At 38.9% G+C, this 72,089-nt stretch overlaps 2 protein-coding genes and 1 long non-coding RNA gene across 3 annotated transcripts; 1 reads left to right on the forward strand and 2 right to left on the reverse strand.

Annotated features, from left to right (window-relative positions):
• Positions 1-19,720: 19,720 nt before the first annotated feature.
• LOC125261644 lies at positions 19,721-35,400 on the reverse strand. The gene is made up of 16 exons (XM_048180196.1): positions 35,264-35,400; positions 33,074-33,219; positions 32,453-32,509; positions 31,906-31,980; positions 30,987-31,055; positions 30,834-30,887; positions 30,596-30,664; positions 30,435-30,488; positions 29,734-29,802; positions 29,569-29,628; positions 26,070-26,138; positions 25,924-25,977; positions 24,793-24,852; positions 24,483-24,697; positions 20,598-20,757; positions 19,721-20,070 (listed from the first exon to the last, which is right to left on the reverse strand). Exons 4-16 carry the CDS (start codon positions 31,952-31,954, stop codon positions 19,973-19,975), a joined length of 1,080 nt encoding a protein of 359 aa, XP_048036153.1. The 5' UTR covers positions 31,955-31,980; positions 32,453-32,509; positions 33,074-33,219; positions 35,264-35,400; the 3' UTR covers positions 19,721-19,972.
• Positions 35,401-35,836: 436 nt separating this feature from the next.
• On the forward strand, positions 35,837-47,190 carry LOC125261645. The gene is made up of 4 exons (XR_007183395.1): positions 35,837-37,818; positions 38,808-39,090; positions 42,049-42,139; positions 46,230-47,190. It is a non-coding gene; the product is annotated as an uncharacterized LOC125261645 (long non-coding RNA).
• Positions 47,191-55,044: 7,854 nt separating this feature from the next.
• LOC125261643 (E3 SUMO-protein ligase ZBED1-like) lies at positions 55,045-57,719 on the reverse strand. Its single transcript, XM_048180195.1, has 3 exons — positions 56,461-57,719; positions 55,579-55,729; positions 55,045-55,473 (listed from the first exon to the last, which is right to left on the reverse strand). The coding sequence occupies exons 1-3, from the start codon at positions 57,717-57,719 to the stop codon at positions 55,045-55,047; spliced, it is 1,839 nt and encodes a 612-aa protein (XP_048036152.1).
• Positions 57,720-72,089: the final 14,370 nt, after the last annotated feature.

Consider the following 72,089-nt stretch of genomic DNA (forward strand, 5'->3'; position numbering starts at 1 on the left):
CTCCCGAGGTTGCTGCACGGAGGTTAACGACGTCGGATTTCACCGCTTCATCGAGGGGACGCGCGGATTGATGCACGGAGGTTAACGACGTCGGATTTCACCGCTTCATTGAGGGGACGCGCGGATTGCTGCACGGAGATTCGACAACGTCAGACTAAACCGCTCTTCCGTTTCGTCGAGGTGACGCACGAACTGTTACGAGAGTAGAAGACGTCGGACTTTGCTGTTTTACCGCTTCACCGTGGGGACGCGTGGACTAAGCTTACGGTATTTTCGTAGCAAGATTAAGACATATAAGCAAACATTGATTTGATTCAATAGCGCCTTAAATGCTTTAAGTAATTGGTCAATTTATTAGAGATGTAAAATCAAAGTGCTGAATCGTTTATTCAGCTGTGGAAACAATTTTATTTTTCTTTTATTTTTTTTATGGAGTATGGTACTTAATGATGCACTCTAACAGCGATACCAGTTATTTTGGTGGCTATCATTTGGGTAGAGGCAGAGGGGTTTTGCCATTTAGTGGTCCATGTACTCCTGGGAAAACGAATAGCATTGATTCTGATGTTAACAGAGTACGGTTTTCTACTCCAATGTCTCATGATCTACCACCACTTGAAACGAGTTTATCAGAATCTACTGTAGCACTATCTAGTGAACAGGTAAAACAACTGAGCTCTGATATCAGTCAGTCGATTAAAGCCAGCTTATTTCCTAACAGTCAGCTACCTACCTCCACCTTGTGTCATGACTGTCAGAGATGCTCACATGTGAATCAGTGTGGTACCACCATCATTGATGCTTCAAAGATGAATCTTGTACTGAAAAGTGGTAAAGAGCCACCATACTTTCGTGGTGACAGCTCAGACAAGTGCTCAGTCTTTGAGTGGGAAGATTTGATGAGAGCTTACCTTGAAAAAGGGAACTATTCTGATCAAGAGCGCATTGATGAAATCATAAACAAATTGATGGGCCGTGCAAGGGATGTTATTCAGATATGGTTGCGCAACAGTGCCTCAGTCTCTAGGACTGGTGATGTAGATATGGTGTTCCGTATCCTCAAGCAGCATTTCGGGGGTGTTATATCTACAGGTCTTCCCCTGGCTGACTTTTACGCTACCAAGCCATACCATAACGAAGGCCCTTTTGATTATTGGATCAGATTAAACAAAGCTGCTGATTTAGCTGAACAACATCTTAAAAGTGAGGGCAAAACATTGCAAAATCGGGACATGGAGCTTGCAGTTATGTTCATACGTAATTGTCCCGATAAAGGTCTCTCCGTGATGTTTTTGAGCAAACCACAGCGTGAGTGGACGGCTGCAGAGGTACAGGACCGTTTGGATGAATTTGTAAGAGACCGCAAAGTATATGAGTGTCAGTTCTCACAACAACCAGCTAGTGCTGTCAGTACTGATGTGGGTGGTACACCACCTTGTAAAACCCAAGTTGTTAGGGCTCCAGGGAGTACAGTTGAGCCTGATCATGCAACATGTGAAAGTAATACAATAGATAGGATACTAAATATGCTGGAGAAAGCTTTGACATGTAACACACAGTCCTCCAAAGCAGTCGTGCATCGCAAACAGAATGTTAAGAGACCACAGGTGTGTAAAGTCTGCCAGAGCGGTGACCACAGCACGGTTGCTCACTGTAGATTGCACAAATTGTGTTTCACCTGCTACCTTCCTGGACATACACGTGACATGTGTGAGATGGCTACATCACAGGTTAGGCCAACCAGCTCGACTGCTGCTGTCGATGGTCACAGTCAAAGGCCCTCTCAGGGAAACTATTGAGCCTCCATCTGAAGGAGGGTGATGGTAGGCACATGAGTTCAACCTCCTTTGATACTGATGACATTGAGTCTGTATATACTTTCTTTTGTGAAAATGTCCCGAAGTCTAGCAAAGTAATCTTGCAAAACACCATGAGAACCGCTCAAAGTAAAAGTTTGTTCTACACTACTATTTTAGTGCAGGACAAAATTGAGTTGAAAGGAATGATGGATACTGGGTCGATGGCAACTACCATCAGTGCTGACATAATACCCATGTTAAAACAAGCAGGCGTGATGACAGAAAACTTGCTGGCCCCTGCGGATATTGTTTTAGTGGGTTGTGGGGGTAAACAAACCAGTCCTTTAGGACTATGCGATTTGAAACTTGAGGTTTATGGGTACAAGTTCTTAGTCCCAGTCCTGTTTGTTGATGGACAGATTGATCCCGTTGTTTTGGGTACAAATGTGCTTAAGCCACTTATACAACATTTTAAGTCAAATGATGGATTTTGGCGAGTTATGACTAAACCTGATGCACCGGGCCAGAGTGACAGTAGCCAGTTTCTCCGTCTTCTGTCTAACCTAGAGAGATGGCGAGGGGAGTCCATCCCAGATAAGGTCGGAACTTTGAAGTTGAAAGATGCTGTTACACTTCAACATATGACTGAACATTTAGTGTGGGGTCGTTTACCCACGGGTACCGTGTTATCAGCTGGCAGTACGGTACTTGTTGAGCCATGTGCATCACCATGTGTGAACAAGCAGATAATGGTTGGACGAATAGTCTCTCCACTGTGGGGAGATGGGTGGCTACCCATGAAGATTATCAACCCCACTACTGCAGAAATAACTCTTCGCAGAAACTCAAAAACTGCAGATGTTTTCCCCTGCGTGGCTTTAGAGGACTTTGATCAGTTGTCTGACACTTTGACTGTTCACCAGAATGTGGGGAAAGTGCGAAGTAACAGTTCCTGTGGTAGCCTTACTGCCAGAAGCTTGTGCAGTGACATCTGTGATGTGAATGATAAGCTGGAAAAGCTAGGGCTTAGCTCCATTCCAATTGGTGGCTGCGAAGTTTCTTTGCAGTGTAAAGAGAAACTTGTTGATTTGATTGGGACCTATGAGTCTGTCTTCTCGAGACATCATCTGGATTGTGGTGAGGCGCGGGATTTCTGCCATCGTATTAGACTAACAGACGACCGACCATTCAGGTTACCGTATCGCAGAATGTCGCCTGCTCATTATCATAAATTGAAAGAGACTTTGGACGAGATGGAGGCAAAAGACATAATTCGTAAATCCTGTAGTGAATTTGCCTCTCCCTTGGTTCTCGTGTGGAAAAAGAACGGCGATCTACGAATCTGCACAGACTTCAGATAGCTTAATGCCAGAACTGTTAAAGACGCCCATCCGCTTCCACACCAGAGCGATGTCCTGGCTGCGTTGGGGGGAAATATGTTCTTTAGCACCATGGACTTGACGGCTGGCTATTACAACATACCCCTCCATGAGCTTGACAGGAAGTATACTGCTTTTTCGTCACCGTTAGGATTGCACGAATACAATCGTCTCCCACAAGGGCTGTGTAATAGCCCAGCCACATTTATGCGCATGATGCTTACCATATTTGGTGACCAGAACTTTTTGAGTCTACTGTGTTACCTTGATGACTTGTTGGTGTTTGCCAAGTCTGAGGAGGAAAGCTTAGCCCGATTGGAAATGGTATTTCAACGCCTGAAAGAGCATAACTTGAAACTTTCCCCTTCGAAATGTCAGTTTTTGAGGCGCTCAGTTAAATTTCTGGGTCATATAATTTCCCAGCACGGAATTTCGAGGGATCCAGATAAAGTGGAAGCCATAGTCAAGGTGGAAGAGACTGATTTGATGGAGTTAGATGGTGTCACGCCATCGCCTTCCAAATTGCGTTCCTTTTTAGGGATGGTAATCTACTACCAGCATATTATTGAAAACTGTTCTGTACTGGCCAAACCCTTGTTTGCTCTGATTGGTGGTCAGAAAAGGCCTCGTAATTCAAAAACCAGAAAAAGGCCGTTGCTGTTCCGAAAACTTGGCCCAGATGATTGGACCCAGGAGTGTAAACAGGCGTTTCAGAATCTTAAAGCAGCACTCATTGAGGAAGTACTTTTGGCTCACCCTGACTTTAGTAAGCCGTTCATTTTATCTGTTGATGCGTCTACAGCTGGACTTGGTGCAGTATTGTCGCAAATTCATCACAACAGTGACAAAGCGCAACCAATAGCTTTTGCCAGCAAATCTCTAAATCATGCTCAGGCAAAATATCCTGCGCATCGCCTTGAATTCTTTGCAATGAAATGGGCAATTTGTAATAAATTCAGCCATTGGTTGCGTGGTCATAGGTTCACTGTGTGGACCGACAACAATCCCTTGAAGTACATACTGACCAAGCCCAGGCTGGATGCCTGCGAGCAGCGCTGGGTGGCGCAGTTGGCACCATTTGACTTCGACATCCAGTATATTCCAGGCACTAAAAACGTGGTGGCTGACGCCCTCAGCAGAGAGCCTTTTGTGCAGCCTAAAATTTTGCACAGATTGACTAGGGCTCCTTATTCTACCCTTCTTAAGCGGGCAGCCAATTTCAAAACGGATGATGTTCAGAATATGTTTCGGCTCTCGGCAGAGCTTCCTGAGATGAGGGGTGTGAATGCTCAGATTGAGTCTGGAGACGCTACCAGTAAAGCTGTGCATACTGCAGGAAGTGTACATGTGCGCAGTGATGAGATTTCCGCTGTCATTCAAACACACAAGCATTGGGGTAGATGCAGGTACTATAAGAGCTATTTCACATGTGCAGTACTTAGAATCTCTTGTTGCAGTGGGGCAGAATCCGGTGCCCGTGTTCAATCATGATGAACTTCTTACCAAACAAGTCAATGATGCTGTTGTCGGTCGGGTCAAGTTTTTTATTGACCGCGGTCGTCGTCCCTCTAGACGCAAAAAAGTTCATGAATCACGTGGGGCATTAAGGATATTGAGACAGTGGGGTAAACTGACCACACGTTTGGGGATAGTGTATCGTGTGTCCAAGCACCCAGTGACAAGACAGAAAGCTTACCAATATGTTGTACCTGAATCGCTCCGAATGGCAGTGTTGAAAGGCATTCACGATGATGCGGGCCATCAGGGTCAGCAGCGCTCATTGGGATTGGCCAGACAGAGGTTTTATTGGGATACAATGGAGAAAGATGTCAAGGATGTAAGAGATGCATTGTGAGTAAAGCTCCTGAGCCAGAGGCTAGGGCCCCATTAGTTTCCATTACCACTTCGTCACCACTCGAATAAGTCTGTATAGACTTTTGGTCAGCTGAAGACCACAACAATAAGTCTGTTGACGTTTTAGTAGTCACTGACCATTTCACGAAGTTGGCGTGTGCATATCCTTGTCCTAATCAATCTGCGAGGACAGTGGCACGGGTTCTTTGGAATAATTTCTTTTGCGTATATGGTTTTCCTGTTAGCATTCACTCTGACCAGGGTGCCAATTTTGAGAGTTTGTTGATTGCGGAGCTGTGTCAGTTGGCTGGTATTGACAAGACGCACACCACACCGTACCACCCAATGGGTAATGGCCAGGTGGAGAGAATGAACCGCACTCTTGGTAACATGATCCGTGCACTGCCCCCCAGATCGAAAGTCAGATGGCCGCAAATGTTAAACACCTTGACTTTTGCATATAATTGTACAGTTCATGAAACAACAGGGTTTTGAACCTGTACTTTTGAATGAAGAAACAGTTGACATTGACAAGTATGTGCAGTCACTCAAGCGAGACCTCTGCGAAGCTATGAAACTTGCACAGTCACATTCAGAAAAACAACAACGTAGGCAAGCAGAAATGTATAACAGAAGGAGTAAGGGCCAACCAGTTGACATTGGTCAAAGAGTTTTATTGTCCAACAAAGGCGAAAGAGGTAAAAAGAAACTGGCAGATCGTTGGGAGAGTGCAGTTTATGTAGTGATCGACAAAAATTCCTTGCTGAACACGTACAAACTCAGAAGCCCTTCTGGTGTTGTTAACACCGTTCATAGGAACCTGATTATGCCGGTTGACTTTCTGCCATTGCTTGATGCAGACGCTGTCGAGGAACAGTTATCCAGTTTGAGTGGTGATGAACCTGAGGACTCTAGTTTTGAGCAGCTTGCAGAAGAAAGAACTACTCAGTGGGTTGCTGACCTCTCTAGCAGCTCTGTAGCAAACAGAGATGAATTGGATTAGCAGAATGTGATGTGTGAGGATACTGCTCAGGCAAGTGATGGTGTAGAAGTTGAAGGGGAGTTGGTCACATCTGCTACCAGTGAGTGTGATGTTACTCTTGCTGATGTTGACTTCCATGTGGACTGTGATAAAGGTGTTTGTGACCCTTCTGAATACACAAGATGGGAATCAGGATGATTCTGTAACGGGTGTCACTTTAAGTGAGGAGTGTAACACTGAGGTTAAGGCAGTTGAAGAAAGCCCAGTTGATGAGCCTTTTCCTACTGTACAACCATCTACCTCTGGAAAGACGGAGTTGTCAGTGAAAAGACCTGATCAGAGTGAGGGTTATCGTACTAGACATGGAAGACTTGTAAAGCCGTTAAATAGGCTCATTCAGACTATGTCTAGTCAATTTGTTAAGAATCTTTTTGGGTAAAACTAAATGATGCTATGAGTTATTGGTAGATGGTTACTCATTTTGTATGAGTTTTTGTTTGATGTTTTTGTTTGTTTGTTGTTCTGTGGTTACTATATCTATTGATGCATTTTCTGTTTTATATTTTCTTAAAGAGGAATAAGATGTAATGGGCTATAGTCTGTTAAGACTGGTAAAGCCGTTAAATAGGCTCATTCAGACTATGTATAACCTATTCATTGTGAATCTCATTGGAGAAAACGAAATGACTTGATACAGAGATCGTGTATGACTATTTTTTTTTCTTTTTCACTCTTTCTTTTTCTTTTCTTTTTTTTTTTTTTTTTCTTTTTTTTTCAGGTGTTTTTCACTTTAAATTTCCTTAAAAAGGAATAATTCACGTTTGTGTGTAGTCTATTAAGATAGACAATTATGCAATCTTGGATGTAATCTATTGATAAGATGTGTATATGGCATGTCTTCCTATGGTTGGGTAAAGGAGTAGCTAACCTTTGCCTTTCCTAGTCCTTCAGTGGACAGCAATATTGTTGGTAGACTTTCTTCAGTCTGTGTGTTTGGGGGTTACACCTGACTGCTGAGTAATCTAACTGTAGAGTTGAATATTTTGTGTACGATTTTATTTTATTTTATTTTGTTTCTTTTTGATGGTGAATTACTCTTTTGTGTGCTGTTCATGATGTTACGCAAAATCTAGTGAAATCAGTGGGGGTGAGTGTAACAAGGTTAAAATTGTTTTATTTCACAAGATTTTCCTGTTAATATGCATTCAGTACTATTCTACAATTGTTTAAAACAGTGTTTATAAAAATACATTAAAAAGGGTCTGTAAGGAGGTGATGGTTTCTCCCCCCCCCCTCCTTTTACAACAAAGTGGTTTAGCCCAGGCAGCCATACCTGCTGTATTGCTCTTTTAGTGGTCTTTTCCGTCTTTCTCCTGAACGAAAGAGGTATGCTGTGTTCCATGCTACAGATCAGCTGTTAGCATAAGTTGAAAATAATGCTCACACAGAAATACACAATGTTTAAGTTGTTTTTATTTATTTTGTTAGATAATCACAGATGTAAGATCATATATATTTAACATATATGTTTCATTGTTGTGGATTGGTATATTTGGGATTGTTATTTTTATTGGCAGTGTTACTGATGTGTGAGCTGAGGCTGCCGTGAAGGCCTGTCTATATAAAAATACATTCTCTATGCAGGTATGCACTGACGAACCATATGTTTGTGTTTTTAAGCTTATACTGTTGTGTTTAATGCTCTGCCCTGTATAAGTTTAAGTGTACGGAGTTACTGCGATTTCTCCGTTTCTGTCTTTTCTCTTTTGCTTTGTGTGGTCCTGCTTTTCCGTCTTTCTCCTGAACGAAAGAGTGTTACTGATGTGTGAGCTGAGGCTGCCGTGAAGGCCTGTCTATATAAAAATACATTCTCTATGCAGACCCAATCCAGCGATCTCCTGTCTTTCTTCACTCATTCCAAACACAACGCAGACCACAGAAGCATACGGTTACATATGCGCCAAATAATAGCGCACATTTATCTATAGGCAAGCAGTAAAGAGAATGGACTAAAGTTGCGACTTACATGTTTCAAGTGATAAGCCATATTTGAGGTCGATAAATGATAGGTGAATGTTTGGATTTCCTGCAGTTAATGATCTGTGCCTCTAGGACTGCGTGACCTCGCCACTTCCTGTGGAGATTTTTTTTTCTGCGACTAACCGATTAATAAAATCTTGGTCGACCAAGCCTCTTCAAGTTGACTAACGGTTAGTGGACTATTAGGGGGCAGCCCTAATTTATAACCAGCATGCACTGCTTCAATTCAGCAGCCCATCTGTCTGCACAGCGCTGCATGAAGTCAAACAATCATATTGTGTTATTATTGGGAGATGAGAGATTCTGTATCTCTTACCATTGGAAAAAGCGTAACGGCTAACTTGGATCATGTGAGGCATCTCAGCCATGTGTGGCAGTGACATCAGTGTCCGCCGTTCAAAGTTTTATGACAGTCGGTTACAGTTCATGTTAATCAGTTTCTTGTGGATTAGTGCGTTGATCTTGTGAATAAATGTTTATATTTGGTGTTTTATCACTAGCAAATGAACAGTAGGATTGAATTGTTTGTGGAATGTGCTTTACTGTGAAAAAAGGAATATCTCTGTACTGGTCACTGCAGTTTACTTTCATTCATTAAAATGCGTTATTTCATCAGCATTAGGCACACAGTAGTCTGAAACGTGTCTAGTGTATCTGTCTGATTTTTGGGGCGAGGACATGATCGGCTCAAAAAGCATTTCTAAATCCACATTGAATTTTGCTACATTGATCATGTGATATTTATTTAAAATGCAATCGCAAGTTTCTTAACTGTGAGAGTAAATGCAATTAAGTAAAGTAACATTTAAATGATCGTTTTGCTACAGTTTTTGCTTGACCATGCTTGACCAAATATATCTAATAATTTCTGTCATTTTCTTTTTAATTTTGCAACTTATAAAACATAAAATATCTGTTTAAATTATATGGTTATGAAATGGCAAATGTCAAATTCAGTTAGGCCAATTGAAAAATTTAGATGTGATCAATCACTAGAAAATGTTGAGTTGGAGTGGTCTGAAATATTTTTACAGTGTATAATTATATAATATTGAAGGATTCTGAATCCACTGCCGCTTCAATATCTTTTGAGTGCCACACACATGTTGGCCTGTCTTGTTTGCTATGCAAAGGTAAATAAAGAACTGGTTGTTTGAATAAATACAGCATTTTCTTTTATATCATAATATTTTGGCCGAATTACATAAAAAAGTGAGTGCCCACATAGCTACAATAAACTTTAAGATGATGAAAGTAATGTGATGCACTTACTGCCTCAAATGCTGCCGTTCTAATGACAGACAAACACGTGTCCAACATTCGCTTGTCAAAAACGTTCTAAATCCATTTCAGCTTGATTTTGGTAAAATGTTAATAATGTAATGACACATGGATCTGTCTGACCATATATTAAGCTATTTTAACAGTGACTGACCCCCAAAAATGAGTGATATAGTCTAGTTTTCTAAAACATATATTTATTTACTGTGTCAATATTGTGACTAATTTTTAAATTAGTATGACTGAATTATTTAAAAAATAAAATGTTTAAAACAACATTTAATAATATTTCACTGATGTATTTCAACAGGTCACTCATGCACATCTATTCCCATGTAACACAGAGCCCTGCATGTAGCATGAAGAAAAATACTGTCCATAAATTAAGAAATTATTGATCACTTTTTATTAAATTGTTCATTTTTATTGGTTAAAACGTGAGAAGCCAAAAAAGATAAGAAATCTTTTAAATATATTTCAAAATAAAAAAATGGCCAAAATATTTGCGTATATTAGTATTTTTTTGAAGATAGTAAAGTTGTAAAGTATGTTCTTTACTGATTTTATACATAAGCATTATTAAATATTATCAATGTAGTTTTAATGTCTTGACTATTCCATCCACATTTGCATTTATCCTAAATATAGGCTACTGTAAGATTGAATTTCTTGCCCCTAAAATACATTTTGAAATATACTTTGGTATATGAGTGTTGAAACTAAATATAATTTCTATTTTAAAAATATATATTTCATTGAGCTTCACTGTTTACAACATATATTTATTATATTTAAAATATATTTGGTCACAAAAATATATATATTTATTTTGCTGTATGGGTAGGAAGCTGTTGATAAAATGTAAAAACAGTAAAGTATAGGTGTAAAGTATAAGCGAATGCTCATTGTTCTACTTGTTAAGGCATATAAAAAAGACATTATCGTGTAGAAGTACTCTTGTTTAAAGATCAATAATTGCAAATCTATTTTCTTCACAGCGCCCAGCACCAAAGTCCCTTTAAGAGAAGTCATTTCACTCGACGGCCATCTTTGAAACTCCTCTCGGGCATTCAAGTGCAGCTCCTATCTCCTTGAATGGGGAAACATCAAATTCTCCAAAGTTGTTTGTCAAGCTTTCAATTTAATTTCATATTTGAAATCACCAATGAAATCTGACAACAACTGTCTCATAAATTTTGTTTCTAAATGCTCAAATCATGACACTAAAAGGTATCTTTCAGGCTGGATCAAGCTAATGCGCATATGCAGACCTAAGTGCGCGTCTCTATAGGAAGTGCGCGTCTGACTGGTTCTATTCACCTTATTTTTGACGTAAACCCGGGCGGCGCCATCTTTGAGCTGTTCGGTGTAAGACTTCCGGTCAGACACTAAACCTATGGTAGCCGCATTGCGAGTGTGCCTTTTTGACTGGCCTATTAATATATATTATGCAATCTAGAAGGTCAGGTACACATTGTGCAGTCAGAGGTTGCCATAATAACTGGTACAAACGCCGTGCATTGCTTAAAAACGTTTGCTTTGACCATAATCCACAGACCAGAGCTGAATGCGGCTGTGGCGCACCATATGATCTGCATCAACCTCCGAAGGGGGAAGAAGCTCGTCGGCTTTGGTTAAAAGCTTTAAACTTAAAGCGACCACCAAAACAACCGTATGTTTGCTCATTTCACTTTGTTGATGGAAGACCCACGGAAGATCATCCATTCCCTGAAAAGTGGTTGGGCTATGATGCTCCGGTAAAGACTCCGAGGCGACGTCTCATTAGGACATATGCTCGAACAGGTAACTTACAGCATCTCGATTAAATGCATGGTTAAGCATTTCATGAACATTTATAATCGCTATTGTCTTTAGCTTTATCTCTGCATTTATTCATGGCATATCGATTAGGCATAAATGATTTAATTCTAGCATTACGCTATTGTTTCTGATAACAGGCTCAAACCACACAGTGCATTAAAAAGTTAATTTTGTATGAATTCAGGACGTTAGTTGTATTAGTAGTTATAGGAATTTATCGGTTTTATTAATTTGCATCAAATACATAAATGATAACCATCTACATGTATGTTTTGCTAAATTTAATGTGTTTTTTATTGACAAACAACATCAAGTAAACACGTTTTGTTTAATGCCACACGAGTTATTAGTCACATAAGATACCCGTCAACTCCGAGCGACAACACGAAATAATTAAACATATCTTCATACGTTATGTCCGGCCACTTCTTCAGATCATCCTCCCACTTGATTATACGTCGCGGGTGTGGTAATTCCTTACCACATTGGTTTTTTATCAAGTTTTGTGAATGCTCCCACGCCATTATCTTCTACTGGCAGTCGACTGAAACGGATGTTGTGCACCTGAAAAGGAAATACGTCATCGCACTTACTTCCGCGTTCGAAAATAAGGTGAATAGGAACCGGAGCTTCCAACGGCCGCTGCAGTGACACGATGACTTTACCAATCGGTGATTGGCTCTTATTTAGGAGGCGGGACTTATTCTGTCATATTGCACGTTGCACGTTCTCCCATTCAAAACAATACGTCTTATTCTATAGTATTATTCTATGTGTTATTCTATAGTCTTTGCCCTGCACTCCTTCTGACTACCTCTAGCAAGATTCTGCACCTATAGCACAACAGAATCTTCACCTGACAGTCAAGAGGAGGTTATAGGACCCAGTACAACTCCATCAAGAGATCCACAACCATCACCAGGGCAAAATCCAAAACCAAGCAATGGGCGCTCTGCATTTACAGTATTTTTATATATATTTTAAAATGAAATTCCTTTAATAAGTCACTGTTCTCAAAGAACCAGATGTGTATCCCTGTCTGCCAGTTATATTGTTTTTATGACAGGTGGATGTAAACGTAAAGGGAAGAAAATACAATGTCTGATGTAGAGAAGTGTGTTTAGTGTTCTGCAAAACAATGTGTGTAGTGTTGAAAGCGCTTTGTAGCATCTGCACAGTGTCGAAAGGGAGCAGATTCCCCCCATAAACTGTGTTTAAACCCTAATTCAAGAAACTTTGGTCCAGAAATCTCACTTTGGCTCCGGCCTGGCGCACACCAATGGATCACGAGACCCCTTTTATGACTGCTTCGATAGATTCCTGAACATTCCCTTCGCGACTTCAAAGGGGATGCGGACACCACGGATCGGGTTGCTACGAGACAGGCCCGCATTCCAAACAGCAATAAAGAGAAAATACACGCACGCACCCACAGACAGACACACACACACACACAAAGACCTACATAAAGACTGTATGCACAAATATGATTGTACCTGCAAATATGAATGTATCTGCCATTGTAGTGCTTGTTGCATGTATGTGTTACTAGTGTTATTCTGTCCCTCTATGTTCAATAGTATGGTATTAGTTCGCCAGTGCATTTCTTTATTTTCCCACTAGGGGTCAGTATCTCCTTTAGTGTTTTTTGGGGGGTTCTTCTTTGATTATATTTTGCATGCGCTATGACGGCGCTCTGTTGGTGATGTGTTGAGCCAGCAGGCAAAAAGTTTGTTACAGGCAGTGTGAGAAAATGTCTGGAGGTGTTGACACGCTACACTCCTCTCAGACCCCTTATATCATTGGGAAGCTTTGACATGCCATAATCTGTAAGTAATAAATGGCCAGTTTTGTTTTTCTAAATGTTCTGTTACTTAAGAGGTTATTTTGACTCTTACAAGCAAAAAAGAGGTTTGTTATCTAAGTCAATCTCATGTTGCTAGCTTCTGTTTGGCATGTGGTTGCGCAGTTTCTTATAAGTCAATGTCAGCATTGCTTTTCACACAACATAGGTCGTCAGGTTGTTCATACGGGTTGTCAAAGTAAAAAAGAAACAAATGCACAACTTTCTTCTACAGTAGCAGTAAATAAATTTTGGGATTATAAATATGTCGAACAGTATTTTGAACTGCCTGTTAATTTTGTGTACTAAAACTGCAGTTGACTGCAGTATATTCTGCAACCTCATGGTGGCAAACTGACACAAACTGAAGTATTTAAAATGTAATCTTGTGATTCTTATATCTTGAATTCTCATCACTTCCAGCATTTAAATCCACAGCAATGTGTCTTGGTTTGTGAAATAATAAATTTTCCTTGTATGTTTGCAGTTTTTACAAATCAGAAAAGAGAGGTCTTCAGTAAAGGCTCTAAGAAGAAAACTGTGTCCTGTCATTCATGGAGCCACACCTTCTCTTACTGTATGTTTAGCTCGCTGCATAGGCTGAGTAGCCACACACTCAACCGAGGGCAGAAGAAGTGTAGAAGCGTAGAATTGACTGTAGTAGGTTAGTTTTCATGTTAAACGATAGTATTAGAGTATAAAGTGTAGATGATGGGCGACACCTGTCGAGTTTGAACTCTCCGTAAAGCTGTGAGTCTGAGCTATTCACTCATGTATGTTGCATTTCTGTCAAATGCATCGTTCAATTTTCAGTAGTACTATGAAGAAAATACACCTGATTTGACATACCATAAATTATGCAAATTAGTACGTGAGACAGGACAAAGGAAGGTGGAAAACTGCCAAAATTGCAACGCTATCATTGGCGGATGTTATCAAGAAGGCGTTCTGGGTAGCATTTCCCAAAAGCATCGTAAGCCTAAGTTGATCGTAGCTCCATTGGTTTCAATGGAGCTTCAACTTAAGCTTACGATGCTTTTGGGAAACTCTGCCCTGGTTTGTTGTCTTTAAAACACCATGACACGCGTCTCTTGGGGCACAAGTTTTTCCTGTCGTTAGGGCACAAGTTTTCCTGTCGTCAAGCTTTCGACGCTCCATCCCCGGAGTCCAACTCGCTTTTCCGGTCATAACTACTTCTCAGTTTAAACCCTCGTTCGAAAAACCCGCCGGAGAAACAACCTCCCGAAGAAGGACCATCACCAAACTGAGCGCTCTGAAACTCTAAACCACAACACCGAACCAAATGCAAGTATTAACTTATTTAAGATTTTATAGATACTGAGTTTTCTTGTTGGCTCTCAAAAGGGTTTTACTGCTGGTTGTAATTTGCCATTCTTTGATCATCTCTCTCTCTTTCCTGCCTTTTACTTTCACTTTGTATATATTTGTGTCTACTTGTGTACATTTAGCCGTATAACCTCTGTATTACCCGTTTCGTATATTAAACACATTGTATTCATGCTTGTTTGTTCTTTGCTCATTCAACAAAACCAGGTCACTTTAATGTTTTTCGATCGCTTTATGCTTTGATGCTATAATAGGAAGTTATTCTTGTGGCCAAAGAATAACTCCGTTGTAATATTCTATGAGAAGTTAACTGTTTGCTGGACAAACATAGTTTCTCTAGATAATTATTAAACTAGAACTAATCATATATGTAATTGATTATAATTCGTTGTAATTAATTCACAATATATGTTTAATTCCCCCTTGGGTCGGTATATGCATCATCATAAATCATAAAGCTTTATGATTTAAGATATTCATATGTCTAACCCATAAATTGTAGCCTGGGTGCCAGCCCGAACCTCGCCCACAACATTTTTTGGACGGGAAGTTCGGTCTGGACTCGATCCATTGTGGAGTAATTATGCTCGGCTCCCAGAAGGCCGAGCCAATCAAATTGCCAGGGTGGGCTTTAATCGATGATGGACAGGCTATCTGCGGTTACGTAACCACCCACGTCATCAAAGAGCGCTTGGGTTGAATTGGTTTTCACCAACGATGACTGCAGCTGGAGAAGTAAGATGTTTAGATTCCGCTATCACGTCTGTAATAAAAGAAATCGACAGCGCATTAATTTTAAAAGACGAACAAAGAACCGCAATCAAGGCATTTGTTGATGGGAAAGATGTGTTTGCCGTCCTTCCAACGGGATTCGGCAAAAGTTTAAGTACAAGTTCAACATACGTCACTTACTGCGTTGCTCTGATTGGTTGTAGGTCTATCCAATTGAGTGCAGAGGTTTTTTTTTTTTACTGGTTCGGTTAAGACACGCCCCATAATTCAAGTGCAATGGAGCAGTATCAGACTCACATTCTGCCTAGAATATGAGTATGACGAAGTCAGGCTACATAAATTGATTAATAACTGTACAACCGCTACAGCTTAAACCACTCCCCTAAAACCGTTAGTCTGCTATGAGCGAGAGATGGAGAGGAGGAGCGCTAAAGTAAAAGTCTGCCCTCTATTCAATATTCGATTTCACTTGGAAATACGTCACAACACTGGAGAAAAGTCGTTTGCAACTTCCGGTTCTTGGGGACTTTAATGTGAAATTAAGCATACGCCATTTATCTGATTTAACATTCATTTCATCAGCATTTGCTATATCCAGCAAAGTAAACCATCAGATTTACTTTGGGTGTTTTTTTGTTTTTTGTTTTTACAAAACTGTATTTTCTGCAAGCTTTTTTCTAGGTAAATTTAGGTGTCTTTCCAAAAAGGACACCAAATAACCAAATTATATAAGGAGTCAATATAATTCATAAATTTATGCACACCGTAGCAAAAAATCAAAAAAATTTTTTTTCAAATTTCTCAGTGTATAGTATGTGTACAGTGCAAGAGCAAAGAGCTTGTTAACATGTTAGACAAGTTGCAATACTGAAAAGGACTATGTTTGCACATCAATATAACAGACTCACACGTGCTTGCTATATGACTCCTGTACATCACTGCAATCATCTTTATACTGATTGCAATATTCATCCATCAAAACTTCATTGGCGAGACGCTGGTTTAATTCATAGTTCTCTTTCAAATCGGTCTCTTAACACTGCATAAAGGCTTTAGGGAAAATCCTTCGTGTGTAGACCTGCGTGTGAAGAGCGGACGACACGAGAAGCAATCCCCTCCTGTGATCTGACGAATTAACGAAATGTCCATCTGAGTATGCCGCGTGTCTGGTGGGCTGATAACAGTTTCTGGATTTGCACAATGGCTTTGTGTTGTGCTTGGGGCGTGCCCCAACCGAAGCAAACCTACGAGGATCTGATTGCCACTACTGTGAGGACCTGCTTATCAATATTCTCTGCGCGAGGCTCGCTGTTATGCTAAACGCAGAGAGGATACGAACAGCTCCCTCAGGAGGCTCAAGTGATGAGATAACACCAGCCCAGCACCTGCGTTATCATCACCCACCAGAGCCCCTGGTCTCCTATACTGTTGGAATGATATGATGTCCACCAATTACAGGATTGAGCACTGAGGATGGTGAGCTCACAGCAGCATCCTTGAAGTGGTATGCTGCCATAGATGAGGCAATTGGGGGCAGTCCTTCCATTAGTACGCCTACCCTTATTGCCAACATTCAACGGCGATCCTGCAGTTGTTTCAGACTAGACTCCTGAAGTTCCTGTACGAGGAAGGCCGGACCCGGAGTCATTTCGTTAGCAGCAAAGCTCTGTTGTTCGGACAACCTTTGGCCCCTCATACTTTCACGAAGTGCATGAATGCAGTCTAGAGCCCTGTCAGTCCATTACATTCTTATGAATGATTTTAGACTTGCGCTCGATGGTTGCGCATTTGACAAAAGAGAGAATTCAGACTAGTCTCAATGTCCTGACCTCTTTTGCACAGGGGAGAGCCATTCCTCTGAAACCATTTCAGAGGTTACTGTGTCTGATGGCTGCTGCAGCCTCTGTTTGCTGCCTGGGTGTGCTGCATATGAGGACACTGCAGCTTTGGTTATAGCGCCACGTCCTGCGTGGAAATCGGGGACAGCGCGCATTGTAGTAACACCCACATGTATTGACGGGCTTAAGCCCTGGCTTAACCTGAGCATGTTTGAGCAGGAAATCAGTATAGGTAGAGTGGTCAGACGAAAGGTAGCCCACTGCGACAGCAGACCAGTGTTCGGTGCATGGACGAGTGCCCAGAGGCAGTGGCATATAAACCTGCTTAGAGCTGAAAGCTGTTCACTTAGCCCTGCAGGATCTCTTGCCATTAGTAAGAAACCAATATGTTCTCATTCGAACAGACAATACAGTGGTGGTTGGTGGCGTACATCAGTCACCAGGGATGTGTGCATTCATGCACAGTGCAGAGGATGGCACAAACGCTTTCTTTTTTTTTTTAATTTACAACCTGTAATTAATATTCGAAAAATAAAAATACTATTCAAATTTTTCTATGTTGCTTTGCTGGCTGTAAATGCAGTGAATCCATGATAAATCCTAAGCACTAAAACTCATAGTTATAACTAAATGTTCAGCACCTGGTGGCGCTGTGGAGCGTGTTTAACAAGTTTATTTTATTTGATCGTCACATAATGTTGTCGTCTGCCTTGCGAAGTTTGGAATTACTTGGATGAAAATGATCTTACAAAATGGAATTACTTTTGTTAAAATGAATTAATGAAACTGAGATCATAATATCACCAGCATATTGAGAAAGCACATGAAATCAAAACACCCGTCGAATGGAGAAAGACAGCTGTCCATCACTGCATTCACTACAGGTAAGCGCAGCTGTACCCCCGAGTGAGCCGAGAAGATAACTTATCTGATAGCAAAATTATTTTGAGACATATGCTTCCTTTAAATTTTGTCGAGGGAGATATATTTACGAACAGAAAACGGTCCGTGTACGTTTTGATAGTTTGTTTTCCACTTTGAAATGAAATACGCAGAAACGAGAAAACGGAAAAACGAGATTTTGACTCGATTTTCGTTTTTTTCGGGTCACGGATAGAAAACGGAAACACGACTTCAAAACTCGTTTTCCACATGTGGGCGGTCATTACACGCCCCTTTCAGCCGATTGGTCAATCAAATCTGAGCCAGTGACGTCATCTTCAGTTCGTTCAACAAAATAATAGTCCTCTGCCGCTATATCAGTAGATGTCATAAATCGGCTTTCTTCTGTGCAACCTAACGCGTATTTCACAGAAATATGTTTGCACAGATAAAAAAAAGTAAAAAAAAAAAAAAAAAAAACCTACAGTAAATTTAATTAAGTCTGTTTTTAAGCTGTTTTTAAAATGTAAATGCCTCTACATCTGTTACCAAGCGCATGACATCCTTTGGGCTACTACCACCGATCAATAGGCTATACATAATGACAGACTATTATCTATTATAGATCAGTGGCTACTGCACTCATTTTTTTTTTTTTTCTTATTTTAATGTTTTGTTTACATTTTATACATTTAAATTCAATCATTTAGCAGACGCATTCCTTGCAGTAGCTAGACTATGAAGACTACATATTAGAAAATAGGCTATCCACTAGGTGGCAACACCTAATAACGGTATCACCATCGGGGGGCTTTTTAGTGTTCCTTAGCTTATAAATGGCCATACAGATTTTATCTCTTAAATTAAACACTTTTATTAACACAGTGAACATTACTATTATATGTCACAGTTTACTTGCTATCCACACTTTTTCTGTCTTTCCTTCGCTTTTGAATGAATTAGCTATAAATGGCCCTGAACATTTTACTTTCAATTTCGATTTAACGGCTATTGGCGATTCTGCGTCAATTGCTTCAGTGGACAACAGCAAAACAAAAACTCTCGTATATTAAACATAGGGCCTAGAAGTTTTATTATCTTTGTAATTATTTTATTATCTTTTATCACCTTTGTAATTATTTTATTTTGTAAATATTCGTGGCTTAAACAGCGGGAAAATTTACTGTATGCAGTTCTGTGGATGTTTTGAAAAACTTAAACTAAACGAAAATTATTGTTGCCTTTCAAATGATGCGATCATCGTTTCATTAACCGACAAGATTATATTAAATTAGAATTAAACAAAATTTGATACATGTGTGTGAATCATTAAAAAATTCCAGGGGTTTAGTTTTAGCCTACATAAACAAATAGCAGAATAAACAACAGAACATGAGGGTTCATCATCATCACGCACCTGCAGCGCTTCTGTGAACGGAGAAAAAAGGATTCAATTATATAAAAGGAATAAATAGCCTATGTCTATGCGCGAAATTTATTTCACTTAAGTAATTAACATTACCAAAATGAAAGGGGGAAAAAATGCGACAATATGAGTGTCGGTTCATTTTTGAGAAGTTCACAGAAAGGAAAGAAGGCAGAAACCCAGATAGCACACGTACGTCGTGCAGACATCTGTGCGACGTCGTCATTTTCGTCTGGAAGACGTATATTTTAGAGCGTTTGCTCATCTGCAATACGTCGCCGAGACGTCCCTTCCAGCTGTTAGAACGACGTCTAGGCGATGTCTATAAGACGTTAATAATTTAGAACGTCGGCAATCCGCTCTTTTACAGACGTTTATCAGATGTTTATACGTCTGCAAGACATCTGATTTATGTAGCCCAGACATCGTTTTAAGATATGATTCCTCCCATTAATAAAATTAACCCCCATAAAATCCAGCCACATCTTCACATGATTAAATAACCACAATAAAACACGCATTTGTTGATGGTTTTAAAAATATTTATTAGGCAAAAACGTATTTCTAATTCATTATATTGATTACAACTTTTAATTAATTATAAAAATCTATATTAACATAACGCCATATTCAAACAAAACAACAAACAATTAAATAAATTAAGATTAAAATTAAAAAATACATATTAACATAACGCCATATTCAAACAAAACAATTAAATAAATTAAGATTAAAATTAAATAAACAATTACACCCTCCCTGGGGCCAAGCGGAGGAAATCTTTGATATATTTCTCCGCCTCTGCTTCCGTTGGTGACGGCAGGACGGGATTCCTCATGGCTGAAGCTGCATGTAAAAAAACAAACAAACAAACAAAAACACTTTATTTTTTAAAACGAATAAATTTGTCAAAGACAGCCTATCAGCGAGTTTTCTTCCTGCGCGAGTCTACGCTGATGCTGCGTGGAGAAGACACGTGTCTTGACGAGTTGTGAGGGAAAATGTGCTTAGGGTAAGTATAAAACAAATAACGTTATATTTTAATACTAATTATGTGTGGTGTCTGTGATCGATTATACAATAACCTTGAAATGACGTTATGTTGATTAGGTTGATCATGATAATCACCTTAGTTAGCTACTAACGAGCGAGTTGTGCCCGTTTCTGTGGTTGGGCAACTGATCGGTTAACCCAAGGTTCGTTAAACAAAGCCATTATATTTGCTAACTATTTTTTAAAATGGCACTTTGCTGTTAGTTTTACCACATGTTTGATTATGTTTGACTCATGAACATGTTAGCCAAGTACTTATTTAATTTAACGCTGTAACTTCCCGCCATTGGATCTAATGCATGTACAACTTTTGAACTTACCGGTTAGTAGAGACCCGATATTCGATTTTCTTATCCCCCGCTTGTCTCCTCTTCCACACCAGTTCAGCTGGCGGGCGACGTTGGTGCTGAACACCTTGGAGCAGATTCTCCAGACGGTCTTCTTCACATTTGGCCCGCCGCTGATGGATAATCTGTTCACCTTCAACAGGTACATTAAAATACGTTTTAGCAAAGAAATGGACCTCTTCTGTACTATACTAAACACTAGTACCTGTCAAATGTTTGGAATTAATCTTTTGTAATGTTTTTGAAAGTCTGTTCATGTTCACCGATTGCATTGATTTGATACAAAATTTAATCCAACAGCAAACATTTTTGTAATATTCATATGAACTGTTTACTATTTTGAAAAGCAATTCTTGCTTTACAAAGCTGAATATTCAGCAGCACATGATCCTTCAGAAATCAGTCTAATATGCTGATTTTCTGCTCAAGAAACATTTCTGATTATTATTAATGTTGAAAGTTGTGCTGCTTCATAGTTTTGTGGAAACTGTGATAAACTACCTTTCAAAAGTTTAGGGCAGGGATGGGCAAACTTGGTCCTGGAGGGCCACTGTCCTGCAGAGTTTAGCTCAAACCCCAATTAAACACCTGAACCAGCCCATCAAGGTCTAATTAGGCATGCAAGAAACTTTGAGGCAGGTGTGTTGAGGCAAGCTGGAGCTAAACTTTGCAGGACAGTGGCCCTCCAGGACCGAGTTTGGAGACCCCTGGTTTAGGGTGAGTAAAAATTTTAATAAGCAAAATCAAAAATGACAAACACATTTATAACATTTCATAAATGCTGTTCATTTGAACTTTGTTCATCAAAGAATCCTAAAAAATGAAGAAAAAAATTTCTCAAACATGAAGTGGAAAAAACTATTTTAATGTGGATAATAAGAACCATCATCAATAATTGACCACCAATAGTAATTGCTAATATCCAAGCATAAAAATGGCTTATGAGAATGTCATGTGACACTGAAGACTGGAGTAATGATGGTGAAAATCAAGCTTTGATCAGAATAAATGAAATTTACAATATATTCAAACAGAAAAATCATTTAAAATAGTAATAATATTTAAAGGAACACTTTTTTTGAAAAAAGGCTCATTTTCCAACTCCCCTAAACTTACCGTTTTCAAACCAATTCAGTCGATCTCCGGGTCTGGCGGTACCACTTTTAGCATAGTTCATTGAATCTGATTAGACCGTTAGCATCTCGCTCAAAAATGACCAAAGAGTTTCGATATTTTTCCTATTTAAAACTTGACACTTCTGTAGTTATATCGTGTATTAAGACTGACGGAAAATGAAAAGCTATGATTTTCTAGGCCGATATAGCTAGGAACTATACTCTCATTCCGGCGTAATAATCAAGGAACTTTGCTGCCGTACTGTTGGTGCAGCAGGAGCGATGATATTACGCAGCGCCTCTCACAAATGTCTCCCTGGTTGCAAGGCACGCTCCCTGTGCAAACGGGGTCACAGCTGCTGCGTAATATCATGAAATGGATTTGAAAATGGTAAAACTCAACTGTTTAACTCTAGGAGAGTTGGAAAATGAGCCTATTTTCAAAAAAAGTGGAGTGTTCCTTTAACTGTTAAAGGGTTAGTTCACCCAAAAATGAAAATTCTGTCATTACTCAACCTCATGTCGTTCCAAACTCGTAAGACCTTCATTCATCTTCAGAACACAAATTAAGATATTTTAGTTGAAATCCGATAGCTCAGTGAGACCTCCATAGGGAGCAATGACATTTCCTCTCTCAAGATCCATTAATGTACTAAAAACATATTTAAATCGGTTCATGTGAGTACAGTGGTTCAATATTAATATTATAAAGCCACGAGAATATTTTTGGTGCACCAAAAAAAACAAAATAACGACTTATTTAGTGATGGTCGATTTCAAAACACTGCTTCAGGAAGATTCGGAGCACAAATGAATCAGAGTATTGAATCAGCTGTTCGGAGCGCCAAAGTCACGTGATTTCAGCAGTTTGGCGGTTTGACACGCGATCCGAATCATGATTCGACACACTGATTCATTATGCTCCAATGCTTCCTGAAGCAGTGTTTTGAAATCGGCCATCACTATATAAGTCGCTATTTTGTTTTGTTTTTTTGGCGCACCAAAAATATTCTCGTCGCTTTATAATATTAATATTGAACCACTGTACTCACATGAACTGATTTAAATATGTTTTTAGTACATTAAAGGGTTAGTTCACCCAAAAATGAAAATTATGTCATTAATGACTCACCCTCGTTCCAAACCCGTAAGACCTCCGTTCATCTTCAGAACACGGTTTAAGATATTTTAGATTTAGTCCGAGAGCTTTCTGTCCCTCCATTGAAAATGTGTGTGCAGTATACTGTCCATGTCCAGAAAGGTAATAAAAACATCATCAAAGTAGTCCATGTGACATCAGTAGGTTAGTTAGAAGTTTTTGAAGCATCGAAAATACATTTTGGTCCAAAAATAACAAAAACTACGACTTTATTCAGCATTGTATTCTCTTCCGGATCTGTTGTCAATCCGGGTTCACGACTCCGCAGCGCACTGCTGACGTAAGACGCTGCTGACGTGTTATCTGGTGCGCCAGAGTTTTGTTTACAGTATGAGGGAGACGCACGCTGTATTCTGTCACGGAAAGAATGACAGATGCAAGTGCAAGTTAATCTCTTTATTAGAGCTTCACACCAGAGTTAGTCATTAAACGAGGAGAGACAGTAGCAGGAGAGTGGTGACGCAGGGACTTCGATGGGCAGCTGGAAATCCTGTGGTGAGATGAGATGGTGTCGTGAGTCCGTGAGTCCGTGCGTCCGAATCCGTGAGTGCAATCCAAAGTGAGAGTCCGACGGAGAACAGGAACAGGAAACAACGACGAGGAAATCCACTCCGGGGAACAAACAAACACGAGAGAGCACAGGACACAACACCAGGGTTCCAAACAACGATCTGACAAACACGAGACGAAAGACAAGGTGTTAAATAGGCAGATAATGATTGCACACAGCTGCCGCTGATCAACAATCAGCGGCGACGCCCACACAGAACAATCAACCAGACACACCCACACAAACACACAGACACCAGAATGAGACAGCGGATTGATCAACCGTGACAGTATTCAAGCTATTTTTTAAAATTGTGCGTAAGTGTCCATGTCGCGGATGTCCTAATCGCCAAAAACAATGACGTAAAAGTGCATTACCAACGCCGACAGATGAAAGGATTCAGTGGAATCAATTCAGTGGAATCAATTCAGTGGAAAGGATTCCGGAAGAGAATACAATGCTGAATAAAGTCGTAGTTTTTGTTATTTTTGGACCAAAATGTATTTTCAATGCTTCAAAAACTTCTAACTAACCCACTGATGTCACATGGACTACTTTGATGATGTTTTTATTACCTTTCTGGACATGGACAGTCTACCGTACAAACACTTTCAATGGAGGGACAGAAAGCTGTCAGACTAAATCTAAAATATCTTAAACTGTGTTCTGAAGATGAACGGAGGTCTTACGGGTTTGGAACGACATGAGGGTGTGTCATTAATGACATAATTTTCATTTTTGGGTGAACTAACCCTTTAATGGATCTTGAGAGAGGAAGTGTCATTGCTGGCTATGAAGGCCTCACTGAGCCATTGGATTTCAACTAAAATATCTTTATTTGTGTTCCGAAGATTAACAAAGGTCTTACAGGTGTGGAACGACATGAGGGAGAGTAATCAATGACACAATTTTCATTTTTGAGTGAACTAACCCTTTAATGTTTTCAATCTTCATTTCAAACTTTTGGCAAGTAGCATATAAACATACACACTACATTTCATTAGTAATTGTAGGTTGACAATTCCATTTCTTACCATTCTCTGCATAAAACCTCTGTCTGACAGACTTTGCTCCAGCCGGTCTAGATCCTCAGTGGATGCTAGAGGAAAGATTCCATCTTCCTCCTCATTTTGCTCTGCCACTGGGGGTAAAAAGCGCCTGTTTCCCACTAGAGACTGGACCAGTGAAGTCAGGTGGTTTATCTTCATGTCCATTTTCTCTAGTGTTTCTAGAATGGCCCTTTCTACAGCTGCAGTACAGAAGAACATTTAATTTGGCATGTAGTTTTGATTAATAAAATAATGGATTTTTTTAAAAAAAATTTTAACTTGATAAATAACTTACATGTACATTGATTTGGAACCAGACGCAAGACTGGATTTTCCTGTCTCACGCCAGAAGTACCTGTAAGTAAAAATTTACTGTGAGGTTTTCAATGTTTTGTGACAATGTTTTCATTGTCATGTGTGCCTCTGACTTGTTCTTGGTAACATCCACCATGTCTGGGTTACATTTCACTCTAAATAATGTGACATTTTCATGAAGTGACGCCCACTCATATAATTTTGTTTGTTTGTTTTTTTTGAGTTTCACTCTTTTACCTGGTTTGGTTAAAGGGTTAGTTCACCCAAAAATGAAAATCATGTCCTCAATTACTCACCCTCACGACGTCCAAACCCGTAAGACCTTTGTTCATCTTCAGAACACAAATTAAGATATTTTTGATGAAATCCGAGGGCTGTCAGTTCCTTCATACTGCCTTTGCAATGAACACTTTGACTCTTTAGAAAGTTTATAAAGAGATCAGAAAACTAATCCATATGAATTTAGCAGTTCAGTCCAAATTTTCTGAAGACTCGATTGCTTTATATGATGAACAGATTCAATTTAGGTTTTTACTTGCATGTAAACCTTGACCATTGATCTTACCAGTGCTGATGCCGCTCTCTCTCCTATTGCGGTCTTTGATTCTGAAATTAGCTTGCTGATGATCAATAAAATGCAGCTCATATCTGTTTCTTTCATTGACGTATAATCCATTAAATTTGCATATAGCATGGGAATTGAAGATCGGATTTATATCCGTTTTGCGGTGACACATTTATGTGGCCAAGTGTAAATGAAATCGTCCGGTCTGTAAAAACGCATGAAGTAACCAGATGTAAACAGGCCTTTTATCGTTTTGAAGAGTTAAAGTGTCAGATGCAAAGACAGTCAGTGGAGGAACTGACATCTCTCAGATTTTATCAAAAATTTCTTACTTTGTGTTCTGAACGAAGGTCTTACTGGTGTGGAACAACATGAGGGTGAGTACTTAATGACAAATCTCATTTTGGGGTGAACTAACCCTTTAAGAGACATACTGGAGCTGAAAATGGGGGAGTTGGAAAGTAAAAACCATCAGCCTCAGCTTATTTAAGTTTTCATGATGGCATAAAACAATATATGTACAAAAATACTTTGTAGGTAACATACTCTGTTCTCTTCCTTGGTGGCCACCTGAGGGTCTCAGGACAGAAAAGGTGTGCTCTATGGATTGAACAGATGTAATTATAAGTATTAGATTGTTTAAATGTTGTGAATGTGTTTGATTTCCTCAGGCCTAATTAATGCTCTTGTACCTTGTGTGTTAAGTGGATCAACACCATAGCCGGCTCCGTGATGGTCTGGCTGAGAGATGCCCAGTGTCGCTGAGAAAGGTGGAGCAGGTAAGATTTGCTTGTTACCAACACAAGTTAACAAACACTAATATTTTAACAGAAAAGCATAACACAGATTTTGGTTCACTTCTTATAATAACAGTATGGTTCATTTATTCATTATTACACTGGCATTACCAACAATCTCCAGTCAGTAAATCAGTGTTCTTTTGAGTACATTAAGGACTCTAATGTAGTTTTCACACTGGGGATGTGTTGTAGTCCATATTTGAGTGTGATTTATTCCTGGCACCCCCTGCAGCTTTGGTCTGGTCTAGGGTACGGTACGTACCGCGATACTCTCATGGTGTACCGAACGTACCCCTGTCCATTCTCAAAATTCAAACAAAAATGTCCAATTTTTACACTCCTTGATGTGGCATGACAGATCTCTGTACAGGCGCAAAGTGTGAGAGAGAACGTGATCATCTTTTCCTCTTTAAAGGGTTACTTCACCCAAAAATGAAATTTACACCTGTAAGTCCTTTGTTCATCTTCGCAACACAAATTAAGATATTTTTGATGAAATCTGGGGGTTTCTGTAGTAGGGATGGGCATTTCAAGCAAAAATAATATTCGATGATCGCTGGGAATTATTCAAATATTATTCGAAAATCGCACCCCTCCCCTGCATACACACATGCATGTAGGCCTACTATAATACACTACACACAGAGGGAGGGAGAGAGAGAGAGAGACAGTTCGCACTTTCATTGGGGAATAGGCTGTCTTAACCCAAGCCATATAATGATTAACTAATGACTAAACGCGTTATAACAGAACAGGCCTTGTGAACAGCCTGAATGACGGCACTTGTGTGAACATTGATTTTAACGTCTCTGTTACATGCCACGCTAGTCATGCCACGCGCCACCCTCTGTTTACATGAACGTGTCACCATTGAAAACGAGGATTTTTTAAAGATGAAAATCGCACAACCTGTTCGATATTCTATAATTAAATCAACGAATTGAATATTCGAAAATCGTGAGACATCCCTATTCTGTAGTCAATATGACTACAGTGGTTCAACCTTAATGTTATGAAGGGACAAGAATACCTTTTGTGCGCAAAACCAAAACAAAAAGTGACTTTAACAATTTGAACTGTTGTCATACAGAGTTGATGTAGTGCAGTCTTCCATGTTTATGTCCGAACACCAGCTCAGTATTGGCCGAATCCTGTGTCAGCATCACACGCATCCATCGTTGTGCTCACGTGTACAGCTTCAGCCAGTACTGTTTTTATTTTCGTTTTGCGCACAAAGTATTCGCATCGCTTCATAACATTAAGGTTGAACCACTGTAGTCAGGTTGACTATTTTAACTATGTCTTGACTACCTTGACTACAGACATCAAAAGGTGCAATGATGTTGCTGCCTATGTGTGGTTCAGAAACCATTGGATTTCATCAACAATATCTTAATTTGTGTTCTGAAGATGAACGAAGGTCTTATGGGTTTCGGCTGACATGAGGGTGAATACTTGATGACAGAAACTTCATTTTTGGGTGAACTAACCCTTTAATAAATCATTGTGAATTCATTGAGTTTAGTTGCTGTTTTCAGCACACATTCTGACAATCAAGCATCTGAGGCAGCGTTCGTGACACGTTGTATTAGTTGTTATATTTGATTATTAAATAAGTGATTTAATAAATGATCAATCACATCACCTCATTTTACAATCCTATTAGCCCTTTATTTAGATTAAAAAGCTGCATGTGCACTCCCTGTCATGCTGTTGGCTATATGCCACTGCAGTAAACGCATATCACAGTATTAAGGCTAATGATTAATCGATCAATTAATCGATCAATTCATTTAAACGACGATCAGTCATGGGTATTTGTGTAAATTGACATCCCTAATTACGACTTACAGTGCATCCAGAAAGTATTCACAGCGCTTCACTTTTTCCACATTTTGTGTTACAGCCTTATTCCAAAAGTGATTAAATTAATTATTTTCCTCAATTGTACAAACAATACCCCACCATGACAATGTGAAAGAAGTTTGTTTGAAATCTTTGCAAATATATTAAAAATAAAAAATAAAAAATCTCATGTACATAGGTATTCACAGCCTTTACTTTGTTAAAGCACCTTTGGCACCAATTACAGCCTCAAGTCTTTTTGAGTATGATGCGGTAAGCTTGGCACACCTATTTTTGGGCAGTTTCTTTCATCTTTGCAGGACCTCTCAAGCTCCACCAGAGAAATGCTGGAGCTCTGTCAGAGTGACCATTGGGTTCTTGGTCACCTCCCTGACTAAGGCCACGTTCTCACTGTCAGTTTTTGGGATTGACAATCGCATTTACTTACAGGTGTCAGTCTTAAAGTCTCGTTCACACAGCAACTTACAGTAGCGTCTGGAACACAGTAGCGTCTGTATGAACGTCCAACGAGAGTCAAGCCCATATTCTCTTACTAGTAACCATAACAACAGTGACCAACATAACATTAAAGATGGCGACGTCCATAAAACTGAAAAGTATTATCACTTTTGACGTGACGAGACTAATTGAAGCGCAAGTTCATCCATCAAACATGGATGTAAACTCCTCACCTTTCAGTGACAACTCACCTTTTTGAGATTAAAATAGGTCAATTATGGGATTTGCATAGATCCAATGAGAAAGTGTTTTTATGGAGGTGAGGGGGTGGGGTCTTACAAGGGTACTTGGTGGTTTCAATAAGTACTGTACATTGTTTCCTTTACTCTTACTTTAAAAACTAATGTCTTTTAAAGGGGAATATTTTATGTATTTGAGGTCTGAGATGTGGGAACGGTGAAGAGAGAGAGGGCAAACAGTTTGCAGTTTAGCTCAGTATTGCCGTCTATTCAGCCAATATTGTCTTAAATATTCTGCATTACAGTTTTGAATATATACGGTATTAAAAATAAATCAGGCACATATAAATGTCCTGAAACACGACTTCTGGCTGCATGTCAATATCCATGGATTAGGTTTATTTGACAAGTTGTAAGGAACACTTTCGAGCCCAACCTTTAGTGTAATCGTTAGTTTTACTTGTGTTTTCGGAGTTTCCTCTGTTAAATCCAGTCACGCAGAAGGATCTTTTGCCACTCAGTCCAGCTGAGGGAGCGCGTTCCGGCGGGAAAGTGACGTTGATGCATACCCTCTATACTTAAGCACATGTTTTTTTGTTTGTTTGTTTTTTAAATAAATTTGCAAAGATTTCAAACAAACATCTTTCATGTTGTCACTATGGGGTATTGTTTGTAGAATTTTTGAGGGGGAAAAAATGTATTTAATCCTTTTTGGAATAAGGCTATAACTGAGAATACTTTCTGGATGTATTATATATCTGCACAAAATGATGTGAATGCACAAGTGAACTTGAGTGTGCTGTTGTTTCTTCTTTTGTTTTATTTATTTTCATTATTTTTTTTCTTACTCTGTGTTCTTCCTTGGTGGTCACAATCACCTGAGGGTCTCAGGACAGAAAAGGTGTGCTCTGTGGATTTGAAAAGATAATGTAATAAACAGTTTTAGATTTTGTTGAAGTTGAAATGTTTTTGGTTTCTTCCTCCCTATTCTATTGTAATTAATGCTCTTGTACCTTGTGTGTTAGGTGGATCAACACCATAGCCGGCTCCGTGATGGTCTGCCTGAGGGATGCCCAGTGTCGCTGAGAAAGGTGGAGAAGATAAGATTTGCTTATCAACACAAGTAAACGCACAGAAAAATGTGTTGCTAATTGAAATTTTAGAAAGAATAAAACCAAAGAATTACATGAATTACAACAAGAGATCCACCAATGTATCAGCCAATACAAGCAATTATTTCTGTTATCAGCTGATTGTTTAGAAACTGCTGATATTCAGGACAGTTTATATGTTCTCAATCAAAACGGGCTGGAAAAAAGTGTTTAGACGGCAAATCTTGCTGTGTGTGTGAAGAAAATCAAAATTAACACAACAAACGCATTAACAGTTAAAAATAGGGGTGTAACGATACATCGTTATATCGCGATATAAAACGCGATGATATGTATCGGTGATATGATTCGATATGATCCGTGATATAGGCCCGGTTTCACAGACAGGGCTTAGGCTAAGCCAGGATTAGGCCTTAGTTATATATCTTATAACTTATATCCTAGTTCAATTAGGATATTTAAGTAGCTTTTATAAATGTACACTAGAAAAAAAACATTACTGGTGTGCATCTCCTTAGCTGTTATAAATTCACTGAAAACCACAGCTTCTTGGGGCTTATTGCTTTATTACAACTCTGTAATAGTGATCAAATGTAACTTACTCTGTGTTCTTCCTTGGTGGTCCCCTGAGGGTCTCAGGACAGAAAAGGTGTGCTCTATGGATTGAAAAGATCATCTAATATTATGCTGTTTAAAATTCTGTAAAGTGCTCTAAATAGCTTCTCTTGTTTCCTCCTCCTTATTGTAATTAATGCTCTTGTACCTTGTGTGTTAGGTGGATGAACACTCCAGCCGGCTCCGTGATGGTCTGCCTGAGAGATGCCCACAGTCGCTGAGAAAATTGGAGTGGGTAAGTTGCATTTATTACATTTGCAAATTAACAGTACATTGCAATTGCAATTTGAACTGTTTTTTTTTTTTTTTTTTTTTTCATTAACTTGATTCTATTTGGGTGAGGGGTGTAAAATTTACTTAAGTGAATTTATGTGCATTTATCTTACTCTGCGTTCTTCCAAGGTGGTCCCCTGAGGGTCTCATGACAGAAAAGGTGTGGTCTATGGTTTGAACGCAAAATATTTAGTTATTTAGTTTTAGATTGTTTAAATGCTGTGAATGTGTTTCTGATTTCCTCATCCCTGATTGTGCTCTTGTACCTTGTGTGTTAGGTGGATCAATACTCCAACCGTCTCCGTGATGGTCTGGCTGAGAAACACGCACTGGAGCTGCAAAAGGTGGATTGTGTAAGTTGCACATGTAATTGTGAGGTTACTGTTCCTCCATTAACAGGGCATTTCCCCATAACTTACACACTTTAAAGATGATAAACATAATTGTAAAAGTAATGCATATGAAGTTTCTCTATGTATTGATAGCCTCCACTCCAATATTACTGCTACGCAAGACTTGATAGAGAACTCTGTATTTGCACGTTGTCTGAAATAAGTGTATGCACGCTCTCACGGCACGCGCAAGTTTTCTTTTGCGTCTTGCTCTTGAATATTTAAATTAGCCAGGCTTAAATGAGTTTAGTTTAAACACACAGATAGCAATGTGTGCTGTTCAGGTCTCACCTGCACTCACATCAACACCCGGGTGATAACAGTGTAAATGACTGGACATTAGAGCATACAGCACTAGCATTGAACAAAGTTTACACTGAGTGACTGTTTTGTCCACGCTTTCTGATTATCGTTGTAACATTTTTAGAAGCCAGAATGCGCATCCATCGACTGAAATATACATTATCTGAACTCTGTCCATCTTCCACGTTGCTATTTTAAACAAACCATATTAGCCTATAGATGGGTCGTTTTTCGAGATGGACCGGGGTGCAAGTGCGTGCCGAACTGTAAGTGGAGAACGGTACTTTTTTTCTTTTTCTTTTTTTTTACCGAGAACCGTTGCACCCCTACTGTGTTCATTAAAGACATCTTAATGAAAATAGAAAATAGTTTATGGGTTAGGAATGACACAATTCACAAAAGTTTCTTTGAGTCAAATAACCCATTAATTGGATCACATGTTTGACTTCATTTGAGCATTCCCACCAGCCAGATACAACTAATAATTTACCTTGAAAGCTGGGGAGACTCTCACACCAGGTCTGCTGTTGGTCTTCCATATCACTTTGTTGCTGATTAACAAATGCTGTTGACAGTCGGGGGGTCATTAGTGATGTTCATTTTGATAGCTACAGTTCTGCAGCTGTATGTTTCAACAGTTACTTAATTCAGCGGTTCTTAATTCTTTTCCTGCACAGGAAATCTGTTAAGGTTTAGTTCAATTAGGAACATTCATTCAAGGATTTGCGCAACGCCACTGCCTGATGAAACTAGAGAAGTGTGACGTAATATAACTCTATGAATAAATACAATTTAAAGGGATGTCTTATGCACTTTAATGTCCTTTGAATGGAAAATATATGCTCCCTTCGAACTGGAATCATGGTGGATCCTGTGAAATCCACGGTCGAATAGCACAAATGTCTGAAGTGATAAGAGATATACAAAATGTGACGAACAGGATTAAGAACCGCTGACATAGTTGTAGCTTTAAATAATAATTGTAGATTTGGATAGAACAATTAAAATGATTTAAGATAAGAGATCTTCAGACTTACAGTTGCTTAAAGAGTTTACAGCTCTGCTCTGCAAAACCTGAGGTTGCACAACAGGACCTGATAAAAGGGACATTTTGTTTTTGTATTCTGGCTGTTATGCACTTTTAATCTTACTTATTTCATACTGGGCCATTCTGTGTAAATCAACCAAATTTGAGAATTACATAGATCAATTTTTTGATGTTGAAAAAAAATGTTGAAGAAAGAAAAACAAATGGTGATGAAAGCAAAAATATTGAATGTCATGGATCATGAATTTTTTTTTTTAATTGTCATCAACACATAAGATTTTACTAATATACTACCGATCTCTGTAAAAATAACGTTTTGAAAAAAAAAAAAATTATTTTGACGAACGCACACGCACACACACACACACACACACACACACACACACGCACACACACACACACACAAAATACACATCCATGACATCCATACACATCCATGACAAAAATATACATCCATGACATTTAATAGTTTGGCTTTCTTCATTTATGCATTTCTTTCATCGGGGGGGAAAAAAAATTAAAATTGGAGTTTAAATGTAATGTGTATTGTTATTCATATCATTCATTTTATTACCATGTTTTACATGTTTTTACATTTATTTTCCATTACCTTTTTTCTTTGTGCGTTTTGGAATTGATGGAGGTTTTGGTGCTGGTGGAACACTTTCTTTGTCTGCAGTTTTTCTTTTTTTAAGAGGTGGTTGTTCTGGTGCCTCATCATCCGATGAGTAGATGTGGTTGGAGCACAGTTTCTTTCTAGGAACACAAAGAAAAAAGTACAACTGCACACATTAATTGCCCCTTGTGTGATGTAGCAAATACTCATATAAATGGAATAAAAACATTTTATGCTTTATTTCTCCTTAAAGGGATAGTTCACCCAAAAATAATAATTTTCATAATTTACTGTAAGACCTTCGTTCATCTTCAGAACACAAATGAAAATATTTTTGATGACATCCAGTAACTTTCTGACCCCCCCCCGTAGACAGCAATGCCACTACCACCTCTTTTTGGTAAACGCAGCACAAACGCAGCGGGTTCTGTGTCAAAACCATAGACTGTAAAAAAAATATGGACGTAGCGTCCGTGACGTCACCCATAGAGTTCTGAACAGCAGTTTTGACGCGTAAATGAGGCTGCGGCCATCTTAGCTGCGCGTCACCGCACGTCACTCCCGGATAACTGAAAATGAGCAAAGAGGTGGGGAGGTGGTTTGAGCTGATATGACTGGTTGCTGAAACCACGCCCGTCTAGCTCGACACGACCATGTTAGCAGCAAAGGAGCTATCTATCTATCTTAGATACGATCTAAAATATTAATGAAGACAAGTTTTATCATCAGAACGTTCTAAAGGTTTACTGTCAATCTACGGTGTTTCTTTAAGATATAGATCCTCCAACACCAGTAGTGTTGGGTGTGCAAATAACAACATGGAAAATCAAATGGGACTTCATACCTTTATAATGAAATAGAGATCGCGAGATGAATCCAATCCGTGGCACTTGGGTAAAATATGAGTGTCCATTGCAAAACAAAAAAACGTCACATTTCTTCTGAATGATCTGCTCTCTGTCATCGTTCTTCAAGAAAGGATGCAATCTGAGCAGCGTTTATGTTGTAAAACTGTATACGATCGTATCTAACAAACAAATGAGGCCGTGTCCAAAGTATATTTTTTTTCAAAATAGTGCAGCAGTTTTAGTTATAATATCCAAGCAGTGCTGTCGGATTTTGATATCCTCCCGCCATTGTCATTGTAGTAAATCTCACAACCAAAACTTTCAGCCAATGCCACGATCCAACAACGTGTGTTCTGTTTCTTCCCCATGCATGCACATCTACACAGACACACATCAGTCTCGAATATTATGCAGCAAGCCATATTTTATAATTGTATAAAATAATCGAGCACAAATACGGCTGAGATGCCAAATTCAGCGGCAGCTGAGGTAACATGACGGCTCACACAGACATCAGCGCAATCTACCTGTCACTCAAGTGACCACGCCCTTAATTATGCAGAACTTTAAGGCTTAATATAATTTAAACGGATAAGTTATAAAAAAATTCACCCCCCTCAGAGTTGTCATGAAGGGCAAAAATAGCAGTATAGACCAAAACCACAATTTGAACCAACTTGTAAACATGTTTTTTTTCTGCTGTAAACTTGGCCAATTTAACATGGGACTCAATGAGATTCTGCTCTCTTTTGGAGCCTGTCCCTAGCGGCCAGTCGATGAATCGCAGTTTAAGTTACTTCCGTATTGGCTTCATGAGAAAAAGGGGGAGGTTGCCGCTTGGTCAAAACGCCGGCTCCTGCTTCAGCACCACGCACATACCTGTACATCGTGGTGCTCTTGTGAATGCGTGATGGAATCTGACATGGTAGAGGAAATTGTTGAATTATTTTCAACAATTTTTGTTGTTGTTGTTTCTTGCTCAGAAAAAGGGTTCTCATCGCTTCATAAAATTGTGGTTGAACCACTATAGTCACATGGACTATTTTTAACAATGTCTTTACTACCTTTCTGGTCCTTGAGGGGGTAGTTGCGTTGATGTCTGAGCGTAGACATCAACATAATTTGTGTTCAGAGGATGAACGAAAGTCTTGCAGGTTTGAAACGACTTGAGGGTGAGTACTTGATGGCAGAAACACTTTAAAACCTGTAACAATCATACTGAAGCTGCTATTCAATTATTTAAATATTCAGTTGAACTATGGTAAAGTTGGTTGAAACGAAAGTATATGGCATTTACATGTGTTAAAACATTTCTTTGTCTTTTGTGAGGACTTACTTTGGAATCCTTTTTCCAGCAATTTCGGGTTCTGAATTTATGTCGGATGTATAGCTGGCCTTCTTCCAGTTGTTGGCTACATTTTGAAAAGATGCTGAAAAATGAAATACAGGTAAGGTTTCAGTTTTGTTTATTAAAGCTTTATGTGAGACCACATTTTACAGTATAGATAAATGATGTACAAAGATTCTGAAAAATGAAATGCAGGTATGCTGGGTAAGATCATTTTAATTTAAGTGTAGGAAGGAAGGGGACAGTATAATTTACTCTCCAACAAAAACTACCTGGGCTTCACTCATGCATATACAATCCACAAAGGATTCTTACAATCCACAATGTTTTATGCCGGGTCCACCCCTTCTCTGGCTGTGGTGTCTCCATGATTTTAACACTCTTTAACAGCCTGTCAATGTCTTTCTCTGGCTGTGGTGTCTCCATATTTTAACACTCTTTAACAGGTGGCCACCAGGAGTATCCGTCAGCATACCAGGACTTGGCAACTGGTCCAGTCGTCCCTTCTCCCTCAAACTCCACTATTAGGTACATTTTTTTTTTTTTTTTTTTTTTTTTTTTTAATATATAAGAGAACTGCCAGCCTGAAACCCATATTGTGTATTAACTTGGATAAATTCAACTATGTAATTCAAATGCATAAACTATGGAACAAAAAGTGCTGATAAAGAATTAATCTGTATGTAAAAGTGGAATTGCAACAAAATGATGTTGATGTGGGACAAGAAAAATTTTGTTCTCTATTTCCTCAAATTTGCAGAACTCGACGGTGGTTGAGAGATCGTCAACTAAATAAATGCCGAGTGTAGAGGATGGTAGGGGATAGTCAAAAAAAGATTCCTGATGGTTGAAGGTGCTGTAAGCTACATAAATTTCATCCCTGAATGAAATGATATTTTGCAGCTTTGCAACTTTACCGCCGATGTAAACGTGACTGTTTGCCCGGTCCAATTTAAGAGTGTAAGGGCTTGTCCTTAACTCTTTATACTGTGTCGCTTCATGAAAGGATGCAGGTAGAGGACCAGTTGCATGCTGTTTTTTGAGCAGATGTGGCCTGGTTTTGTGAGGTTTTTTGCAGCTTCTTTGCATCTCTGAGAATCTTTTTATTATTTGACTCAGAGGGCATGTTGGTTTCCTCAGAAGCCTTTTGAGTTTGTTCAGGTGATTCTCATACTTGAAAGCACTGAAGTTGTCTAGCACGCCATGCTTTTTTGCATCATCTGCAAGATGTACAAGGCAGTGTGCATTATAGGACAGGAATTGTGGCCCATACAGTTGACCGAAGTGATTGACGAAGAGAACCAGTATGTCATTGGCATAATCACAGTAATCTTCCATCAGACTGTTGTTGCACAGGATGAAGATTCCCACAAAAAGCAGCAAGAAGTTTTTGTACACCTCTGTGGTAAGGAGATCTTTCAACATAACAGGTCCGGTATACAGTAAAAACTGCCTGAACTCTGTTGCCTTCCACCTGTCAATTTCCCTCAGTGCCCTTGGTTTCCTTGCGAACTCCATGGGCACGCTTCTCTGAGCATTCACTAACCTTTCTGTTAATGTGTTTATTTGAAATCCCGACAGCCTACAAGTGAGAGGACCCATCTTCAACCACAAGTGGAGAAGTCTTCTCATGATTCCGAGGCACACGAGGTGCATGTAATCGAGGGGGATGCCAGAGACCATGTCCAGGGAAGTTTGTTCAAGGGGTGACATGCCATGATGGTGATCAGAATCGGTCTTGTTTCTGAAGCTCTCATTGGTTCTTAGAGGCATGTCGCTTCTTGGAAATGTCATCCTATTTTTCAGGTACACTCCATCCTGTGTGCATTTTTCACATCCATGATAGCCTGTGTGACCTTTGATGTTTTTTAGGAATGCACGAGCAGGTGCGTCGCAAACCATCGAAGAAAGTTGTAAAGCTAACCTCACTCCTTCAAACTCAAATCCATTACCCAATTCATTTACTTCCGTGATGAAGTCTTCAAGATACTCGGTCAGTGAGGTAGGTTTACCTGTGCCACAAAATAAACCTATTGTCACTGGTTCTTCTTGTCTGATATTTTGCAGTGTTCCAAGAATGGGCCAGAACTGTGTTGACGAACTCTTGTAGAGTGGCAGACCATCGATGTTGACCTGAAGCTCCAATGTGTGAATGTTGCTCAGAATCTTGACATTCTGATGTAGCACCTCTGTGATTGAATTTAGTACTCCAAAATGGTAATACTGGCCACCAGCTTTGTGTTGTATTTGAGGGTTCCCACGCACCGTTCCTAGCAACGTTCTTGAGTCTTTTGGCAGATTCAAACTATGTTGACGTAGTATGTTTAGTAATGAATTTAATGCCACGTGTGAGATTTTGTTTTCAGTAGCCCAGGTTGCCAAATCTTCTCCTAGGGAAGTTGGATCGGTTTCAGACTCTGACTCGGGGTCTGATTCACTGTCATCAAGAACACTTGCCATATTGACAGCTTCAGTCTCGTCAATCTGAGAGAGACAGTCCATAAATGTGTCTTCATCATCGATTTGACATTGACAGGCGTTACGTGAGTCACTGTGCATGCAACTCAACTCCGTCCCCGAAGTTGTTGCATTTATTGTCTGCAGTTGTTGATCCACCTTCTCCTTGGCTTTTCTCCTCAGCGTCCAATAGGACGGCTCATTGCAAGCCATAGTATTAAGACCTTAACACAAACAAACCCTTTTTTGTTGTTTGTTTACTGGCCTACCAATATATTTGCATCAACACAATTGATGTACTATAAAGCATCATCAGTTGAACTCAAAGGATGATGACTTCAGATGCAAAAGCCTCTAAGTGTCATCTAAAATATTCTTATAAAGTGAGCATTTTTATCAGGCTCCTGTTTTAAATAGAACTGCCATTAAAGTTAAATTACTGAACCTAAACATAGAAGCCTTGTAAAGATGCACATTTTATAAGAAAATTTCAGATGGCACTTGGAGGCTTTTGCATCTGAAGTCTACACAGACACATACATAACACGCACACAAAATTTTGAAGTTTGGGACTAGTAAGGAGGATATGAAGTTTCTTATGTTTAGAAAGGCTATGTTTATCTGATAAAATACAGTAAAAACAATTGTAAAAAATGTAATTTTATTTAAATATTTAAGAATGGTATGGATTCTAGTGGTGATAATCCTTTGATAAGAAATGTTAGAAACATCAGAACGATTTCTGAAGGATCATGTGACACTGAAGACCGTATAATGATGCTTAAAATTCAGCTTTGATCACAGGAATAAATTACATTTTAAAATATGTTCAAAAAGAAAAGTTTTTTTTAATTCGTAATAAAATTGAGCCATTTTACTGTTTTACTGCATTTGACTTAATAAATGGAGTCTTGATCATATTTATACTCAACAATATAAACTAAATATCTTGCTGTATCATAAAAGTTATCTTGCTGTCTAGATGCATTTCTGTACTTTATATTCAATCTTCTTCAACTGAGAGTATTGAATAGCAAGTGTCTCGCGGGAAGTGAATTCGGATTCTCTGTTTCAGGGCATGCGATTGGCTGTTCGCTGCTGATGTCACACTTTCAAGTGCGCGCGCTCCAAGAACTCCAGTTCAAATCCCAAATCGACGGATGGACGGAGTTTGATCGGCGTCATGGTACCAGCAAAGCATGCATGTCTTGGTTTCGTGAACTTGACTAAATCCCGACTGTGTGTTGCACTGCCATCCTCGTACAGGCTCCTTCTGTGATTCACCGAAGCGCGTCTGAATTCAAGCTGGAAACGGCCTGTGCTTGGTCTGTCCCAGGGTGTCATCGTCACTCACGAAGGTAACGTTAATCATGTTTAACACGACCTGTTAGCTGTGCATGTTAACAAATAGTGGGTCTTGCATGGTCTAATGACCATCATATGTTTAGTGCTTGTGTAACTTAATCCGTCTGTGAAAAATGTGAGTACACTCGATAACGTCCACTATGGTTTCGGATACCAAATACTTAAAGTGCTCTGTTTGATGGCATAAAATGGCGATTTTTGCATTCGGCACAAGTGTTAAGTAGAGCAGCACTTCAATTTTTTACACGTTACTTTTCTCTGCGCTGAGCTCCAGCCACAATTAAACGCACTTGAAGTAGCTGTGTTGAGGCAAGTTGGAGCTAAACTCTGCAGGACAGCGGCCTTCAAGGACCGAGTTTGGACACGTATGGTCTAACCAATCAGTATTGAGCAAAGCAACGCTTTAGATTTTCCCGCCCCTTCCGCCCCGCCCCCCGCGGATGTTGTCAGTCACAGCTGTTGTGAGGAACGGAAAAAACGCGCCTATAAAAACTTGTAGGCATTTTGTTTTAATTACGACGTTTGTGTTGGTGATTATTTATTGTCTGTGTATACATACATGTATAATAATACTTATTTCGAATATAATTAAACGTCAAGATATCAAAAGGCTGATTAATACTGTATACATATACTTACCAACAACTCGCCGAACTGAAGACAAACTACAAACAAACTTAAAGCCGACTAATAATGAACTAGAAAAACAACAAAGTAAAAAAACGTGTAACGACTGAACAGGAACGTAATATATACAGTTGGAGCTATTTACAGGTTATTAATGTGGGAAAATTAATCAAAAAAAGTTGAGAGTACAGTAGGCTGAGGAAATCACAACGGTCATCTGATACAAATTATAACGGTCATCGGATATATATAGTATACGGTCACGTGACATTCATTCATTAATTCTGTTTAATTATTTATTTTTTTAGTTAATTTTTTATTATATATAATATATTAGTTTTATCACCATTATGTCAAAGACATTTTAAAATATCTGTATTATGGCTTTATTCTTTTTACTAGCATAAATTTTATTAAACAATTTTATTTTTTTTTCCCCAAAAATTTTTATAATGTCTGTGTATACATACATGTATAATAATACTTATTTCGAATATAATTAAACGTCAAGATATCAAAAGGCTGATTAATACTGTATACATATACTTACCAACAACTCGCCGAACTGAAGACAAACTACAAACAAACTTAAAGCCGACTAATAATGAACTAGAAAAACAACAAAGTAAAAAAACGTGTAACGACTGAACAGGAACGTAATATATACAGTTGGAGCTATTTACAGGTTATTAATGTGGGAAAATTAATCAAAAAAAGTTGAGAGTACAGTAGGCTGAGGAAATCACAACGGTCATCTGATACAAATTATAACGGTCATCGGATATATATAGTATACGGTCACGTGACATTCATTCATTAATTCTGTTTAATTATTTTTTTTTTAGTTAATTTTTTTATTATATATAATATATTAGTTTTATCACCATTATGTCAAAGACATTTTAAAATATCTGTATTATGGCTTTATTCTTTTTACTAGCATACATTTTATTAAACAATTTTATTTTTTTTTCCCCAAAAATTTTTATACCCTATGGGTCAAAAGTTTGGAAACATTACTTTTTTTTTTTTTTTTTTTATGTTTTTGAACGAAGTCTCTTATGCTCATTAAGGCTGCATTTATTTCATAATAAATACAGAAAAAAACTAAAATATTGTGAAATATTAATACAACTTAAAATTATGGTTTTCTATTTTAATATACTTTAAAATCTAATTTATTCCTGTGATGGTAAAGCTGAATTTTCAGCATCATTACTCCAGTCTTCAGTGTCACATGATCCTTCAGAAATCATTCTAATATGCTGATTTGATACTCAGTTATTATCAATGTTGGAAACGGTTGTGTTGCTTAATATTTTTTTTTTTTGGAACCTGTGATACTTTTTTCAGGATTCAATGATGAATAAAAGGTTAAAAACAGCATTTATTCAAAATATAAATCTTTTCTAACAATATAAATCTTTACTATCACTTTTTATCAATTTAACACATACATGCTGAATAAAAGAATAAATTTCTTTAAAAAAAAAATATTATATTGTATATTATATATGTATATTGTTACAAAAGATTTCTTTTTTAAATAAATGCTGATATTTTTTAACTTTTTAATCATCCTGAAAAAGTATCACAGGTTATAAAATATGAAGCAGCACAACTGTTTCCAACATTGATGATAAATCAGCATATTACAATGATTTCTGAAGGATCATGTGACACTGAAGACTGGAGTAATGATGCTGAAAATTCTGCTTTGATCACAGGAATAAATTATATTAAGTATATTAAAATTAAAAACCATAATTTTAATTTGTAGTAATATTTCACAATATTATTGTTTTTCCTGTATTTATTATGAAATAAATGCAGCCTTAATGAGCATAAGAGACTTAAAAACATTAAAAATAATGTTTCCAAACTTTTGACTGGTAGTGTAGATTAATCCTAAAAAAAGAAAATATGAAAATATATTTTAAAATGTACTTTTTTTTTTTTTTTTTTTTAAATCACTTCCCCTGATTTAAATGCCACACAATTTAAGTGGAACACAATGCAGTTGAGTTTGGTCTTGATAGCCCTTTCTTTTGCTTATGATGATGAATGTTTAAAAAAAAATGTTTACAGTTTAATAGAAGTTACACCCATAGTTTGTGCAAAGCGATGTGAGGTGTAGGAAAAAGTTGGACAAACCTATGGAAATTATGAAAGATGGTAGCCTAAAAACATATTTAATATAAATACAAATGGAAAACAAACTGCCATAGCTTCATGACAAAAAGTAATCATGCTGTAATTATATTCATTTGTTTTATTAATGTTTATTTATAGTACATTTTATTCTGCTTACCTGACTCACGCAGAATTCTGTCCTGTTTGGTTTCCATCATCCATCCTCTGGCAACTGGGCTGTGTATGGAGGCCACCATTTTCTCCCACAAACTCCACTCTCAGGTATTTTTTATTTTTTTGCTGAAACAGCGTTGTGTGTTTTATCCACAGATCTGCTCAAAGTCGCACTGGATTTTCTCCTCATTGTAAGGTTGAGAGGTCCATCTATCACTCTTTTCCATGTTTGTAGAGTTAGTTTGTGGAGTAAATATATAGGCCGTAGTGTTGTCACAATACTGGAATTTCGAACTTCAATACGATACCTTGAAAAGTACCGATATTCGATACCATTTTTGATTCCACGGGGAAAAATGTATATACTGTTATAGATTTTTATTTATTTATTTTTTGTCTGTCCATCTATTAAAATTATAGGCGATCAAAAACCACAGACTGTATAAAACCCAACCGCTAGATGTCAGTGTTATCTCAGAGCGTAAACTGACGTGGAGCCTGTTGTTTGCAAAATAGGCCATGTTAAAATCCAAATACTCGAAACGCATTGAATCTGAGAGCTCACTTAACATCCCGATGTGACCCGCGCTGCTGAGAGTGGCGTTTCGATAGAATATGTACTGCACACTTTTTTATATATATATATATATATATATATATATATATATATATATATATATATATATATATATATATATATATATATATATATAAAAAAAAACATCAAATAGACTGACTTCCTGTTGTTAAATAGTTTAGAAATTAAAAACTGTTATACTGTGAACCTTTAAAACATATACACACCTAAAGACTCCTGCAGTCACTTTACTGTTTTCCCTTTACTTGGATTGCACACAATAGTGATTGTGATATAAATGCAAATGACAGTATTGATTAAATAAGTTTTTTTTTTTTTTTTTTTTTTTTTTTGTAAGTTGTAAAGCAGAAGCCAGTTTAACTTAATTTATTATAAAAAAAAGTAAAGAAAATCAAAAGAACAAACTGTTATGACTCATAGGTAGTCTGTTTGGGATTAAAGGGTCATGAAACCTCCTGTTTTAGCCTGGTCATTCACACCTCAAAGCTCAAAAAACTCTGTAAAAATGGGTGTGTAAAGCTCTGGATAAGTCGGAGTGTAGAGGGAGGGAAGAGGGAAGAGAACAACCAATGAAACACAGACATAGAACACACTCATTATACAGAATGAATATTAATATATGAGCACGTAGAGAATGACAACAAACTCCCAAGCACAAGGGAGAAATGCGAAAGAATATTTAATAGGGCTAATAATAGGCTACTTTGATTACGTTTACGAGCACTGCAGTTTCAAAATCAGTCTTTTAGAATAATCGTGTCGCGTTCAGATAGGTTACACCACTGTATCAGTGTCCAGTTTGCACATATAATTCATTTGAAGAAGACTTGATGAAATATGTGTGTATAACTACACTGTGCTGGTTAATGTTTGGTGCAGGAGAATGTGTGAAATAACTTTAAACACGGATACTTTGTTCTGTATGAGCTAGGATCCACGTGGCTAGTGTTATTAAACTCACCACGGAGCTCCGCACTGAAACCAATCATACGCGCTCTGCGTGTATAGCATAACAATCGTATTTTTCATGTTTTCGTATTCAAACTCCAGTTCTGACCGCATCGCGAGCAAAATACAAACAACACTCATGTGCTGTGCTGAGGGAAACATATACGGCTCGCTTGTTTGAACGCAGCTAGAGCAGGCAGAGGTGAATGAACAGCACTTTTGTGATATTTGAATTCTCCGCTGTAATGCGATCTCACGCGAACATATTTTCCATTTGTGCTGGTAGATTACAGCAAAACAATCCACATGCACATGCACGTCGCAGGAAAACGCGTGTTGTAACACAGGGCTTGACATTAACTTTTTTGCTCACCAGCCACTGTGGCTAGTGGTTTTCCAAAGTTACTAGCCACTCAGCATTTTCACTGGCCACAATTTTGCTGTTGGGAAATTACATTTTATATGATTAAAGTTGACTTTGGCATGCTTAAATTACTTGATTTTGAGTCATTTTACTTGATTTACAAGATTTAAAACCCTTTCATACTTACAAATGCAGATTGACCTCCCAAATCAAGACTATACATTGTATAATAATAAATTGTATATCCATTTCCAGAAACGCTACCTGCTGAAAGTTATTACAAAGTAGTAAAAACGTAGCGAGTCGTAGTTCTTTCTGGGGTATATTGGTGTTGGTATACGCGTTGATAAAACTACAAATCCCGTGATAAATGCAATACCTGCCCGTGAAATACGTCTGCGTCTCCACAGAGTTACTTTCAGCGAGACATGGCTAGATCACAGCGATTTCTGCTGTTGGTTACAAGCGGTACCCAGCTCCATGTACGAGGCTCACTGCAAACTTTGGAAAAAAAAAAAAAAATCATTTAGGGACTCTGGGTGTGAAGGCGCTGGAGTCACACGCCAAAGCGGAGAAACACAAGCTAGCCACAAAATGCCTTCAGCAGACTCGGCCAATTAGCCTCACCACTGCTGTCGTCCTCCTCAATGCCTAGTCCCTCCGGTCTCCAGCGAATTATCAATATAAATTCAGACTTTCCAAAAAATGTGCAATAAATTAATGTTTGCGAATTTTAAGCAGCGACATGATATTGACAACCAACGATTGTCAACTTACAACATTTTTCACAGTCGATCAAAATAGGCAAGTATTGTTTTATTTACTTGTGAATGTCTAATGTAGTGTGATTAACAAGGCTGTTGAATACGGATGTCCGAATGTGCGAATATAAAACCAACTTTACCCAAGTCACATTGTGGTGTGTGGAAGGTTACTAATGTGATTGCTTTATCTGTAAATTAAATTAATGCTTTTTCAATGACTAAATTCATTGAAATAAAATGATTTTTTCAGAATTTCTTTGATTTGAATATTTTTTGGTAATGCGTCGTGTAGGTCTTAAATTTCAATATTTATGGTCTTAAAAGGTCTTAAAAAGGTCTTAAATTTGACTGTCTACAGACAGCTTTGGGCTGGTTGATCTGTGCTGATGATTGTATATCGTCGCTGCCCGATGAAACTCGCGTATGTCCAAAACGGTTACTTTTCAGGAAGTGAAAAAAACACCATATTTCAAAAGCAGTTGAATGTAGCGTTGTCATACTTGGTACGGCATCTTTACATGTAACCATATTCTTGCCAGTGTAATGATATAATCCACATTTGACCAAAATTGAGTTTAAATGGACATACGTGCATATTTTACAATAACGGTGGTCGATACGCGTTCTTCCGATCATTAATTAGAATGGCCAAGTCGCGTTTCATATTGACAGATGAATACGCTCAGTTTATTAAATAGCCTACGTCTTAGTTTATTAAATACGCTTAGTTTATTTAATATTAATTATAAATTTATTAAATGTCTCTTGCAAACTATAAAGGGACAATGAATCAATACACTGACATGGTAATGCTAGACAGATACTTTGTTTGCACAGTCCTACCGTAATTTTGTCACTCATAGACGTACGTCTGGCGTCAGGGGGGAAACGTTTACCTCGATAAAGGAAAGTCATTGTCTCACCAGGCTATGTTTATTTGGCAATGTAACCTCACAGTGTTATTCGGCTATCCAGTGCTGAGCTTCGATGAAACTTCACGAGACCGGCGAGATGCTTCCACAGGGCGGGAGATACACGGCGTGATTGACAGCTTTGACACCAAATGGATATACGTGAAAATCAGATGACATGATTTCACAACTTTTCATTGGCCATTTAGATATGTGAAGCATACTGTATACGGAAATGAACCTGGACATTAAATCCGTCGAAAAATCTCAAAATGGACATACGTGGTTTTCATCGGACAGCGACGATATGGTAGTCAGAACATGGTTCAGTTTTATTTGTTACTCAGCTTTCACAGCAATGCTGGTAAATGAGCAAAAATATATATAAATACTGTGAGAATCATCAATCTGAAGTCACAGCTTCAGATTGACAGCTGCTGTGTGGCATCTAGTACTGAGGTTGTTGACAGTATTGTGTGCATGTTGCTGCCTTGTACATGGTGTTCACTGCCCAATATTGTTTGAGAAGTAAGTATTTTAACCCACAGTTAACTTGTACATTTCCTTATAAAATGCTCTAACATTTCTTCTATTTCTTTTCTCCACCAAACAGCTTTGAAGATGGTTCAGCCTAGATGCTCAGATCTACCACTGGTCCAGCTTCATTCCCACATCTGGCACCAAAGATTAATTAAGTGCAGTCCATAACCAGTGTGTGCACCTTGTCCATTGCAAATGTTAAGGATTGTTCTATTAGAGCTCATTATAATCTTTGAGATTGGCCTTATGTAAAGGCTGTTGTGTGTTGTGAGTAAAGTTCACCCCCCTGTGAAACAGTTTCCCTTAGTTGTGAGAATATTTTACCTTCATGCTCTCAGCAGTTCCTACATTTAAAGTGTCTTTTTATTATTATTTTTTATTATTATTGAAATATTGCTTTAATGTTCAATCAACTTTGGGACATGATCAACTCTGGGAAGTTAGTATCATTAATTCTGTAAGGTGCTTTGAATCAAATGAATATTTGTATAGCGTGTTTCCTCCAAAGGCTGCTTTCTCATTCCTCAAACATCAAAAAGGGTCACCTTTGGTTTGCTAATTGGAGTTTGTAAGCATCATTATTTGGAACAAAATATGAAAATGGCTCGGTGTTACACTATTTCAGTGCATGGCAGAGAGTCGAAGAACCACCTGACACAAAGCCATGGATCACCCCCTTATACAGAGCATGGTAGGCTATTAGGGGTCAAATTCATGCTTTCTGCATAACGAAATTATGTGAAAAACAGCTAATAAGCAGGTAGAATTACCGTTTGCTTGAAACAAGCTTACCTTAACTTGGCTGGCAATTTTTTTTTTTTTTTTTTTTTTTTTTTTTTTTTTTTTTGTCTGAGGGATCAAACAAAGGGATAGATGAACAAACTGGCTGTTTTACATTATAGGTTCCAGAAAGTGTTCATATGAGCTTGTATTTTTATTAGTATTATAATTTATATATTCTGATTTGTAATCAGAAGTCACCCTTTGCAAATCATTTAAAGCATTTTAAAAATTAAATCCATGAATGCAGTGCTTATCATGAGTGCCTTTTTGATTATTCTGAGCCAAAAGCTAAGTGTAAGTGCAAAATGTAAAACAGTGAAAATGTGTCAGTGAAACTGCATTTATCAATGCTGAATCTTCAAAATAGGCATAACTACATTTGTGGTTGTTTTTACACGTTATGTAGGCTACTCGTTGGGGGAAATGCAACACAACATGAATTCGATGCTTGTCAAATTGTATGCATATATAATTAGTTTATATTTCCGTGTCTACACTGGACGCGTGCGGCGCGACGCGACTAGACCCGCTTTGTCACGTCCATGCAGACAACTTAATCGAGCGAGCTGCTGATCTGCTGATCCGGCGCTGCATGGCTGCACGTAATTTCAAATATTGAAGATTCGTCGTATAGAGGTAAGGACGACGGCTCATTAACCACTAAAAACGGAAGATGGAAGACGGATTTCAAATATTGAAGATTCGTCGTATAGAGGTAAGGATGACGGCTCATTAACCACTAAAAACGGTCGATGGAATGCGATGTTTACCAGACGTTACGATCTTTCACAGACGTCTCCGCGACGTACGTGTGCTATCTGGGCCCCCACATGTTCCAAATTCGCCCAAAATAGTCTCAATAATTTGTGCTTCGTTTGTGCTGGTTTGTGCCGGTAAAAGTTTAATTTGTGCTGCTTTCGATTTTAAAATATTAAACTTTGAATTATAGGCGATGACGTCACTCAGCCCCCCACATGCTCCAAATTCACCCAAAATAGTCTCTTTTGTTTGTGCTCCGTTTGTGCTAGTTTGTGCCGGTGAAATTTCCGTTTGTGCTGCTTCGGTTTTTAAAATATTAAAATAATTGGGTATTCATTCTCAGGTCCCTCAGCCCCCCACATGCTCCAAATTTGCCCAAAATAGTCTCAAACGTTTGTGCTTCATTTGTGCTGGTAAAAGTTTCGTTTGTGCTGCTTCGTTTTTTTAGATAGGGCCTATGTCTATTAAAATAATATTTATAAAATCTCAGGTCAATCAGCCCCCCACATGCTCCAAATTCACCACAAACAGTCGTAATCTTTTGTGCCGATAAAAGTTTCATTTGTGCTGCCTCGCTTTATAAATATTAGACATTGATTGCATTGAAATGAATGACACTGAACGGCTGTAAATGCAAATCGCATAAGAGCATATTATAGTGACTATTAGGCTATATACCAAAGCATAGACATTTAACAGAAATAGTAGGCGCAATGTGATTTCAAATTAAGTCTGTTTGCTTTCCTCCTTTTCAGTGACAAGCGCGTGTCAGAAACGGAAAGTTGTTGCATCAAAAAAGCTGCATCAGTCCGTGTAATTCCTTCAATTAATTAGCCTACGTCAAGAAAATACGTCTTATTTAATTGTCTAACTAAACAAATCGAAAAAACAAATATAGGCATTCGTTTAATTTGATTTTACTCGAAAGTAAACAAAGACAAAAAAGAATTAAGCCTATATAAGATTAAAAAATGAGCTTTAAGAGGTTTTTTTTTTTTTTTTTTGTATTTTTGGTTTATGGGTTTAACTTAAATTAGTTTATGCTTTAAAATTCGTTTCAAATGTGTGGGTGGCCCCTAAAATACTCATTTTGGCTTTATATGGTCTAAAACAACACTGAGGAAATTTTAATCTATTTGTATTTATTTTATTCTTAAAAGGCCTAAGTAAAACCTAATGGTGCAACATGTTTCACTCGTTATTACAAGCAGTTTTTTGTTTTGTTTTTTATTTTTATAAATAACATAATTTGTGTTTCATTGGAAAAACCTAAAATATCAGAAAACAATGGATAGGATTGCGCAGGCGCCTCCGCGAACAAGATGCTCTCTGATGAGTGATTGATTCCTAGATGTGTATGTGTTTTATGTTTTGTATGCTTTATATTAATTGTGCCTTGTATTTTCTCCATTTTAATGTACAGCACTTTGGACAACTTCGGTTGTATTGAAATGTGCTTTATAAATAATAAATACAAATAAGTACAACGTTGTTGAAAGGTTTATATAATATTGTGTTTCCTGAAGGATAATTGATCATGATTACATAATTAATTGATGATAATTCTATTTTTTTTTTTTTTTTTTTTTTCATTTTGCTTTTGTAAAGAAATAATGAAATAACAATATTGGATGTTTAATTGGGGTCCGGGTCCGTCATCCGTGCACCTGGTAGGCTGATTTGATTTTTTTACTTAAAAAGGAATAAAGAGGAATAAGAAAGAGTTTGATTTTTGTGTTTTGTTTTGTGTAAAAAAAAAAACTGAAAACTGAAAAATAAAGCTAGATTTTTCGTAATTTTATTCATGGGTAAAAAATATGATTATTCTTTAATATTTGTTTCGCATGAGTGACGCCCTGAAACGCCATTCAACTTATGTCTTGCATGTCCCATCATGCAAGTTCATCTTATGTAGGCTACTGCTCTGCATATTAGTTATTATTTATTTTTTTTCTAATTGGTTGTTTCATATATTTCTTGCCAATGTAGCCTACATCTATAGTGCGGAGCACAACAATAGCCTACTTCTCTTGTCCGCGGAGGCGCCTGCGCAATCCCTTCCATTGTTTTCTGATATTTTAGGTTTTTCCAATGAAACACAAATTATGTTATTATTTATAAGAATAAAAAACAAAACAAAAAACTGCTTGTAATAACGAGTGAAACATGTTGCATCATTGGGTTTTACTTTGGCCTTTTAAGAATAAAATAAATAGGCCTACAAATAAATAAAAAAATTCCTCAGTGTTGTTTTAGACCACATAAAGCCAAAATGAGTATTTTAGGGGCCACCCACACATTTGAAACAAATTTTAAAGCATAAACTAATTTGTTTAACCCATAAACCAAAAATACAAAAAAAAAAAAAAAAAAAGTCTTATATAGGCTTAATTCTTTTTTGTCTTTGTTTATTTTCAAGTAAAATCAAATTAAACGAATGCCTATATTTGCTTTTTCGATTTGGTTTAGTTAGACAATTAAATAAGTCGTATTTTCTTGACGTAGGCTAATTAATTGAAGTAATTACACTGACTGATGCAGCTTTTTTGATGCAACAACTTTCCGTTTCTGACACGCGCTTGTCACTGAAAAGGAGGAAAGCAAACAGACTTAATTTAAAATCACATTGCGCCTTCTATTTCTGTTAAATGTCTATGCTTTGGTATATAGCCTAATAGTCACTATAATATGCTCTTATGCTTTCGTAAAAAAAATAAAAAATAAAAAAACCCCGAAACAACACAAACTAAACTTTTACCAGCACAAATCAGCACAAACGGAGCACAAACAAATGAGACTATTTTGGGCGAATTTGGAGCATGTGGGGGGCTGAGTGACGCCATCGCCTATAATTCAAAGTCTAATATTTTAAAATCGAAAGCAGCACAAATGAAACTTTTACCGGCACAAACCAGCACAAACGAAGCACAAATGATTGAGACTATTTTGGGCGAATTTGGAGCATGTGGGGGGCTGAGTGACCTGAGAATGACCTATAAAAGTTATTTTAATATATTAAAAACGGAAGCAGCACAAATTAAAATTTCACCAGCACAAACCAGCACAAACGGAGCACAAACAAACGAGACTATTTTGGGCGAATTTGGAGCATGTGGGGGGCTGAGTGACGTCATCGCCTATAATTCAAAATCTAATATTTTAAAATCGAAAGCAGCACAAATGAAACTTTTACCGGCACAAACCAGCACAAACGAAGCACAAACGTTTGAGACTATTTTCGATGAATTTGGAACATGTGGGGGGCTGAGTGACCTGAGAATGACCTATAAATATTCTTTTAATATCTAAAAAACCAAAGCAGCACAAACGAAATTTTTTACGGCACAAACCAGCACAAACGGAGCACAAACGATTGAGACTATTTTGCAGACGTTTTGCGTTGGGTGGGGGGCCAACTTCACGCAGGTCTTTGACCTGACCCTCGTTCTCAAAACAGTCAGTCAAAAAATGATTCGCGCAAACATAAACGTATTTTGGAAGTTTGAGTGGCGCCTTTCCTTCGTAAATAAAATCCATCCACTGCGTTTTCAGTGGCTCTGATGTCGGAAGTAAGTGAAAACTACTATATTCATTATTACATCCCACAACATAACACTTATGTTTCTTAGGAGACATTACCGGCTGTTGTTGAAACAATGGAGGATGGTTGACAGATCACCGAGGTCGGGGTCTATGCCGAAACCAGATTGTCAATCAAACCACGTGGGTGGGGCTTAGCGCAATTCTACGTCACAGTGAGAGCAATCTTAGAACAGGGCGTTCTGAGACAGTGCTTATGAATTATTGAGATTGTAAAAAAACCACTGGGTGGATTTTTCTCATTCTAGGGTGGTTTTGCTCACACACTGCCAACACACATTTATGGTCAAACACCATGTAAAAGTGAATTTTGCATAATAGGTGCCCTTTAAGACTGAAGTTTTAAAAGAATAGACCAATTTGGTGTTTGCAAACAGCGATGACGTTTTTTATGGGCGGAGCCTACCTGGTTGCAGAAAATGACAGTTGAGCAGTAGCAGTCTATGGAAGCCACGAAATAAAAGAATAAAAAAAAGTTAATTTCGAGTTTATATCTCACAATTCTGACTTTTATTTCTCACAAACCTGAGTTTATATCTCACATTTCTTACAAAGAAAAACAGAATTGTGAGATATGCTCGTTATCCTGTAACTCGTTATACTCGTTTTCTGAATTGCAATTTATCCCGCAATTCTGACTTTTTTCCCCTCAGAATTGTGAAATAAACTCACAATTGCGAGTTATAATGGCCGAACTGGGAGTCATAAACACGCAAATGCAAGAAAAAAAGTCAGAATTGTGAAATAAAAATTTTATAGACTATGTTTAAAAGTTATCTGTGTAAAATGTTATAGGTTTAAATATTATTCCATGCTGTAACTGCTATGTATGTATGTCCTCTGAACTGCATATGTGAATATTGTAATAATATGTAGACTTACTGTTTACATCAAATTCCTGCTTTAATAGTAGACTAATCCTTGCAGGTGTCATCAGTGCAGTCTGTGAAACGTCTCCGTTTAGCTTCAAAGGACGTTTTCAACGATGGTTTTCTTTAAAAATGAAGACTATATTTTTTTGCATTCCGATTCCAACATCCAGAGGCACAACAAAACGTTTTTCTCTTATTCTGTGGATTTTGCACATTTTCCTCCAATTGCTACCGCTATTTTTCTGCAACCACTATGCGCGCAGCTGCAAGTGACGTAATTGTGACGTCTGCTCTAAAGAGGTCTATACACAAATCCGCCGCGAACTCTATGGGCGCCGCCATCTTGCCTGCCGCCATTACTGCGTGCCTGCGAAGTGTGATGGTGTGACACTTGCCGGTGCCCTCTAATGACATTTCAATTAAAGTTCATCCTGCTCATTAAAGAAAATGTCTGGTGAAAGGGAACATGGGTAGATGATGTCAGGCAGTGGCCAAAACTTACCGATAAAGGTAATTTATTGACAACATAATGTAATAATGTAAACATCTAATGTAATGTAATTAAGAAGTATATTAATTGATGACAACAATAAAACCGAACGCTGTCATTACTAGCTGTGTTGCTAATATGTTCACAAGCTTAAGTTTCAAATAATTATTAGGCCATCCTTAAAAATATTCTTGTTTGCCATAACCCGACCGACCCTGTCAATTTAGGACCAACCCAATTAATTATTTTTTCCCCTTTTAGTCCGACCGACTTGCCGATTGTAATTGCGTTAAGACCCACGGATTTTTTTTTTTACTCTTCAAACAGCTAATACAAATGCAATAAAATACACGCAATTGACGCTTTTCACACGCTCTCACGCACAGAAAAATCGCGAAGTAAAGAGGACACAGAGACCGACAGACTAGACAGAGCAGGTTACTTAGGATAGAAAAAAATCTCAGCTCTCAGATTCTGTCAATTTTATTACGAAATTCAAACAATAAATACCGTTTTGGTGCTTGTAAATGTGACATGCTAGAAATACAGATTAAAAAATATTACAACATCAAACGACGTATAATGTTATGTTCTTGTAAACATGTTTATAAACAGGCGAGTTGTTTTTTTTCTTGAGAAAAATTAATGCCTACCTTTGTAGCCTAGCTAATATTTATCCAAATGAGTCAATATTAAATCAAATCACAATAATAATTAAATAATAATAATTGAATAAAAATAATAAAAAAAGTGTAGCTTACCAGAAATTGTAGCCTACCATGTAAACATTGTAACATGTTTTTCACTAAACCTAATAAAATTCAGCTTAGTTACTAAAATGTTTTGACAATCACAATACACTTAATGTGATGCAATACAAATATATATATATATATATATTTTTTTTTACATTTTTTACGACCTACCGACCATTTTTTATTTTTTTGGCTGTTACGGCAAACCAAAATATTTTTAAGGATGGCCTTAGCCACGACCAGTTGTAGCAATAAAATACATGTTCTTATAGGTATTCAAGATTATTTTATTAATCATCTGGCATGCGATGAGCCATCTCGGTTATGTGTTTCATCCACTTTTGACGCACATCTTGGTCCTCCGCTCGACCAGGAACTCTGTGCAATCCGTATGGCCGTAAACATGGGCAGTCAATGTGCAACAAAGCTTCGTGGATTACACAAACGGTTTTATTCCAGGCCTGTAGTTTTGTGCTGTTGTTAAAACAACCAACCACACAACACGCTCTGCCCGGCATCACTGGACAGCATAGGTACTAAAAAAACTATATAGCTAACATCTGCTATAGCCTACGGGACCAACACGCTACTTCTGCTACTTCCTTAGCAGCAAGGCACGCAGTAATGGCGCGCTGCTTTACTTCCGTGTTTCGCCGGATTTGTCTATAAGGGAGTCCGTTGTGGGTTGCTATGGCTATGGTGATGTTTACGTGTTCCACGCCCGGGACTCGTAACAGATTCATGGAGGTTCCACCGAGATCAACAACCAGAGTGTGAAGCCAGTTTGGGATCCAGACTGTACGACGACGACACAAAGGGTTGCGTGTGACCTTGTTGCAGCTGCTGACGTCCAGAGAGCTAAAAGGGGCCGAGCTGAGAGGAAGGCTACGCATCGCTAAGGGTCGTGAGAGGGTCTGAAGTAGGGCTGGGTTTCGATTCAAATTTCAAGAATCGATTCGATTCCGATTCTCAAGATCTTGAATCGATTATCATTATTCGATTCGATTCAATCCGATCTGATCCGATCCGATCTTCGAGATTTAGATAAGTGTTTTTGAAGAAAGCATTTTTTTCCAGCTGTTACCTGAATTACAGGACTGTAGTTATGCAACATATTGATACTATTATTATAGACATTCAACTGCAAATTAATGGAGTATTGATGGTTGTAAAGAACAATCCCCCTTCCAGAGTGTTGATACAACTGCTTTCACAAACTTGCACTGGTGTAGACGACAGAGGACGCAGAGGTATATCAGCAGCAGTAGACCAATTATTTAGACGCGAACCTGATGTATTATTAAAAATGACATTAAGAATTGACATTAAGATGCAAATGCACCTTTATTTTTTATTTTAATTATCAACATTTAGAACACATTTGGTTACTGGCTTCACAGTAAACAGACAACATTACACAGAATGTAAATACAATTTGAACTTACAAAAACTTTAGAAAACACAACTGTGTCACAGTTTTGTGTAAAACCTTCAAGTACTCCAGGTATAAGACATTAAATTGCCTTTAAAGTGTATTTGTGTAAACTGGTCATTTTAAACTAAAATAGTAGATAAAAATAAATAAAAACTGGAAATTAAACTTGTCTTAACCCAGAGTGTGAACTGCCATCACTCAGGAATGGAAAGATTCTTCTGCAGGAACAGTAGCTCATTGACATGCCCAGGGGTAAGGCAACTTCTTTTGGCAGTAATGATATCACCTGCAGTCGAAAAAACCCTCTCAGATGTGACGCTGGTTCCTGGGACACAGAGATATCGCTTTGCCATGCGAGCCAAAAGAGGATACTCCTTTTCATTCTCCCACCACCAGATGAGAGGATTGTCCTGCAGTCCCGCAGGTCTCCCTGCCCTGTACCTTTTGATCTCGTCTTCTGCCTCTGCCGCTTTAGTTTTCTGTGGTCCTACTTCCTGTTGTGGTCTGTAGGCTTCCCCAAGGAGAGACTCCAAAGCACTGGATTGCTTGAATTGCTTGGGTGCCGGAGGTTGGGGTTCCACCTCTTCCTCCACTCCATCAACTTCATCAGCAACAGCATCTTGCTGTGTAAGAAGAGAGAGAGAGAATTTGTATTTTATGGAGGTGTGTGTGAGTGAAAGAGAGAGTGGACTTTTTCCACTGAGTTTCTTTTTAAAATGATTACTTACATTATATGCATCTTCCTCCATCCCACACACTGCTTCAGTCTGGAGTCTGGAGAAGGTCCTGTCTCGCTCCTCCTCATTCAGGAATGGCAGAGCTTTGAAACGTGGATCAATAGCTGAAGCTACGTACAGCATGTCCTTCTGGTTTACATACCTGGAATTTAAATTTCACACATTTTGATCAATTTATCCCCCCTGAGGAGGACAATAATGTCTTTAATGAAGTTTCCTTATATATATATATATATATATATATATATATATATATATATACAGTAAAATAGTCTCATATCTCTCTCACTCACTCACACACTCACTCACTTACTCACTCACTCACACACTCACACACTCACTCACTCACACACACACTCACTCACTCACACACTCACACACTCACTCACACACTCACTCACACACACTCACTCACACACACACACTCACTCACTCACTCACACACTCTCACACACTCACTCTCACACACACTCACTCACTCTCACACACACTCACACACACTCTCACTCACACACTCACTCTCACACACACACACACACACACTCACTCTCACACACACTCACTCACACACACACTCACTCACACACACACTCACTCACTCACACACACTCTCACACACACACACACACACACACACACACACACACACACACACTCACTCACTCTCACACACACTCACTCTCACACACACTCACTCTCACACACACTCACTCACTCACACACACACACTCACTCACACACACACTCACTCACTCACACACACACTCACTCACACACACACTCACTCACACACACACTCACTCACACACACACTCACACACACACACACACACACACACACACACACACACACACACACACACAGAGGCCTACCTTGTGCTTAAGTTTTTCTTGATCTCATCCTTCGTGTCCTTAACAACTCTGGAGTCTTCTGGGAGACTGGTCATCTCTTTCAGCAGCAGAGCATGCAGAGGTGCCATCACTGAGAGAGTTGGGCACTTTTCTTCTGACATCACTTGAGTGGCTGTCTTCATTGGCTTTAGAGCTCTGACCACATCTTCTGCATCTGTTATGTCCTCTTCCTTCAGGCTGCAAAGATCCTTTTCATTTCTCCGCACATCAGGTGAGAGCAGAGCGGCAGAGATCGCGGGTTGTTGCTCTAAAAAGCGCTCAAGCATTTCTAGTGTACTGTTCCAACGAGTCACCACATCAATTTTGAGCTTGTGTGCATTCAGCTGCAGTAGCTTCTGCTTTTCTTTGAGGATACGGGTGGCCGTTGTACTGCGATGAAAGAACTTTGCGATGTGCCTTACTCTCCCAAGAAGGCGTGCAACATTCGGCAGTTTGAGACCGGCTTGCGAGGCCAGGTTGATTATGTGCTCGAAGCAGCCGACGTGGGTTAGCCCCGTAATCTCAACCGCACAGATCATATTCGCCGCGTTGTCAGTGACTATGGCTGGGTCTTTACTCAGCAGCCCCCACTCCTCCATAGCTTTGGTTAACATTTCAGCTAGACTGACAGAGCGATGGTCCGTTTGAACTTCGGTTGTCTGCAGCACGTAAGACACGAGGTTCCAGAGCTCGTCTATGTAGTGTGCTGTCACACTCATGTAAGATTCCGTAGCTACGGATGTCCAGGTGTCACTCGTAATGCCCACCCTCTCTGCGGTCTTAAGCTTACACACTACACCATCTTTTACTGTCTGGTACATGTTGGGGATCACTTCTTCAGACAGATGTTTGCGAGACACAATGACATAATTTGGTTCCATTACCTTCATTAGCCGCCTGAATCCCACATTCTCAACAACAGAATATGGGCGCATATCTTTGCAAATGAAGCCCGCAATCGCCTCAGTTATTTTGACAGAGCGTTCAGAATTAGTTGGTAGTTGTAGAGTTTGTTTCAGTGTCATCTGTTGCGGTCCGGTGGCGGGCTTGGATATGATGTCTTGATGATGTCGCATCATGTGGTTCCTGAGATTAGTAGTATTTCCACAATACTTCACCTCCATTTGGCAGGCTTTGCAAATTGCTTTGCTTTTGTCAAGCTCGTTCTCTTTATTGCTTCTGAACCCGAAATGGTGCCAGATCGCCGCTTTTAGCGTTTCTGGAGTTTTCAAAGCTGCCATGTTCGTTGTTTTAATGTCCTTCCACCTCGCGCGCATGCGTGAATTCAATGACGCGGCAAATTAAAATTCACGGGGAAAATGTAGGCATATTATTAAATCGATCCTCTGAGTTACGGATCGATCTTTAGAAATTAATATGAAAATCGATTCAGAATTGGTGAATCGATTTTTTCAACACAGCCCTAGCCTGAAGCTGGACAAGATGGCCGATGAAAGGAAGCAACTGGTTTGGAAAATCAAGAAAAGTCTTCATACACTGACTGCTGGTGAACTGTGTCAGATAGCTGAGAGCATCATACCATCTGCAGGTCAGGATTCTTCCACCATATCCAGGGACGACGAAGAAGGTTGTTTCAACTTCATCTCTTCCTACATGCACAGCAAAACGTTAACAGAACTAGAAGATAAAGGTTACGCACAGTTACTGTTACAACAGTTTCTATATCGTGTAATAGGACTGAAACAGAAAGTGATTTTCGCTTCCAAGCAGAGTAACACTAACATTGAATATGAGCCAAGAACGGTCCAGAATGTGTTCCTGCGTACCATACATCAAGGTTTCCTTCCCAAGTACAGTGACATAAGAAGTGAACTAAGACCTTTGCTAACAAACCACACAGTTACTGATGAAACACTACTGAAACAAGTGACAAAGATCTCAAGTGAGGAAAGTGAGCGCCAACGAAGATTAGGCCAAACCATACAGCGAAAACAGACTCAAGCTCATAGTGCACATATTGACTCAGGATCGGATGAAAATGAATCAAACACCAAAATGCAAAAAAAGAGCAAGACAAAAACCATACAAGAACTAAGCACTCAAATAGAAGTTTTAAAAAGTACAGTTGACACGTTGAAACAAGCTAAATGGCCATGTCACTGCTCAGCACAAATGGGAGCTGGTTCACATGCTGTACATAGACCAACACCAACAAAGAGAGGAGGACCATATGGGTGTCCGAGGTGTATAGAGGAAGGTAACAGCTCATGCAACCACTGCTTCATCTGTGGAGAAGAAGGACACCGAGCCATTGGATGCGGTAAAAGGGCAAGGGGCACAAGGAATACTTACCAGACTACTGAACTGAGATTGTCAACTGGAGAAAGATTCCCAGAGAACAGAATACATGAAGCCAATGCAAACAGTGCAGCCTGCTCTTCCGTGTCTAGAAAGACAAACTCGACAAAGAACAGAGTAGCAGAGCTAATTGGAAACAAATGCTTGTTAAAGTGTAACATTAATGGTTATGCCGTGTCCGCCCTACTTGATACAGGTGCTCAGGTCAGTATAATTGATCAGACATGGAGAAGAACATATTTACCCGATCAGCACCTACGACCTCTGAGTGAACTAATGGGTTCTAAACCTCTTCATGTCCTGGCTGTTAATGGAGATGTCTTACCGTTCGATGGGTGGGTTGAAGCGACAGTGAACCTCCCAGGCAACAGTGATCCACAGTTAGCCATTCAAGTTCCTTTCCTGGTGGGTAAAATGGCTCTTGAGCGACCCCTCCTGGGATTTAATGTCATTGAACAGCTGGTCAAAGGACAGACGACTGGTGCAAGTGTTCTTGCAACAATCACTACGCTGCTAAATCGAGCCATGGAGATTGGAGATGATCAGGCTGAGGTGATAGTAAACTTCATACAGACACAAAAGTCATCTTGTGATACTGAGGCCATTGTCAAAGTTGGACGTCAGGATGTTGTTATTCCTTCAGGTCGACTGGCACAGATAAAATGTTCTATACCTGCAGATTTTGATTCGTCAGATCCTGTCATCTTGTTTGAGACCAATATAGACAATCCACAACTAGAGAGACTTGATCTCGGAGATGGATTGCTGGAAGTCTGTGGAAGACAAAAACCGTTCATTAGCATTCCAGTAGAAAATCATACCAGACATGACATTATCTTACCACGACGAACAACACTCGGGAGCATACAGTCCATTAAGAAAATTGTGGAGACAGACCAAATAGTAGAACCAGTTCCTGTGGAAGTTAACAGTGCAGAAACCCAAGAAGGAGGAGATAACAACAGTATTACAGTAACAGAGCATTGGGACCCACCTGTAGATCTAAGTCACTTGACTGAGGAGCAACAAAGGATAGCAAAGAGGATGTTGTACGAAGAGTCTATGGCATTTGCATACAATGGTGAAGACGTGGGCTGTGTCCCAAGTTTACAGATGTCCATCAACTTGATTGACAACATTCCTGTTGTAGGATTATTCCCGAACAAAGCTCACCAAATTACCACAAACTCCACATTCCAAAGATCAAAGAGTCAACTCATTCCCTTACTGAACCATTTGTGAGCCATAAAGTTGGACCTGGAAACTAAAATGGCTGATCGAAGATGGCCCCTCAATGTCTGCTTAATTACAAATGCATTTGATTGTAGTAACAGAGCAAAAGATCAAAGAGACTCTCTTTTGCTGTGTTGACTTTAAGAAAACAGATGGATCAGCAAACACCAAGGTGTAAATTCACGGTTATCAGAAAACTTGGCCCTGCGACACATCTTGAGGTGAAGATCACAGCAGGGCACCATGGGAATCACCCACAAGAAACTTTCCCTCTACCCAGCTTTGCATTTCAAAAGACATTCCAAAGTTTCAGAGACAATTTAGAAAAATACTGCCAGAGATATGAACTTATCACCAAAAGCAGTCTCTAACATATCATATGTATTAAGCATGTTTTATTTTGTTCATGGAACGTACGTAATTCTTTCTGTGTGTTTTAAATATTGATTACTGGTAAATTTGAAGAAAATCTACCTCAATTACAGAAAGTGTGTACTGTTTGGTATAGTTGTGATGGATGAATGCTTTCCAGTATTTTGATGCAAAATTGATTTATGTAAGATGTATGACTTTTGAACCAGCAAAATTAACTTCTCAAAGTTCTGACCAAAATCCCTAAGTTTGAGAACAAAGGACTGTAAGGACAGTATGCTAATTGCATACAAGGACAGGAGAACTGGGCGTGGGACCCCGCCCAAAACAGGACCTGATTGGCTAAAACAATCGGAAAGGCGGAACCAACAAACCGTTCAAAACTCAATACCGCGCATTGTGAAAGTGCTTGCTTGCTTTTTTGCTTTCTGCTTTTGCTTTTTCGGCTTTTGCACTTCGTCTTGGCATTCGCTGAGGCGGCGGACCGAACATCGTCCTGCCTGCAAGCCAAACCATTTCAAGACTCACTCAAACCCCTGCAAGAAACTTCGTTGAATTTTGCAGCCGAGGACTCACCAAAAGTCCTTTGTTCCAGCAACTCCTTGAGACGCAGAGAGACACTCACGCAGCAACGCGTAAACCCTGCTATCCAACGAAGACTCCATTTTCTGCAAAGCCAACTTCTTCCCCACGGACGTCGTCCTTCAGAACTCTTGACCGAGCCACGCGCTTCCTTCAACTCCGTCACGAAGGGAACACGCGCTTAAAGGAGCAGCCAACGCAAGTAACACAGGTCTCCTAATTTTGCTGAGCTGGTGCAATTTTATTAAGCAAATGAAACTATGGTTGAATTGCTAGTGTATTAATTCTCTCAGGTTACGGTCAGAGAAACTTGTTAAAAGATAAACAACTGGGGAATCCATTCACCTCCAAACAATAACCTCACCATTTCCCTGTAACTGAATGAATGGGTGTGTGTGTGTGTGTGTGTGTGTGTGTGTATGTGTGAGAGTATATGTCTTTTCGTTAGATTAGTTTGTGCGTAGTAGATTTAGTTCAATAAAGTCTTGTTTGATTTTCCATACATACAGTGTCTTGTGCTGTGCTTACCAAATTGCTGCCTTAAACAAAGATCATGCTACTTGCTCATAATCATAATCATAATTATTAATCATAACAAAATATTATTACTGTTGGCCACAGAATAATAATTTTGTCCAGAATTGGTAAAAATACTGTAACCTCAATTTTTCGGTGGACGAATAATTGATAAAGTGTTAAATATTGATTCTGAATCATTCACGGTGAATCCGGTTCTTATTAAATGTAATTTAATTACATTTTGATTCGATATTTGGGTTTAATTCCTACACTGTTCAGAGAGCGTATTCCTCAGTTCCCAAGCCACTGCATAAAGAAGTGAGAGAGTATATCCAAGATCTCTCTTTATTGCGGAGGGATCACGACATCTGACTGCTTTCATTACTCCTTGGGGCCTCTATGAGTGGGTACGAATTCCCTTCGGATTAACCAATGTACCTGCTGCCTTTCAACGAAGCATGGAGGAGATGTTGGACTCTCTGAGGGATGAATGCTGTATTCCTTACCTTGACGATATTCTGTGCTATGCAAAGACATTCGAAGAACATGTGGAAAGTCTACGGAAGGTGTTGCAAGCTTTACAGCGACATGGGGTTAAGCTAAGACCGACCAAGTGTGAGATGTTCAAAAAAGAAGTGCGATACGTTGGGCGACTGGTCAGCGCAGAAGGAGTCAGAATAGATCCTAAAGATTTAGATGCCGTACGAGCCTGGAAAACAAAGAAGCCTACCACGGTTGGAGAAGTCCGAAAGATGCTGGGGTTTCTGAGTAACTATCGATCTTACGTCCAGGATTTCTCTTGCATTTCCAAGCCAATATATGACCTCTTGCAAGTAAAACAAGCTAGAATGGGGTCTGTTCAAACAAAACCAAAGGCAGATGGAAAGAAGAATGTTCAATTATCATCGCGAACACCCATTGAGTGGAAGGAAGAACATCAAAGGATTCTGTGCAGATTAGTTGAAGCTTTGACTACTCCACCTGTACTTGCTATCCTGATTTTTATTTGCCTTTCACACTTCATACAGATGCCTCAGAACAAGGACTTGGAGCTGTACTTTATCAACGGCAGGCTGGGAAATTGAGGGTCATTGGCTATGGATCACGAACACTGACACCGGCAGAGAGGAATTACAGACTCCATTCAGGGAAACTCGAATTCCTTGCACTGAAGTGGGCAATCTGTGAGAAGTTTCGGGACTATCTATTTTATGCCCAACACTTCACAGTTTATACTGACATTAATCCTCTGACCTACATAATGACCACTGCCAAACTCAATGCTGTGGGTTATAGATGGGTTGGAGAACTCTCAGACTTCAGGTTTGATATCAAGTACAGACCTGGAAAAGTGAATGTGGATGCAGACAGTCTTTCCCGGTGCCCAATGGATATCAACAAATACATCACAGAGTGCACGGAAGAGTTGGCTAGTGAAATCGTCAAAACTACGTGGGAGGGCACTAGGGCTGCCGAACAAAAGGATGTTGCTTGGGTCGCTGCTCTTAACCAGGCTCAGGAAGATCGACATGAGGGTGATGCTGGTGAAGTTCTAAGAAAGCTAAGTCATGATGAATTGCAAAAGGCACAGAGATTGGACCCAGCAATTGGTGAGATTATTAGGCTGAAAGAGTCCCATGCAAGTGTCATTAATGAAATGAGGCAGAGAGCCAGCAGACCGGTAAAGAAACTAATGCACGAATGGTCAAGACTACATCTTGAGGGAGGACTATTGTACAGGAGGACTGAGCAACGACGCCAATTTGTCTTACCAGCTCAATACAAACAGATCGTCTTACAGCACTTACATGATGACATGGGCCATGTGGGTGTGGAGAGAGTAGTGAACCTCGTCAGAGACAGATTCTATTGGCCATTCATGAAGAAAGATATTGAGATATATGTTACTCGAAAATGCCCTTGCATCAAACAGAAGAAGCCTGCTATACATGAAAGAGCTCCGATGGGCAGTATAAGTACCAGTTCTCCATTCGAATTAGTATCCATAGACTACCTGCACCTGGAACGCAGCAGAGGTGGTTATGAATATATCCTAGTACTGGTGGATCACTTTACAAGGTTTGCCCAAGCATATGCAACTAAAAATAAGTCTGGAAGAACAGCAGCAGAAAGAATCTTCAATGACTTCATTCCCCGGTTTGGATTTCCAACTAAATTACATCATGACCAAGGTCGAGAATTTGAGAATGACCTCTTCAAAACCTTGCGCCGACTGTCAGGAATGAGCCATTCAAGGACCTCTCCATATCACCCTCAGGGCAATCCTGCTGAGAGATTCAACAGAACGCTGCTACAGATGATGAGAACACTGGCAGAGAAGGAAAAGGAAAAATGGAAGGAACACCTACCACAGATTGTGCATGCGTACAATTGCACACGACATGAAGCAACAGGATACTAACCTTTTTACTTACTCTATGGACGACACCCACGATTACCCATTGATCTTGTATTCAAAGTGACAAACGGAGAGGAAAGAAATGATCCAAAAGGATATGCCAAGCAGTGGGCAAAGCGAATGGCAGAAGCTTACCGAATTGCTTCAGACAACAGTAAGAACTCAAGCACCCGAGGAAAACAGTACTATGACAGGAAGTCAAGGGGAGTTGTTCTTCAACCTGGTGATAGAGTACTAGTGAAAAACCTAAGTGAGAGAGGTGGCCCAGGAAAACTGAGATCATATTGGGAGCAAACTGTTCACATTGTCAAGGAACAGATAAACAATGGGCCAGTCTACCGAGTGGTAGCAGAGACAGATAGCTCAAAGTCAAGAGTTCTACACAGGAATCTGCTACATCAGGTTAATGACTTGCCAGTACAGATGCCAGACGAAGCACCTAAACAGATGACAAAGAGAAACCAGACAAAACCACAGGATGAGTCGGGATCACTCAGTGAGTCTGATAGTGATAAGGAGCAGGATGAAGAAAACTACTATTGGCTAAGGGTACGAGACACCAGAGGGAACAACCAAAGACTTACCGTTAATCAACCTGATGAGAAACCTACCTGTGATCCTCCACGACGACGATCCTATGGACTACCTGAAAAAGAAAGACAAAGACCATGGACAGAAACCCTGGGAGCACAACCTAGAGGGAACAAGAAACATACCTGTGACTCTCTGCAACAACGGTCCCAACCTGAAACAGAAACACAAAGAAAACGGACAGAGATTCAGAGAGAACAACCTACAGAAAATGAGAAACTTACTTGTAATTCTCCTGATGAGTGTAAGCTTACCTGTGAAAGACAAGTGACATGGGCAGAAACACTGGCAGAACGATCTGAAGAAGATGAGGAACAGTATGAGCAAGAGTGTAGTCAGACAGATGAAGGTGATATATTTAGACAAGAAGTGCTCAACATACCTTCCTTGAATTCAGATGAAATTGATCAGACAAACCAAGTCCGAAGATCCACTCGTGACCGAAGATACACACCAAGGTTTACTTATGAAACCCTAGGTCAGCCAACAATTCAGTCACCCCCGACAGTGAACAGTTTAGAGACTTACGAGATAAATCAGATACCATATTGGGGATTATCATCTCACCACATTCCACCTTACCTTAATACACCTTGCATTAGTACACCTTACCCTATTCTCACGCCTCAAGTTACATTTCCAATTTGGGTTCCTCCTATGACAATTGGGTATTAAAAGAGTATAAATAAATGGGGTGTTATTAAGATTATGCTGGCAGGAGCCATCTTTTCTTTGCCGGGGAGTGTGTGATACACCCATGTGTAGTCACAAGGTAATGTGTCTTTTGGTATTAATATTTATTTATTTATATATACATTTATTTAATTATTTATGTATTTTTTTTTTATTTATTTGACAAAGAGTTTATTGTACACTGAGTCATTAATTATCACCACTTAAGACTGAAGTTTTAAAAGAATACAACTGTTGCCACTAGAGGGAGTCCGTTGTGGGTTGTTATGGTGATGAGCGTGTGTTTACTTCAGACGTTACAAGCTGCGTTTGAGGAAAGTCACTGATCTTTTCTTGTGTTTACTTCTTCTGATAATTCAGGTAATTATTCATAAAAGAAATGAAAAATGTGCCATTGCCAATATAAAACATGTCAGTTCACATTTCCTATGTGTTTAAAACTAATAACTTGTTTGTGTTAAATGTGAAAGTAAGGGTAAAACGGTTGATTGTTATGATCGTAGTCAATTCACATGTAAATAATACATTTTATTTCAGTTGCGCTAATTTATTAATATAAAAATGACTCAGAAAGTGTATATTTGTATATTTGTTCAGACTTAAAGTAGTGTGTATGTGTTATGAGCGTGACAGTGATCATTTTGTACAGTAAAACGGTTTGATTTTAAAAGATACTAATATAACAGTAAAGACTACAGATGTGTTAATGTGTATTTTGTGATATTGATAAGTATGATGATATGATGTCAATAAATAGACGCTACAAGCTGCGTATGAGGAAAGCCACTGATCTTTTCTTGTGTTTACTTCTTCTGATAATTCAGGGGTTTTTGTAATCTGTGTACGTGTTCCACGCCCGGGACTCGTAACACAAATCATCATTCGCGTGTGAATCGCCTTGGATGTGTGTGCGTGTATTTTTAAGCCTTCCCTGGCAGTGCTCTCCTCCCACCCAGTCGTAGTCTTTAGCCAATCAGATTTAAGATTATCAATTGACCAATCATAATCACGTGAGGGCGTACCTACCTCGGTGTTACGTCATCAGCTTTCAAACACAGTTAAAAGTGCTCTAAGCGATGTCACGCGTTTTTAGGCCAAAACATTTTTTGTCACATACAGCAAACATCTCCTCACTATCCGCTAGCTGCCTGTCCCCTGAACACACTGTAAAAAAACACGGTCTCTGTAGTCGCCAGAAGCTCAGAAAACGGCAATAAAAACAAACTGGTGCAGCCTGGACCACGAATCATAATAAACACGCTCCAGCCAATAACCGACAAGAATGATTTTTAATGCGCATTCATGACTGTTTCAGGAAGCACGGAGGGGAGGGGAAGGAGGAGGAGGAGGAGGGAGGGTCTAGCTAGCCTCTGTTTTGTTTGACAACACTTTGAATGTCAACAGAACGTTACTCCACCCAGGATCGCTTAGAGCACTGTGGCGAGGGGGGCGTGGTTCAGCGAGGTCTGCAACCGGAGAGAATAGCGGGAGACGCTTGGTAAGTGAGTGGGTTGAATGCAAATCACGAACACCTATGTCTCATTCTAGTGATTGGCGCGGAGACAGGATAAGACGCCGTGAGAAGCAGGAGTGTGTGAGAGAGAGGGGAACTGCTGACTGATGCACAGCGCGTTGCTTGGAGTGAAGCCCTTGTGGATTGTGTCTACCGAATCTGGAGTGAAGCCCTTTGTGGATTATTTATGTTGCTGTTGTTGTGCACTGCACAGTCTTTCTGTTGAACTTTGTTCTCAATAAAAGCTCAGTCAGCTGTTGTTCGTCGACCCAGACCTCTTCCTTCCCACACACAAACTTTAACTGTACTACAAGCACCTTTAATGTCCTGGCTGAGTACTGAGGAGAGGTACAGTATGTGCAGTTTGATCTGTTAATTTCTGTGTTTACTGAAGTTATAGAAGTTAGAGATGAGTTGAAGCAATAGTTAATTAACTAGATTAGCAACTGCTCTGGTAATCAGATGTCCCATATTTTGTCCAACAGGAAGAGGAAATTATGCTTGTCTTGTATCTTAGCGGCAGGTATGGAGCTCCTCAGACAGCTCTCTAAGTTACAATCACACAAATGGTTGCAAAATAATCATCTGGGTGGCCAGTACCCACCCTAGCTGCCACTTAACACTGGCCTCATCAAGATTGTTCTTTAAATAGTGAATAGACCTATTTTTATGCGCACTCATTGTTTAGCGATGACAATATTTGTACTTGCCATTTGTGCAACAGTATGCAGTGTTAAATTCTTACACACTAATTGTTTCCCTGCATTTTTCAGGATTACACACCTTTGACATCTGGAGAGCAGTCACAAACATCTTAATTCATGTTGTTTCTTTATTCTCTTTTATACTTATTAATGTCTTAATATATCCGATATTCGTGTACTATTGTTCCGTGCTGTATTATCATCTCAAGGTTTTTAATGTCACAGGACAATGTCATGAAGCATTAATTTAATTTTATTTAAAGGGGCTCTATGTAAGGTTTTTACTTTAATAAAGCATAAAAATACCCCCCCAAAAAAATATGTTTGCAGATATTTAGGAAACATGCTAAGTTCACCTACTTGTTTCTCAGAAAAACATTGCTACAGCCAGATATTCTACTTTGAAAATGTGCGTTCCATGTCAGAATGTCTGTCTTTGTTTTGGTCTGTGAAAAACCATGTGCTGCCAGTTTATCCAATAGTATTTCGACATCACAGGTTGCCAGGTGGCGGAAAACACGCTTATTGCAACCATGGAAACCAACAAACAAACTGGGTCAGAGAATCGCAGATTCTACTTGACCTAAAAGCCTCTGAATCCATCTAAATATCTCTATGAACAACAGCATATTAAAACAGATAAATCAACTCATCAGTTTACAGTGTTTAAGTCTCCTCAGCTTTCATTGTGAATTGCACTCCCAATTGTTGCTGGCAACCGCATCTTTGAACGAGGGGGCGGGCCAAACAATATTTTGAATTTGGACTGCAGTACCTATTTTGAACACTGGGTGTCATTCCTACATAGAGCTCCTTTAATTATACTTAATTTTACTTGCAGTTTTTATAAGTGATCAGACAATGACATACTGATCATAGAGATGCAATTGACATCATGCAACTACGATTACTCACTGAACTCTGTTCAGTTATTTTATCATTACTTAATCTGCTGCTTCTTGTTCTAGTTAAAAGCTTATTTTTCAGGCTAGACGAGCCAATGCGCATGTGCAGTCCTAAGCAGGTTTCCATGGGAACCGGAGCCTCTAACGGCAGCTGCATTGCGTCCCAAACAACGCACTATACACTATGCACTTATGCACTATGTACTTATGCACTATGTACTACTCATCCATGTAGTGTGTGAATTGTATAAGGTTATTTTGTCATTTAACAACAGAGTCTGATACCCTCTCCCCCTCTGCTACGAATCAGCGGTTCGGAGCGCCAAAGTCACGTGATTTCAGCAGTTTGGCGGTTTGACACGCGATCCGAATCATGATTCAACACAAAAGATTCATAACGCTCCGAAGCTTAATGAATCAGTGTTTTGAAACGGCCATCATTATATAAGTCGTTATTTTGGTTTTTTTTGGAGCACCAAAAATATTCTTGTCGCTTTATAATATTATTGAACCACTGAAAAAACGGAACTGGCGCCGTGTTCGTTCCGTAAGTTGAATAGGGAAGGTGTTGGACATACAGCATAAGCTTTTTGAAGAATATGGAAGGTGGCCTGGCAGAAGCCCATGCGAGGCGATCATTTGTGTTCATAAAACATATATATATATATTTTTTTTTAAAAACGATCGTTTCGCTAGATAAGACCCTTATTCCTCGTCTGGTATTGTTTAATGCCCTTCGAAGCTGCACTGAAACTGTAATTTTTACCTTCAACTGTATGGTACGGGGCCAACTGAAGTCCACTATAAGGAGAATAATCCTGAAATGTTTTCATCAAATTTCTTTTCGACTGAAGAAAGAAGGACATGGACATCTTGGATGACATGGGGGTGAGTAAATTATCAGGAAATATTTATTTGAAAGTGGACTAATCCTTTAAGCTTTATTTGAGAAAACTGTTATTATGTAGAATTACTGGTCAATCTGTAAATTTATAATCAAAGTGACAATGCACATTTACTGTAATTCTGCATAATAGTAATTTTTTTTCCCCAAATCATAAGTTTAATATGGTCTGTTACATATATTTAATCGGCTGCTGTGCCAGTATAATGATATGATTTATTATCAACGTGTGTGGAAGTGTCTGTTGCTAATATGCTTTGGTGCATTGTGATGCATAGATTTGCATTCAATTTTGTTGGTTTTGTGCTTCTGACGTTGTCACCATATTCCACTTAAAGTGACATACCGATTGCATGATGATGCAATTTTTTGTAATGATGATTTGCATTTTATTAGTTTTTGTTTAATTTTGGTGATAACTCTCACGTTCACTCTGATGTTTGCTTGTGGCATTTCTTGTCAAAGGTAACATCCAGTATTATAGAAGAGGACACAGTAAGCTAGGCTGATTTTAGACTTTGTTTACTTTTTCCCCAACGAGGGAAGGGGGTGAGAGGGCCAAGGTTCGAGAGTCACTGTTTGCTACTGAGTTATAGGTCATTGCACCATATGCCCAGCCCACTGCCATTCCTTCGCCTAATGGCTACACCAGACAACAAAAGCAAATAGAACCCATTCTAATCACTGATGCTGTCTACAATGGATATAGTATGCAGATGCCCGTTAAATTTCTGACATACTCCTCATGCTTGAGTCTGCTGACAACAGGACAAATGGAAGAGTAAAAGAACGCTTTTGCTTTGATGCATCCTGTTTAAACAGCTTGTTTGCTTCTCTTTACAGACTTCGGAGGGTCCCCAGCATCAGGATCAGCATCAGAGGGTTAATTTTCATTTGCATCCCAGATTGCACTGGATGATTATATGTTTGTTCAGAGCTTTTGACTGTAGATTGTTTTGTAAACAAGGCACTGTGTAATGGAGAACTTACACAGAAACTCTCTTCCAGCCAACTGTATTGGATCTGACAGATACATTGCTGTATTTGATACAGCTACAAACCATAAGTAAACAATTTGAAAATGCTTTTATCTGTAAGTGATGGTTTAATATGGATAATGTTTTCAAAACACTTACTCATATGCAGTAGCTGGGGCTGTTATTTTAAAGGGAAGCATGAGACAGAACAGCCATTTGCCAATCATAACAGTGTCCGTTTACTGTCAAGCCTTAACTGAGATGCCCCCATAAATCATTCTGCGTATATATGGGTTTTTTTCGTGTAAAAAAAAAAGTGAATAACATTATAAGTGAAATTCAAAGAACATAAAAAAAAAATCCATGTCAGGGTCCCTTTATTATATAAATTAGTTCCCCATATAATGAACTATTACAGACAACAGCAAAGTGGTTTGTCATGCTGTTCTGTTGTCAATAACTCTGCCCCTACTTCCATCCAGTGACTGCTGGCCTGGCACTGCTGCTGTCCAGAAACTGCTGGCACTGCGGGTTTGCACGTTTAGGTTCATACTGCTACTCTACTGGGGTGTTCAACATCAGGGCTTTATGTAATTCCATTTACTACAATAATAGCAAAAACACACACTATATCTTTTGTTCTAACCCTGTATCTTTAAAGTCAGCATGAAACGGAAGTTGTGAAAGTGTTTTCTTCCCTATTATGACTTGTATCCAAGTAAAATGGCTTCTCAAACAAGAAAAATTGTGGGGCAGGATTTGATTTTGTCCATCCAGAATTGATTATACGGTTGTTGTTTGCTATTACTGTGATTTCATTTGAGTGACAGGTTGCTGGAGGGGAGAGGTTATTGTCACACCCTTGCGCTGGTCCACACATCCTCATTCCCTTATTTGTTCACCCATCCCCCAAATCCCCTGCAAACTCCATCCTTGTTCCAGCTCATACATCCTGCATGGTCAACATTATAAACATCACATTTATCTGACATTAATCTTGAAAAGGCCCTTCTCTTCTGTATTTTCCTTTAAGAGCCTTCATCTTAACTGATTTCTGTATGCTGTAATAGTTCTCCCTTTGTTATCTGTGTCCCACTTTTGGCACAAATCACAAATATTTATTCTAATTAATGATTTGGCCACACCTTTTCCAAAGGGAAGTTCCATTATTTCATCATCCTTTAATTTCAATGATCTCTTTGCAATCCTATCTGCTGTCTCATTGCCCTCCACACCAACATGAGCAGGAAGCAAACAAAAGTTTAAATTTTTTCAGTTCCTTCTATTCTCAGCATTATCATAAATATTTTCATCATCCAAATCATCTCTTTTGTTTTAAAAACTGTAATAGAGTCAGAACAAATGACATCTCTCAGGCCTTACTTCTTCTATTCATTGCAATCCTAATAGCTATATACCCAGATAGCATGGTGACATTGATACATTGTTGAGTTTTGATCCAAACCATCATTTTTGGTTGAGATTGAAATTTCAATGTTTAAAGTGTGTTGGATCAGCATTGAAATTCTGATGAAACACATGGGTGGAGACAGTGACATTGAACTAACAGTGATTTGAACTTGATGACCACAAGATCCTGCAGGTGTGTCTCTACAGAACATTATGGGTGTTTTCTAATCAGTGGAGTGTTTTCAAACCATCATCGGCATTTTGCGCAGACCGATCGGTGTATGACATCAAAGTACCGCGAGAGCGATTGGAGAGCATACGACTACTTATGCGTTTAAAATCTCTCTCGCGGTACTTTGATGTCATACGCCGATCGGTCTGCACAGTGCCGATGCATCTCGAACAAGCCTAACTGGACCCACTTTATATTAAGTGGCCTTAACTACTATGTACTTACATTTAAATTAATC

The sequence above is a fragment of the Megalobrama amblycephala genome, unplaced genomic scaffold (assembly GCF_018812025.1).
Source record: "Megalobrama amblycephala isolate DHTTF-2021 unplaced genomic scaffold, ASM1881202v1 scaffold449, whole genome shotgun sequence".
Classification (NCBI taxonomy): domain Eukaryota; kingdom Metazoa; phylum Chordata; class Actinopteri; order Cypriniformes; family Xenocyprididae; genus Megalobrama; species Megalobrama amblycephala.

Excerpts from the sequence above, each read along its gene's own strand:
- LOC125261644 (XM_048180196.1), bottom strand. The coding sequence starts at position 31,954 with ATGGAAGACCAACAGCAGACCTGGTGTGAGAGTCTCCCCAGCTTTCAA. Across the intron at positions 29,629-29,733 it reads TGATCCACCTAACACACAAG|AGCACACCTTTTCTGTCCTG; the intron begins GTACAAGAGCAT and ends TCAAATCCACAG. Across the intron at positions 26,139-29,568 it reads CCACCAAGGAAGAACACAGA|CGACACTGGGCATCTCTCAG; the intron begins GTAAGAAAAAAA and ends CACCTTTCTCAG.
- LOC125261643 (XM_048180195.1), bottom strand. The coding sequence starts at position 57,719 with ATGGCAGCTTTGAAAACTCCAGAAACGCTAAAAGCGGCGATCTGGCAC. Across the intron at positions 55,730-56,460 it reads AAGAAAAACTTAAGCACAAG|GTATGTAAACCAGAAGGACA; the intron begins GTAGGCCTCTGT and ends TTTAAATTCCAG. Across the intron at positions 55,474-55,578 it reads TGGAGGAAGATGCATATAAT|CAAGATGCTGTTGCTGATGA; the intron begins GTAAGTAATCAT and ends CTTCTTACACAG.